Below are 62,594 nucleotides of genomic sequence, written 5' to 3'. Positions count from 1 at the left end.
TTTATATGACATTCTTGAAATGACAAAACTGTAGAGATGAAGAAGTGATTGGTGGTTATTAGGGGCAGGGACAGCATGTGTGTGTTGTGTGTGTGTGTGTGTTGCGCACAAATATAAAGGCGTAATACAAGGGGGTTCTGCTGGGGTGATAAAACCATTCTCTATTTTGATTGTGGTAGTGGTTCCAGGGATCTACATAGTTTAAAAATTGCATAGAACTACATATACATGAATGAATGCAGACCAAAAAATGGCAAAAACTGAATGAGATCTGTAGTCTAGTTCAAGGTATTACATCAATGTCAATTTCCTGTTTTCAAATTGTGCTACAATTATATGAGACGTCACCATTGGGGAAGCTGGGTGCCTGTTAAACAGAACTCTGTTGTTTCAGCTTTCTGTGAGTCTACAATTACTTCAAAATAAAAAGTTTTAAAAAGTGTAAAACACTTCTCACAGCATGTGATACAATAGTAAGTGCTCCATAAGCATTAACCATTATTATTAGCCTTTATTATTATAATAAAAGGAGAATTACTCATTTACATTATTTTCAGGTCACATAATAAGCAATCAATAATATTTGTTGATATTTTTTGTCTTTTGTCTTTTTAGGGCTGCACCCATGGCATGTGGAGTTTCCCAGGCTAGGGGCTGAATTGAAGCTGCAGCCACTGGCCTACGCCACAGCCACAGCAATGCCAGATCTGAGCCATGTCTGTGACCTTCTCCACAGCTCATGGCAATTCCAGATCCTTACCCCACTGAGCAAGGCCAGAGATTGAACTCGCAACCTCATGGTTCCTAGTTGGATTTGTTTCTGCTGTACCACAACAGGAGCTCCAATATTTGTTGATTAATTGAATGAATGATAAGTATGGGGAAAAGACGGAAGAATGATAGATTGAAAAATTGAGTCACACTGCAAGCATCCTTCATGGAACTTCCATTCTAAAGGATGAAACAGACATGAAAATAACTAATCCTAAGGCTTCCTGGAGGTAGTGGCTTTGAGCTGAGACTAGGAGAATAAATAGATGGAGAAGAAGGATAAGGAACAGAATGAGAATATAAAGGAGATTGAGGAGAGTTTTGAATGTATTTAAAGAGTTTTGTCCCTTATTCTGCAGATAGGAGTGCCATTAAAGAGTTTGTGTAGGAGTTCCCATGTGGCTCAGTGAGTTATGGATCTGGCACTGTCACTGCTGTGGCTCAAGTCACTGCTGTGGCACAGGTTTGATCCCTGGCCCATAACTTCTACATGCCATGAGTGAGGCCAAAAAAAAAAAAAAAAGTGTAAGATAATTCCAGTGGCAGTGCAAAGGATGGATAACCACAGCAAGAATGTAGACCAACTGGAAATATACAGTCCCCTACTAGGAGATTAGTTCTGAGTTGACAGGGATATATTTATATTAACATGTCAGCAGTCACATGGTTATGACCAACTTTTCTCTGGTCTAGACAGAATTTTTAGAGGTGGTAAATCCTGACCTGTTATAAAAAGGATGTAAAAAAGATAAAGAAGGAGTTTCTGTTGTGACTTAGCGGGTTAAGAATCCAACATAGTGTCCTGGAGGATGCAAGTTTGCTTCCTGGCCTTGGTAAGTGGGTTAAAGATCTACCATTGCCACAAGCTGCGGTGTAGGCCAGCAGCTGCAGCTCCAATTTAATTTCTAACCTGGGAACTTCCATATGCCGCAGGGGAGCCCATAAAAGTAAAAACATAATTAAAAATTTTAACAAAGGAGGCAAGAATATAAAATGGGAAAAAAACAGTCTTCAGCAAGTGGTGCTGGAAAAACTGGACAGCCACATGTAAATCAATGAAACTGGAACATACCCTCATGCCATGCACAGAAATAAACTCAAAATGGTTTAAAGACTTAAACATAAAGACAAAACACCGTCAAACTCCTAGAAGAGAACACAGGCAAAACATTCTCTGACTTCAACCTTACAAATGTTTTCTCAGGTCAGTCTCCCAAGGCAACAGAAATAAAAGCAAAAATAAACCAATGGGACCTAATCAAACTGACAAGCTTTTGCACACAGCAAAGGAAACCATTAAAAAAAAAAAAAAAGACAATTTATAGAATGGGAGAGAATAGTTTCAAACAATGCAACTGACAAGGGATTAATCTCTAAAATATACAAACAACTTGTACAACTCAACAGCAAAAAAGCCAACAACCCAATGGAAAAATGGGCAAAAGACCCAAACAGCCATTTCTCCAAAGAAGATATACAGACGGCCAACAAGCACTTGAAACAGTGCTCAACATCACTTATGATGGACCATGATAATGTGAAAGAAAAGAATATATATATGTATGTGTAACTGGGTCACCGTTCTGTACAGTAGAAAATTGACAGAACATTGTAAACCAGACACAATGGAAAAAAAATCATTGAAAATAAAATAAAAAATTTTTAAGATGAAGAAGAATGTTACAGGTATCTCTGTTTTGGGTTATATTTATTTTCTAGAATTCTAGGACTGAGTGAAAATGAAGTCAATGTATAGTCCCCTTCTTCCTTCATAGATAGTTTTTAACTTCCCCCAGACAAATAGGTGTCTTGAAGAAAAAAAAAAGTATTAAATCTAAAAAAAAAGTGATTTCTAGAGTCCCCTTGTGGCATTGTCATCACATTGGCTCAGGCCAGTGCTATGGTATGGGTTCGATCCCTAGCCCTGGAACTTCTACATGCTGTGGGTGTGGACACCCAAAAAGGGATTTCTATAAAAGCTAATTCAAAGAGACTGCAACCAGCTCTCCTGAGGATGTTGTAATTCGGGGATTTGCATTTCTCTGTATTTCTTTACCTAGCCTATTTCCTCTTTCTAAGGTACTTTGGTTGGCATGGAAACATAAACAAACACAACTATTTTCCTCTAGTTGGACTGCTAGATTCCACCCTGAGCTCTGCCCCTCTGCTTTCTCTCTCATGGCTACTTTCCACAATACTTCAATTAACCATTGACTTTTTCTGCCAAACTACTACCCACTTCCAACCCACTGCTGCCTTAACTTTCTTTCCCAATCTCCCTCTACCTGGTATGATAGCAGTCTTGAGTGTGTGGACTAGGGCCGCAACTGAGGCATACAGAGGTTCCCAGGCTAGGGGTGTAATCCAAGCCATAGCAGCCAGCCTATGCCATAGCTACAGCAATGCCAAATTTAAGCCCTATCCACAGCTTGTGGCAACACCAGATCCTTCACCCACTGATCCAGGCCAGGGATTGAACCTGCATCCTCATGGATACTAGCTGGGTTCTCAACCTTCTGAGCCACAATGGGAACTCCCAAGACTTCCTCTTTCTGTGGAGCTATATTAATTGGAATTGTGAATATCTTTGGTATGGACAGCAAAAAAGCCAACAACCCAATGGAATGGAATGTGTTTCCTATCGAAAAGCTGTATAAGTAAATAGTAATACATTTTAATAAATAGAAAGATAAACAGCAGAGACCCTCTAGGAAGTAGAGAAATGGATACTAACTGGTGCAAAAGAGTGATCCCAGATAATGGATGGCATAGGTAAAATTAAGAACTAGAGTAAAAGGATTGAGGGGAGCAGCCCAAATCTGAAGTTTTTTTGTTTTGTTTTGGGGCCAAACCTGTGGCATATGGAAGTTCCCAGGCTACGGATTAAATCAGAGCTATAGCTGCTGGCCTGCACCACAGCCACAGCAACGCCAGATATGAGCTGCATCTAGCGACCTCCACCACAGCTCTTGGCAATGCTGGATCCCCAACCCGCTGAGTGGGGCCAAGGATCGAACCCACATTCTCATGGATACTAGTCAGGTTCGTTTCCACTGAGCCACAACAGGAACTCCCTGGAAAGCTCTTAAATGAACTATTTATTAACTATTCTTTGCCTCTCCTCATTCTCCCGCTTCTTCCTAATATAGTCATAACTTGGGACAAGATGTGATCACAGACATTGCATGAAATGTGGTGACATTCCTAATAGGATATGATACAGATCAGATGGGGAGGAGATCTGACTCTGAACAGAGGCTTCTGGAATGTCCTATAGCAACAGGTGGATCTAATGTCAGAGCTGTTAATGATATGGGGGAATGGGTGAAATCTTTCATCTTTGGTGATAAGCACTGTGAACATGAAAATCCACGTGTTGAACACCTGCTTGTGCTTGGTGCCACCAGGAACAGGACCCACCGACATACACCCTACTAATGAGGAAACTGCAAAAGAGAACTCAAAAGGTTAAACACAGATCTCCAAAGAGAGATGTGTTTATATGCTCTATGTAGGTAAAGTGAGTGTATTTTTAGCATAGCAAGTTCTGGCCAAGCAAGCTGAACATGAAAACATGAATACTGCCCAACTTCAACAGACCCACCCAATTCAATATTCTAGCTTTAACAGTGGAAGTGAAAGCCTGCTTATTGTGTAGAGCTTATTGTATAAATGACTGATTAATTCTTATTATACACTGCCTTGTAATGAATCTACACCACCTTCCCTATGAAATTATCTTTCCACTAGGACAAAAATCCCTCTTAAATAGCTAGCTATTTGGGAACTTTGAGAAAAGTCATTCTAGATTGACAAGTTAAACACATAGATGAGCACTAATTTTTTAATGTATACGAAAATGTTCTCAATTGATAACAATGGAGTATAATACAACTTAGAAAACTATTTGTCTGTATACCAAATGTCTCAGAATGCTACACTTCTAATAGTTGGGTTTTTTTGGCCACAACCATGACATGCCAAAGTTCAGGTGCCAGGGATTCAACCCATGTCACAGCAATGACCCAGGGCACAACAGTGACAACACCAGATTCTTAACCCACTGCACCACAATGAAACTTCCTATATAGGATTTTTATAGTTTTCCCTGTCACTTACCCTGCTCTTGGCTCCCACTTCTCTTCTTAGGCTGTAGCTTATTTATTATAGACTGTCTTCCCTTCTAATACAGCATCTAATCTGCTGTGGGCAGATAATTGTTACTTACATGTATACCAGCTTCAGCTATTATGAAGTGCTTATCTGACCCCTGCAGTTGACATCATTTTCTGTCAGTCACAGTCCTAGAGCCTAGCCTGGCCAACCAGAATATTTCATCTCCCTTACCAATGATTGGTTCAGGGATGGGCACATGACCCAAGCTGGGCCTGTCAAAACTGTCCTAGGATTTTTGCCTGAATGATCAGGAAAACAGTTCTGAGGCTTATCTTAATGCTATAGAATCAGGTATATCTGGAGCTGCCCAAATCCATTTTATGGCCCCATGAAGAGAATTTAACATAACAGGAAAAAAGCTGAGATGAAGAGACACAGACCTGACAACATCATCTGAACATCTGAATCCTGAACTTGATAGCTTCCATGAGCTCATGTATCCACTCCATACACACTGACTTTTTATTTATATTTTTGTTGTGTTTAAACTGGTTTGGGTTGGGCTTCTGGGCCCTCATTTGTAACCCAAAGAGCTCTGACAAATACGAACTTCACATCAACACTTTGAGATAATAGGGATATTAATCCTGGTTTTACAGATGGAAGAATTAATGGCTTATTGTATAAATGAATACATGTCATTGTCATAGAAAATGAACTTCGGAGTTCTCATCATGGCGCAATGGAAACGAACCTGACTAAGAACCATGAGGTTGCGGGTTCAATCCCTGGCCTTGCTTAGTGGGTTAAGGGTCCAGCGTTGCCACGATCTGTGGTCTAAATCACAGATGTGGCTTTAATACCACATTGCTGTGGCTGTGGCGTAAGCCAGTGGCTACAGCTCCGATTTGATCCCTAGCCTGGGAACTTCCATATGCCTTGGGTTCAGCTCTAAAAAGCAATCAACAACAAAACCAAAAATAAAGACTCTCAAATTTTCAAGTTTTATTTATTTATTTATTTATTTATTTATTTATTTATTTATGTTTTTCTAGGGCCGCTCCCGAGGCATATGGAGATTGCCAGGCTGGGGTCTAATCGGAGCTGTAGCCACTGGCCTACACCACAGCCACAGCAACGTGGGATCCGAGCCGCGTCTGCAATGTACACCACAGCTCATGGCAAGGCCAGATCCTTAACCCACTGAGTGAGGCCAGGGATCGAACCCGCAACCTCATGGTTCCTAGTCGGATTCGTTAACCACTGAGCCACGATGGGAACTCCCTCAACAGTTTTAATTGAAACATTTTTTCCTAATGGATAGTCTTTCCTCCTTCTTTCTTTCCTTCTCTTCCTCCTCCCTCCCTTTCTCCATCCCTTCCCTCTTCCTCCCTTCCTCCCTCCCTTCCTTCCTTCCTTGTCTTTCTCTCTCCCTCCTCTCTCTCTCTTTTCATTTTTTCATTTTCTTTCTAAAAGAGTCTGAAAGACTTATTACAAAAAATAAGAATAGTAGTCTCTTACTCCCTTCACCTCACTTTCATGCCTCTCTCTTTACTCTTTTAACTGATTCCTTTGTATTTTCCAGTTTTTGTTTTTGTTCTTGTTTTTTAGGGCCGCACCTATGGCATATGGAGATTGCCAGGCTAGGGGTTGAATCAGAGCTGTAGCTGCCGGCCTACACCACAGACACAGCAACTTGGGATCTGAGACACATCTGCAAACTACACCACAACTCACGGCAACACCAGATCCTTAACCCGCTGAGTGAAGCCAGGGGTCAAACCCGCATGCTTGTGGATACTAGTCGGATTTGTTACCATTGAGCCAGAACGGGAATTCCTTCTAGCATGTTTTGAATAACATGATTATACTGAAATTTACTGATTTATATATTTTAGACATTATCTGTTGATCTCACCATTATGAAAGATGAAGATTTATCTCTCTTTTACACACACCACCACCACAGTTATATATGTCCCATGCCCCATTTCCTAGTATAATTGTATCACAATTTTGGTTATTTAGCCTTATTAAGATTAAGCCACGGAGTTTCCTTGTTGCATGGTGGGTTAAGGATCTAGCATTGTCACTGCAGCAGCTCAGGTTTTTGATATGGCACAGTTTCGTCCCTGGCCCTGGCATCCCACATGCCCTGGGTGTAGCCAAAAAAAAAAAAAAAAAATTAAGCCATAAAGACTATGTAAAGGCTATTCACAAGTGAGTCATATAACGTTCTATGATTTTTCTTTTTTGCAAAACTTTGTGCTTCCTGGAAGTTAATAATTATCCTTTTTGTTTGTTTGAGTGCTTAGTTTTCTATGGACTTATTATTTCAGCTCCAAGCTTACCCCCAACTATAAAATCAGCACTCAATACATTAAGTGCTTTGGGTGTTCTAGTTCTCTCATTCTGGCAGCTTCTCTCCCAGAGTGATCTGACCCACTTCAATCCCGACTGGTTGCTGTGTCCCTGGGTGCACAGTGGCTTCCCAGGATCTCTCTTCACCATCATCCTGAGATTCCCTTCACCCTTCTCTGTGTTGTCTTTCCAGCCCATGTTTTCCTCCTTGATTTAGTTCTTCATTTTGGTGAAGTACATCCCTCAGTAGCTTCCTGAATACAACTATTATTTTTTGTAGTTGGGAAATTAATTTTTGGAGACTTTGCATGCTGGAAAGTATCTTTGCTTTCTTACTTCATTGATAGTTTGGCAATATTTGGGATTCTAGTTTGTAAATACCTTTTTTTCAGAATCTTAATAGTATCTCTTCATGGCCTTCTAGCTTCTAGAGTGGCTGCTATAGGTCTGAAGTCATTTGGATTTTGAAGCTTTTCTATGTGGGCTTTTTTTTTTTTTTTTTTGGCTGCACCTGTGGCATGTGAAAGTTCCTGGGCCAGGGATCAAACTCGAGCCACAGCAGTGACCCAAGCCAGTGCAGTGACAACACTGGATCCTTAACCCGTTAGGCTACAAGAAGACTCCTGTTCTCGCTGCTTTATTGACTTTCTATTGCCATAGGGTGAATTAAGTCATGAGGATGGAGTCCTCATGAATGGGATTAGTGCCCTTATAAGAAGATGCCAGGGAGGAGTTCCAGTTGTGGCTCAGTGGTAATGAACATGACTAGAATCCATGAGGACATGAGTTCGATCCCTGGCCTTGCTCAGTGGGTTAAAGAATCTGGCATTGCCATGAGTTGTGGTGTAGGTCACAGATGAGGCTCAGATCTGGTGTTGCTGTGGCTGTGGCATAGGCCAGCGGCTGCAGCCTGGGAACTTCCATATGCTGTGGTGTGGCCCTAAAAACAAATAAACAAAAAGAAGATGCCAGGGAGATAGCTCTCTTTTCTGCCATGTGAGGTTACAATGAGAAGTCAACTGTCTGCAACCTGAAAGAGGATCTCACGAGAACCTGACCACGTTGGCACCCTGATCTCAGACTTTCAGGCTCTAGACTACGAGATACAAATTTCTATTGTTAAGAGCCACCCAGACTATGAACTGATTAAGATGATGCCCAAGAGGCATCTCAAACTCAGTACTCAATTTAACCATCTCTAAAAGTATTACTTACCATTCCCACCATGAAACCTGGTGTAACCAGGAATGCAACATCCTGCATTCCCACCATGAAACCTCTTAGTTTCTTTGACAGTGGCTGCTGCTTCCATCCTCCCAAGTCTACAGGCCTAGAAACTTAGCGTCATTCTTTGTACCTCCTTTACCCTTCTTCCCCAAATCCAATCTATTCCTGTGTCCTATCACTTAGCTTACTGTTGATCTCCCAAATCTGTCTCTTTTCTCAACTCTTATGCTGGGTTGAGAATGAACTAGAGGGACCAGGATATCACTTAGAAGGTGTTTTCAATAGTCTAAGTGAGAGATGATCAGGAACCTCCTAACCAATCTCTTTGGCCCCTCAAAAATCCATCTCTGGTCAACCGTCAGAGAAATATTCTTAAAGTCCCACGAAGTTACCCTCATCTTCAAAATCTTCAATGGTTCCCCTTAACTTATAGGTTAATGTATAAATTTCAGTGCCTGACATAGGCTGTTTATAGAGTGACTCCTGACAGGCTCTCCAGCCTCAGCTATTGCCTCTTATTTCCTCAACACATGCTGATACACTTAAGCTATCTGTGGGACCCTACTCCCCATCCTAGTCAACCTGCTGTTGGCTCATCAGTAATGCTCTTCAATCCATGGTTCACCTGATGAATTCCTACTCAACCTTCAACATCCTCCCCAGAATTTCATCTTGAAAGCTTCCCTGAAAGGCCACATCCTTAACCCCTTGCAGAATTAATTACTCCTCTTAGGCTTACTACATATTTTCTTTTTTCTTTTTCTTTAATTTTTTTGGCCTCACCTGCAGCATGTGGAAGTTCCTGGGCTAGGGGTCAAATAAGAGCTGAAGCTGCTGGCTTACACCACAGCCACCGCAATGCAGGATCCAAGCCACATCTTCCACCTATGCTGCAGCTTGCAGCAACAAGTGGGATCCTTAACCCACTGAACAAGGCCAGGGATCAAACCTGCATCCTCAGGCTACTAGTTGGGTTCTTAACTTCTGAGCCACAAAGGGAACTCCCTCATTTTTTATTTTAAAACTTAGTACATTTTAAATTATAGAATGCATCATTATGCTATTTTGTTAATATGTCCATCTTTGCTACTACTATAATATAAATTCCTTGAGGTCCTCTATCTGTTTTCATTCATGTTTATTCTCCCAGGGTCAAATATCATGCCTGGCATACAGTGAGTGTACAGTTAATGTTTATTAAACTGAACTGAATTTCTGTACATGTGAGGCATGAAGGAAGAAGAGGGGATATTAAGAGAGAGGGAGGTAGGAGCTAAGTTTGGAGAGGTTGGGAGAAGGCAACTTGTTTGCTAATCTATGATACTTGGATATATGTATTTTTTTAAGATTCAACAGTGTTTTAGTTATCAACAAAAAATGCACAGACTCTTTAGACTTTCAGAACCCCACTCCTATACTAATCTTATTTATCCACCCCATGCTAATCATTTTTAAAAAATTTTTTATTTGAAGCTTGAATTTTTACCCTTGGAAAATTGGAACCAGCAGAGTCTTGAAGCTGGGGGGCAATTTGGAAAATTTTGTTTAAGAAGCCAGTTCTAAAAGCAGACTGGAATACTTGCAACAGTGCAGACAATAGATAATAAATGTGTACATTAATATAATGGCAGTGGAATAAATGTGTACATTAATATTCCAACCATGGCTCAGTAGAAACGAACCAGACTAGGACCCATGAGGATGCAGGTTCAATCCCTGGCCCTGCTCAGTGGGTTAAGGATCCAGCATTGCCCTGAGCTGTGGTGTGGGTCACAGACACAGCTCAGATCTGGCATTGCTGTGGCTGTGGCGTAGGACAGCAGCTGCAGCTCTGATTTGACCCCTAGCCCGAGAAACTCCATATGCCACAAGTGTGGCCCTAAAAAGCAAATTAAAAAAAAAAAAAAGGAGAGATAATGGCGTGCATATGGACAAATGAGTTAGGTTGTAAACAATATTTCTAAAATAAAGTTGATGAATTTAATTCAGAGGGGTAAGGTAATGAAGGTTAAGACCTCTCTAAGTTTCTGGCTTATGTGGTTGGTGATAGTGTTAACCAAGATATACAGTACAAGAAGGGCAAGGGTGTCGGGAGGTTCAGACATGCTCAGAATAAAGGGCTGGTGAGACAGCCAGAATAAATATACCAAGTCACAAGCCTGGGGGTTATGCAATTTGGTGGTTATCAAAACACTAAATGCCTGGTGACCTCATGATGGGTTAGATAATCTTCAAAGGAAGAAAGAGAAACAGGAAAAGTCCTGGGAGCCAAGGAAGGAAAATATGGAGAAATAGGGGGTATGCGACAATATGAAACAGTGGAGAGTAAACATGTTCTAATGCGTTTTTTATAAATTCCCCCGGGATGTTTGGCAGTATTCTACTGGGAGCAAGAGAAAACAAAGAGCTGTGGGCAATCAAGTTTGAAAAGTCCTGCTCCAAACAAATTTGGACAAATTTCTTTAAAATACATTGTGTATTTCCCAGAGGGAAAATTTAATTGATTGATTCATTCATTCATTCATTCTGTTCAACAAATATTAAGCATCTTTTATGTGCTGTAATTATAGGGCTATCCAGTAACAAAATAGATAACAGGAGTTCCTGTTGTGATGTGACAGGTTCAGTGATGCCTCTACAGCGCCAAGAGGCAGGTTCAATTTCTGGCCCCTCACAATGGGTTAAATAAAGGATTTGACATTGCCTTACATTGCAACAGCAGCTCAGACCTGATCTCTGGCCAGAGAGCTCCATATGTCACAGGGTGGCCAAAAAAGAAGAGTATGCATTTCTTGGAAAAGTCACATATTAACTAATTAAATAAATCAACTGCAATTCAGTTAAATGCTGCAGAGTTGAAGCACAGGGTATTATAAAAGTGTCTGATGGGAGGACATGAACACACTTCTTCACCAGAGCAACTCAAGGGACTAGTGTTCTGCAGAACAAAATTGAGGAAGTGTGGCTGTGGAAAGGTCAAGTAGGCTGAGAACTGGAGCATATGTCCGTGGAGTTAAAAATAAAGAGGTCATTCATGGTATTAGTGAGAGCTTTTTCATAGAGTGGGAGTTGATGAGGTCTAGACAGACAATCTACTCTTTGGTAATGTAAGGGAAGAAGCAAAAGGGCTGCGGCTGCAAGGGGAAGAGAAAGTCGAGGGTAGGTCTTTAGTCTGTCTTTAGTCTGGAGAGTCTTACACCTATTTGCAAATTAAAAGGAAGGACTCAGAAGAGCTAGACTATTTGCAATGAAGAAGATAGTAAGGGTACCCATTCATTCATGGATTCACTTGTAAATGTTTGGTGCACTTTTTGCTCTAGCGGCTCTACCAAGCACTTGGGATACAATGGGGAGCACTATATACATTGTCCCTGCTCTCCTCTAGTCTTATAAGGAAGACAAACAATAAACAAGTCATCATGAAGAAGTGACATGATTAGAGCTATGACAAGAATTATGAAGAAAATAAACAAGATCCTGTGATAGAGGAAAGGACGTATGTATGCATGTGCAGGAGGGTCTTTGAAGAATGACATTTGCTTGAAGAATGACAACCAGCCAGATGTGTCCAGAGACACACATCTACAAATAGGGAAGGTGATCTTTGACCCTGTTGCCATGGACTGTGGGCACCTGGCCTGATATTTTCTACCACTGTCATCATTTCATTCTTCGCTCAGAGGAAACAGTGGGAAAGAGTTTGGCTGATCCAAGAACTTCCAAGAAAAGGCCAGTGTGGCTGGCGTAGAATGAGCAACTAGGAGCTGAAGTAGGAGAGACGGGCAGGATTCAGATCATGTAGCTCCTTGCAGACCAGGGCAGGGAATTGGGAGCATGTTCTCAGCATATTGGGAAGCTCTTGACAATGTAGGGTACTGATGCTCTCTCTCATTTGCATTAAAAAATATCACTAAGGCTGTGTGGAAAATATATTGGGGTAAGACAAGAAGGAGTAAGGAACCCAGGTTAGGACAAAACAGCAGTAAACAGGCCAATGAAAGACAATTCTGTCTGGATGAGGGTAGAGGCAATGAGGTAATAAGAAGTGGACAAAAAAAAAAGTGGACAGATTTAGGACATTTCTTAGAGGTCAAACCTATCTATAGGACTTGGTGATGGACTGGATGTAAGAGATGAGGGAATGATCTAGCACAAGGAAGCAGAAATTGCAATAATGTATAATTGTTTTGGAAGGATTATTTTTGAAAAGGAGACTAAAGGGAAGCTGCCGTTTGTTCAAGAGCCCATTCAGTAAACATTTACTGAGTACCTACCAAATGCCAGGCCATATGGTAGGTGTGGGACATACAAAGGATAGGGCATAGATAGAACCAGTCCTTGTGGAAGGCATATCTGCAGTGAGACTGACTCTGAGGCATTCCCTTGTAGCACATCAGGTTGAAGATCTGGCATTGTCACTGCAGCTGCTGGGGTTGATCTCTGGCTGGGGGAACTTCCACCTGCTGTGGGTGTGGCCAAACAAAAACAAAAAAAATTGACTCTGATACCAAGGGATTAGCACAGTAATAGAAATTTGCACAATGGTGACACCTAGGTGGGAGAGCTCCACTCTGCCTGGGGTACAGAGGGAAGGGATGTCACAGAAGGAGGTAAGGCTAGGTTCTTCAGAAGATGAGTCCAGAGGTGGAAAAAGGAAACGGAAGAACACTGAACTCTGTGACCTTGATTTTCTTCCACGAAGTAGGAGGCAGTCCTCTGCTTCGAGTCAGTAATAGGTCAGAAGATTTGAAGAAATGCTGTCTATTCTCACTTGTGTCCTCCATTGGTGAGGGAGCCCGGTTTGCCCTTAGAGTATCCAGCATGATGTCCTGACCTTAGTCACAGGGCATTTTATGTTCATCCAGAGATATTCATTGAGAGCATATCTCCAAAAACATCTTAATTCTCTCCCCCAAGTTAGTTATTACTCTATTTTTCATTTAACAACATTTTTTGAATTGTACACTTAATTTTTTCCTTCTGGTTTTATTTATAATTGACATACAGCACTGTATAAGGTAGATAGATAGAAAAAAAGAAATTTAAGAAAATAATTTTTTCTTGTGCTGAGAACTCTTAGGATTTACTCTCTAAATAGCTTGCATATATAATGTATGGCTGTGTTAACTATATTTCTCATGTTATCCACTTCATCCATGGCACTTACTTATCTTGTGAGTGGAAGTTTGCACCTTTTGACTGCCTTCATCCAATTCCCACCCCACCTCACCTCATCATACTCAACCCTACCCCCCACCTCTGGCAACCGCAAATCTGATCTCTTTTTCTATGAGTTTGATTTGAAGTTTAAGTGACCCACGACACTATATTAGTTCTTATACAACATAGTTATTTGATATTTCTATACATTTCAAAATGATCACTACAATAAGTCTAGTTCTGATGTGTCACCATACAAAGATATTACATTGTTATTGACTATATATCCCACATACCATACATACTCATGATTCATTTATTTTGCACCTGGAAGTTGGTACCTCTTAACATCCCTAACCTTTCCTCCCTCTATCCTTATTTGACAATACTTAATAAGCATTTATTGTGTATCTGGCACAGAATAAATAAATGAATAATGAATAAGTGAACAAAGGAATAAATAGTTGAATGAATGAACAATAATTACAGCTTGTCACTGACACTAGAAACAAGATTTAGCTAAATTCTTTTTTTTTTTTTTTTTTATCTTTTTGCTATTTCTTTGGGCCCCTCCCACGGCATATGGAGGTTCCCAGGCTAGGGGTCGAATTGGAGCTGTAGCCACTGGCCTACGCCAGAGCCACAGCAACGTGGGATCCGAGCCGCGTCTGCAACGTACACCACAGCTCATGGCAATGCCAGATCCTTAACCCACTGAGCAAAGGCAGGGACCGAACCTGCAACCTCGTGGTTCCTAGTGATTCGTTAACCACTGCGCCACGACGGGAACTCCTTTTTTTTTTTTTTTTTTTATTTAGCTAAATTCTTGATAGAACTGGGGTTCCCGTTGTTGCTCAGTGGATTAGGGACCCAGCGCTCTCTCTGTGAAGATGTGCATTCAATCCCTGGCCTCACTCAGTGGTTAAGGAGCCCGCATTGCCACAAGCTGCAACATAGAGTACAGATGCGGCTCGGGTTTGGCATTGCTATAGCTGTGACATGGGCTTGCAGCTGCAGCTCCTATTCCACCCTGGGCCCAGGAACTTCCATGTGCCGCAGCTGTGGCCGTAAAAAGAAAAAAATTTTGATTCAACTATATTTTTAGCTACCCCATGTTTAGCATCGAAACTTTTAGCTACCTAGATCACCTACTATAAAAATAGCTATTGTTTATTGAGGCTTGCAATGAGGTAGGCCATATGCTAAGCATTTTACATGTATTTCTCATTTACTCTTCTCACAACCACCCCAGAGACAGAGGTATTATTCTGATTTTACAGATGAGAAAACTGGTTTAGGGAGGGTAAATAGCCTAGGAATTCAAGCTCAGGTCTTATTTTTCCTAAGTCAGATCTCCACACTATGCATAGTTTTCATTCTTCCCCTACTTCCAAAAGACACCATGTTTTTGCATAAATATTACTTGATATTTTGAACAATAATCTTTTAGTTACTGAAAATGTTTGGCATGGCAATATCTGAGGCACCGCTTTTGCTGGCCTGAAGAACACAGAGACATACATCTACAAATAGGGATGGTGATCTTTGACCCTGTTGCCACGGACTGTGGGCACCTGGCCTGATATTTTCTACCACTGTCATCATTTCATTCTTGCCTACAAATTACCAGCCAATAAGTAGTGAGCATCTCAGTTCCAAACAATTTATAAATATGAACTAGCTTTGCTACATGGACATGATACTAGTTTTGTTACAAGGACATGATACTTGCTTTCAAAGAGCTTCCAATCTAGTAGGAGAAATAAGACCAGCAAAAACTCAATAAAAGCGAACTAGCTGGAGTTCCCCAGTGGCTCAGCAGGTTATGGATATGGCTTGGGTTGCTGTTGTGGTGTGGGTTCAATCTCTAGCCTGGGAATTTTTGCATGCTGTGAGCATGGCCAAAGGAAAGAAAGAAAGAAAGGGAGGAAGGACGGAAGAAAGAAAGCACACAAATGGCTATGATACAGGCTGTAAATAACATGATTGTATAATTTATTGTTCAAGTCGGGATACTTTTGAGAATAAACAGGAGTGCTATTACTAATTCCTGTGGAACCACCCAGGTATTAAGCCCAGACTGCTCTGAACAATCCAGGTTGTATCACCTCAGCAAGGAAAGAGTTTGAAATGGTGGCAAGCACAAAGGAGCAATGGGGCTGAGTCCGAAAACCCCAGGGCTAAAAATGGATTGAGTTGAGCTTGCTACTTAGGAGAGCACAAGCAACAAACATTTAAACAGGAGTTCCCTGGTGGCTCAGTGGGTTACAGATCTAGCATTGTCACTGCTGTGGTTTACACATGTAAACAAAATAATTTCAGGTAGCTTACTGGAGTAAAGAGTGGGTGGGGGAAGGGACTTGCTTTCAAAAGCATGATCAGGAGATCCCCCTGTGGCTCAGTGGGTTAAGAACCCAACATAGGGAGTTCCTGTCATGGCGCAGCAGAAACAAATCCTACTAGAAATCATGAGATTGCGGGTTCGATCCCTGGCTTCACTCAGTGGGTTAAGGATCTGGTGTTGTTGTGAGCTGAGGTGTAGGTCACAGATGCTGTTTGGTTCCTGCATTGCTGTGGCTGTGGCGTTGACCAGCAGCTACAGCTCTGATTAGACCCCTAGCCTGGGAACCTCCATATGCTGCAGGTATGGCCCTAAAAAGCAAAAATAATAATAATAATAAAATAAAATAAATTATCACAAGAATAGTCTTATCTCAGCACTGATCTGAAGGTCAGTAAGCCCAACCTCCCATTCATGGAGTTTGGGGGAGAGGAGGGTCTAGGGCCCTCCTACTTAGTGTGAAGAGAGATGAGATTTCAGTTTTATTCTGTGGGTGATAGAGAATCACTAAAGAGAGTCTTGAACAGAACTGACAATTACTCTGGCACAGTGTGTAGGGTGGGTTAGAGAGGGGAAGAAGTTGAAGCAGGAAGTCCAGGCAACTACTGAAATAGTCTGAGCAAGAGGAAAAACTCCTGGAGTGGGAGAGTGGCAGTAATAATGGAGAAGCAGAGATGGACGTGACACCCCAGAAAAAGAATGGGGAGGGTTTTGCAACTGGATGCCATCTAGCATAGTGCCAGTCCCTCGGAGGCCTTCTGGAAACGCTAGTTTCTCTGTCCTCTCTTACTCAGCAGGTAATGGGAGTGAGGGAAGTTGTTTTTGGTTTTGTTCTGTTTTGTTTTTTGGCTACACCCTCAGCATGCAGAAGTTCCAGGGCCAGGGATAGAACCCACACCACAGCAGTGACCCAAGCCACCACAGTGACAATGCTGGATCCTTAACTGCTAGACCACCAGGGAATACCTCAATTGTCCTTTTGTTTTAAACTTTTAAAAAAATTGTATCGAAGTATAGTTGATTTACAATGTTGTGTTAATTTCTGCTATACAGCAAAGTGACTCAGTTATACGAATATACTCTTTTTCATATTTTTTCCCATTATGGTTTATCACAGGATATTGAATATAGGTCCCTGTGCTATATAGGTAGGAGGACCTTGTTAACAACTGTCCTTTAAAGATAGTGATTCTCGGAGTTCTCTTGTGGTGCAGTGGGTTAGTATGCTGCATATGTTGCAGGCACAGCCAAAAGGGAAAAAAAAAATAGTTTCACATCCTTGGCTGCACATTGGGCTCTTCTTGGGAACCTTAAAACAAAAAATGATGGTGGGTCCCCAACACAAAGGATTCTGACTTAATTTACCTGGGATGGAGCACACACTGGTGTTTTTCTTTTTTCCTTCCCTCCTCTTTTTTTTTTTTTTTTTTTTTTTTTTTTTGTATTTTTAGGGCCGCACCCATGGCATATGGAGGTTCCCAGGCTAGGGGTCTAATTGGAGCTGTAGCCATCTGCCTACACCGCAGCCACAGCAATGTCAGATCTGAGCCGCGTCTGTGACATATACCACAGCTGACGGCAATGCCGGATCCTTAACCCACTGAGCAGGGCCAGGGATTGAACCGGCAACCTCATGGTTCCTAGTCGGATTCGTTTCCACTGAGCCACAACAGGAACTCCATCTCTCTCTCTTTCCCTATCTTTCTTTCTCAGCATTAAACATTTATTTTTCCATAAATCTTGCGACTCAACAAAAGAATGCTAAATTAAATACACAAGTAAAACTCAAAACAATTGAAAGATAAGCTCACTCCTTTCCCAAGTGATACGTACAGGAAAAGTGATTTCCTTTGCTTCTGTATGATTGACAGAAAGGAAAGCTCTCCTCCTTTATGACCTATGCAAGTTTTGGATATTTTCAAACTGAAGATGGGAATATCTAGAGACAATACTATTTCATGTCAAATAATCCTCTTTTTGAATATAACCAAAAATGCTAAAGCTTTACTCACTGAAGTACTTTGTCTTCTGGAAGAGATTTCAAACTCAAAATTACTCATGCCTCTTTCTGCCTGAACATAGATAAGCATCAAATCATACATTCAAATCCAAATCGAAATTTGAAAAGGAAATTGTGTCTAGTACACCACAGTCCTCAAATGCTTGCTTGATGAATTTGGGGAGGATGTGGGTGAAGGGAAGGGATAAAGATAGTAGAAAAAAATCGGCACCTGGCATTTTCAAAAGGGCCTGTGTCGGAATTCTCTGATGGCTCAGTAGGTTAAGGATCTGGCATTGTCACTGCTATGGCGTGTGTTCAATATCTGGCCCAGGAACTTCTACATGCCACGAGTGTGGCCAAAAAAAAAGTGCTTGTGTTGATGTTAATGACCAGCCATGATGAAGAACCACCAGAAAGAGGTCGAAGGGCCTCAGAAAGGGCTCAGCTGTTGGGCCAGTCAGCCTGGTTATGGGGCTCTCTCCGGCAATAACATTCCTGGAGCAGAAGCTGTGGAATTAGAGCATGGCTCTTGTTTACTGAGGTTGGTAGAGTACTAAGTTGAAGAATAAGAGGTGATACAGGCTGGGGAAAAAGAACTGGCCAACCACAGGCTCTAATCTGATAGAAAAAGCAGAGGTTCAGGTGAAAGTTGATAAAATAACGATGGCAACACCACTTTTTTTTTTTTGAGTGCTATTTTCTGACTACGAAAATAAGCAGTTTATACAAATTCTCACTCTCACAGAGCTCTAGGTTCTTTTATTTCCATTTTATAAATGAAGTAACAGGAGCTCGGAAATTTAAAAAGATTCCCAAGTTTATAGAGTTAATAAGTGGAAAAACTGGGATTTGAACCCAGATCTGACTGACTCAGTATCTGGCCTCTGGCTGGGCAGGAGCAAGGGAGTGGGAAGCGGGGAGGGTAGGGAATCTGCTTGTGGGAATCTGCTGGGTTTTGAATGGGCTTGAGATTGCTCCCAAAGAAATGAGAGTTTCTGAGGGAAACAATGGAAGGTGAGGGAATGGGTCCTGAGGAGATCAGGGCAACACAGGCTTTCGAGAGAGAACGGGAAATCAGACTGGATGGGCCCATTGACAGACCCAATCTGCCAATGGAATGAAGACTCCAAATGGTAAAAAAGAACTGGGAGACACTCAGGGGTTATTTAGGAGGGGGCTGACATAAAGAATGATCTTTAAAATTCATCAAGCAGTTAAAGAGCTAGGAAGGTCACAGAGGAGAACTCTGCACTGAAATAATGTCTTCCTTTGTTCCTTGTCTGGTCCTGGTAGCTGTAGATGTTACTTAATCCAACCCTGGCACTCAAGACTGCAGAGACTGCCCACTCCATAGCTATAAGCTAGCTTCCCACAGCTCATACCTAAGATCACCTAAGATACCTAAGTTTTATCTTCAAGGATCAATAGAAGGCCCTGCAGATTGACTAGGGCCAGGAAATCAGGGCTGGGCATTTTGTCATGATTGTTTCTGCCCTTCTGAGAAGGTCATTCAGAAATATAATGTTGTTACAAGGTCCTGGGTACAAAGGAGGCACCAGGCACATACCCACTCCACGACAATTCCATAGGATTGCCAGAGACCCCTATCAACATCACCCATCAGCAACCTAACCTAACTTGGAAAGCACCCAAGAACATCAAAGCATCATGGGGGATGGTGTCAGTTCTGTTTTGATCCTAGGAGGTCAAATTAAATTTATACCTAAAGAACTAGTTTCCTGCTGTGGTGCAGTGGGTTAATGACCCAGCTTGTCTCTGGTGTTGCCAGTTTGATTCCCCAGCTTGTACAGGGAATTAAGGATCCATCATCCAGCATCCAGCTGTGCTGTAGGCAACTTCCACATGCCATGGGTGCAGCTGAAAAAGGAAAAACAACAACAAACTAGCTTCCAGACTTCAGTGTCTTACCAGCATACATTATTTTCAAGTTAATGAGTAGCTGGTGCACAGGAGGGAAAATTGAGGAGGCAAAATGAATAGCTAGAATTCTCTGGGTGATGACCAGAACACAAACAATGCTGGGATCTGATGAGGCCAAATTTGGTGAGCTGAGCTAGCTGGTTGTGGTACCCGGGAAGGGGGAGATGAATATAAATTCTGTAAACCAAAACCTGATAGTTTGGGGGAAATGTGTTTAACCCACTCACTTCCTTCCTTGTTTGCAATATTGCTTTCTTATTTTTCAACTTGAGTTTATTCTGGAAGCGGAACATTTATTGCAACAAAAATGTGCCAAATGCGGTCTCTCTGTGATTAGATACATCTGCTTAGTATGCATTAACTTCAGGGCAGTACTTGCACCTCTCTGAGGATTTCTTTCTTTGTCAAGCTCTCAGTAGGCTGATGCTGCTTCATTTTCTTCAGGTGTATAAATTGAAGAGGCAATTTCTACCTGCTGTGAAGTCCAAAGAAAATGGTACTTGGCTCCTTGGGCCTATTAGCCTTAAGTCTTGGCTAGTAATTCCCAGATATTGCTTGAGCATATTGAAAAGAACTTTATCTGTTGAAATTTCTTTTAGAAAATCAAAATATTTTGCTGATTGTGAAAGAGGAAAAATGTTGTATTGTAAAACTTAGCCAGGTGTGATATAATCATTTTATTGAGGATAAGATGTGGGTGAATTTTTTTCTAGGTAATGAATACATTTGCTTGTAGTTTAAGTTAAAAAAAAACTATTATGTTTGCTTAAAAAAATAACAGGAAGTCAAAAGTGTGAAATCTATTATAGCATATTAAAAACATTTGGGTTTTTTAAGATAGTATCACATATGTATATTCCCCAGGTTCAAATTACTTGGAATTCTAGATTCTAAATATTATAAATTGAAGATGAATCAGTGTAAGTTGTGATTCTTTTTCTTTCTTTTAGTTATTTTTAGGTAAATACAGATACTCTGTGAGACTGGCAAACAGTATTTGCTGGGGGAGTACCCATTATTGTGATCAAATTCCAAATAGTATTTTTATTCGAACCTCATTCACACACACACACACACACACACACAGAGTCCTGCGTGTTTTAAACAGAGCTACTGAAAATCTCAATTCCATTTACGAATCTTTTTTAAGATATCTTTCCTATAGACAGAATCTCTAGGAGGCAGCAACAATCCAGGCCAAACATTTTAGCTAACAGCATCTAGTTGAAAAAAAGTAGGACAGGAGAATTGAGAGTGACTAAAAACAAAATGACAATGACCAATACAGGAGTTCCCATCATGGCGCAGGAGAAACAAATCAGACCAGGGACCATGAGGTTGTGGGTTCGATCCCTAGCCTCGCTCAGTGGGTTAAGGATCCAGCATTGCCATGAGCTGTGGTCTAGGTCGAAGACATGGCTCACATCTGGCGTTGCTGTGGCTTTTGTGTAGGCCCGCAGCAATAGCTCCAATTAGACCCTTAGCCTGGGAACCTCCATATGCTGTAGGTGCGGCCCTAAATAGACCAAAAATGACCAATACATTTTGGGAAACATTTTACAACAATTATACAATTATCAGGTGACTTCGCTGGGGATAGAAACCTATCCCTCTAGAAACCATATATACCACAGTTCACCTGAACTATTACACTCAATGTGGTCAAAGATTTACGTAATGCTTTTTTTTTTTTTTGTCTTTTTAGGGCTACACCCACTACATATGGAGGTTCCCAGGCTAAGGGTCCAATTGGAGCTGTAGCTGCCGGCCTAAGCCACAGCCACAGCCACTCGGGATCCGAGCCTCGTCTGCGACCTACACCACAGGTCACAACATCGGATCCCTAACCCACTGAGCGAGGCCAGGGATCGAACCTGAGTCCTCATGGACACTAGTTGGGTTCTCTAACCACTGAGCCACGACGGGAACTCCTCATGCAATACTTGAAAGAAACATTTTATAAAGATACTACGTGCACTATCAAATAATTCACCTGTGTCATATTTTTCTACTGTTCTTATTAATCTGTTTGAACTAGGGAGAAAAAAAGATCTTGAGATAGTTGAATTGGATCTATCAACCACCGGATCTATGAACCAAGAAGAAAAGGGCCAAGGGTTAATAGTTTAATTCTATATCATCTATATTTCTCATCGGAAAGCTGAAAAGGGCTGACATAAACAAACTGGAGGGATATCTGACAATCTTATAACAATATTATGCAGACTCTTGAAAGGTTTTAACCCTGGCAGATTTTTAGGTGAGAATAGGCAGCTATTTCATATTCTGCTCTTGGCTGCAGAAGAAATGGCACCTCACTTTTGGTTTTTGTCAAGACCTCAGTCAGGCCCCCTTTGAAGGTAACAGTTTATTTATGAACACATCCCTTTCCTTTGGCTGGTCTGAGCGGTCTAGGGAAAGAGACCTGAGCGGGCTGTGGCCTGTTTTAAATCCCTAGGCTCTCCTCCCTCCCACTCCCTTTTTGCTCTCCTCCCCTTCACATTCCTGCTACTTGGAAAGACAGTGAGGCCTCATACTTCAACATTTTCTTAAAGAACCACTTAGCCATTCTTTCTCCGGGATGGGCACAAGATGCCAGTTATTCCCTTAAATGAGTGGATGTTTTAAAAGCTGGGTGGGAGACCACATACTACAAATTTAGATGAACAAATTAAAGGGAATTAAAAAATCTCAAGAACAGCTTTTTCACACTTCTCTACCACCTTTCCTTAGGCTGTGTGGAAATAAAATAAACGAAGACCACCAATGAGAACAGGCTATTCATTCAAAGCTTGCTGTAACAAGGGAGCCAGCCGCCTTCTCTTAGTTTGGTAGACTTAGAGGCCGGCAGTTTAAAAAAAAAAAAAAAAAAAAAAAAAAAAATTAAATTAAAAAAAAAGGGCAGGGGGCGGCGGTAAAGCTTCAGGGTATGCTCTGATTGGAGGTTGTTAACACGGGGTAGCTGGAGGCGGGCTAACTAGAAACTGGGCATCTTAAGTGATTGGTTTGAGGGAATATATTTGGCTTTCTCTGATTGGTCCCGAGTTGGGAGCAGGGGCAAAAATTCGGGAAGCTGGCAGTCAACGACGAAGTTTTTTGCCCCTTCCGTCACTGCAGAGGCTGTGGTTTCGCCTCTCGTGCTACTGGAAGCAGAAGTTGAGGGTCGTCAACACATGGTTTGGTCATTGCCCTGTATATTGTCTCTCAGCTGGGTGAGACCCAGGTTTATATTTTCCCTGGACCTAACTTAAACGTTCTAGCTTCCAGTTCTTGTTTTACCTGGAACAAGAGTCCATTCCTGTTATTTTTGTTAAGGATAAACGGAGACATTCAGATGTGAAAAATATTTATGGGTATAAATACATAATTATCTTTCTGATGAGGGTCAATCTGGAAAGGGAGTCGCCTTCGGTCTTCTGGTTCCCCATTTATGTGCAGAGCTCTTATTCCTATAATAACTGACTCAGTGTTTCTTTCCTTTGGGAGAGGCTAGGCCTCCCTGGTTCCCTCTCTGAGAATTGCTCTTTGGAGCAGAGCGAGGAGGATCGCTGCCCCAGTGTCCCATTCTCTTTCCTGAGGCTCGCTCTCCGGGTTCCGGCCGTGGTCGCACCTTGGCTACTCAGCATCCCAACACCCCCGCGCCAGATCCGCCTCTACAGTCTCCCCCACCCCCCGCTTGCCCTGACACAGCGCCCCCTGTCCCCAGCCCCGCGCGCTCCCCGGGGTTCTCCCCGCTGCACCGGTCCCGGCTGGCCCCCCTTCCGGTGCCCAAACCCCGGCGCGCGCTGGCGCCTCCAGACTACTGGTTCCGCGTGTTCCTGGATGGAGGCCGGAGGGGCTCGGACGCGACCCCTCGGTCCTGCAGCAGCCTCCTTCGCCCGCGGGAGATGTCAGGTCAGCTCTCCCGTCCCCGAGCCGCTACCCGGTCTTTGGTCAGGAAAAAGCAGATCCTCCTCAGGTCCCACGCTCCCGATTTCCACTCTAGGGGGACCCTTCCCAGCGACCATTCCCCTATCATTTCTCCTCAGCTGTAGAAAGAGCAGCCCTCCTTTCCCTTCAGAAAGGGAGCCGTATTTCCCTTCCGACTTCCCCTCCACCGGGGCCCCGTGAGTCCCGGATCCGTAGGAAAGCACAGGCCTTCATTTTCTCCTCGGGTAGGTTCCCTGGCCAGGATTTGTCCTGTCGCGAAGCAGGACAGACTGAGACGCCGCGGCCGACACAGCTGCGGCGGCGGCCGGAGTCTCGCCATCTTGCGCGGAGGAGGAGCCGCAGCGGCCGCCATGCGGAGAACGCAGGGAGGAGGGGGGCAGGGAGCGGGGGAGCCGAGTTAGCTCAGTCCGGGCGGCGGCTTCGACGGCGCCTTGAGCGCGGGCAGCGGCGGAGGTAGGGCTGGACGGCCCCGGGAGCGGGCAGGCGCTGGCTGGTCGGCAGTGCAGCCCTGGCAGCTGAGCGGGGGCGGGGCGGGAGGAGGCCGAAGCGAGGGGCCGGGTGGGGGCGGGCGGAGGTTTCCGAGGAGGAAGGAGCGGCCGCCATTTTGGGAGCTTCGAGTCAACAATAAAGGACCGGGGGTGCCGAGCGGGAGTGGCCTCGGTGGTAGGACTCGGGCTCGAGCCGCGGGAAGTGGGGTGAGGCGGGGGGGTGGAGGTCGGCGTTGACGCCGAGGCTGCGGGTAGCCCCCCGGCAGCTCTGAAAGGGGGTCTGAGGTGGAGGCCTGAGGCCTGGCCGGGCCCTGGGGAGGAAGGCGGGTGGCGGGCGGCAGCTGTGTGGGGTGGGGGCGCCCGGGAGGAGTAGGATGGAGCAATGTGGTGCGCGACAGGGTCTGGAGAAGGAGCGGGCGAAGTTCGCAGAGGAGTTTTGTAGAAGATGAGGGAAGGTGGGACCGTAGGAGGCAGCAAGGACTTAGGGAGATGGTGGAGGTTACTGGGTAAAAGGCGGCCCTATAGGGGGCGGCAGGGATATGCGGTGTCGGGAGAGCTTGGTTTGGAAGAGGACCGGCTGTTTGATCTGAGTAAGGCCGTGTAGGTCAATAACAAGGCGGTGATCTTGGAGCCCCGGATTCTTGGAGAAAAGAACAGGCCTTCTGACTTAAGGGTTTCTCTTTGGGGCCTTTTTGGGGGAGTCCCTATTGTTCCCTACCCGCGGAGCTGGTTCCCTGCTCTTGTTGCGCAGATACGATTGCAGGGCTCCAGCCCTTTTGTGTTTATGGGTCCAGAGAGCTGACTTGAAGTGTGTGGGTTTTTTTGGGTGGGGGTGAGAAGATAGAAGCAAGAAATGATTTCCCTACAATTAGGGAGCTCGAATCATTGGCTTGTTTCTTTCCCTTATCGCCCAGTCCCCTTTCTCTTCGACAGTCCCCTCATCCCTTCAAAATAGAACAGTCACTCTAACTTGCACACCAAGCTTAGAGAAACTGCGCTGCATTTGCAAACAAAAGGTCTTTTTGGAGATGACGGTACAGTTTGGCGTGTGAAACTGTCAGTTGCTAACTACGATCTGGAAAGTGCTGTAATTAACTCCGCTAGGGGCTCCTCCCAACTAGTCTGTGTGTCGTTCGTATTTTTGAAAATGTAGAAATATAACTTGCAAATCTAAATTGAGAAAGGGTAGGAGGAATATTTCCTTTCCTGAGACATAAAGCTGCAGTGCAGGCTTTAGCTTAATTAAGAGGGGAGCAGTTATCACATAGTCACATTTTGGATATAGGAAGATAGAAGGTCTTGTGTGTATAATGGACAGTGATGATATCATTTAATCTTTAGAGGTTGCCTTCTTCATCCTCTTAGTGCTTTGCAAACCAGTCTTCTGGTGTGAAGTAGCTGGTATTGCTGATCATAATATAAACCTGTCAATACTGGAAACCACTTACTACCTTGAACTGAAATTAGGTGGCTGTTAACCACCCTCTGCTTAAGAGGACTTTCAGCTTCTTGGGAGACGTGGAAATAGACAGCTTTGTGTATGTGATGATCAAGATTTGCTTTTGAGCAGCTTGATTTTTATTTAAAAAAAAAACCTCAAAGAGTATTTTAAAAGATTTTATAGTTTGAGAAATCTCGGTATATGGCAAGAAAACATTAACTAGTAAGCTAGTGTATTTTTGGTAAAACATTTAAAGCAGTTGACAAACCAAACAGGCCTTTATTTTCTGGCTTTTTCTGCCTGGCTTTTAAATTAAGTTTTTATTTACAAATAATTTGATTGGGGAATAGTTTTTTAAAATTTAACTATTAATTGGTACTCTGGGTTTCCTGGAGAGTTTGATCAAAGTTACTAGTGTTTTTAGCCTCTCACAGATTTTTTTTTTAATAGAAGTAAATTCCTTTTTGTGTTTTTGTAATTTAAAAGCAGTGCTATTTCAAGTTGGGATATGCCTTTTGAAAAGTGTTATACTAAAAATTATACCAGTTTTGTAGTATTCAGATTTAATTAATGTAGCTAAAGATTTTCTTGGCTGTTTTTCAAGCAAAAGTGTATACATTTTATATCCCTTGACTGCTTCAGTTATTGTTTTAAGGGTCAAAAACTTAGAAAGGAAAAAGAAATGCATTTTTCTTTATAAAGTTTAATTTCTGTGGTTGCAATTTATAAGGGCATAAATAGGTTTTTCTGAAAGCATAAAATTAAGTCAAAAGCTCAACTCTTCAAGTATTCTTACCGTCAGAAATAGAAAAAAATTAATGAATTGCCTTGTTCGTATGTAGATTTACATTAAGTTGTGCTGACACTTCATTGAGTTGTAATTGAGTGTAATGAATCATTGACATTTAGAGGTGTCAGGGACTTAATTCATCTAGGAGGAAACTGAAGGGAAGAGATCATCACTTGCCAACTAATGCTGATTTAATCACAGTATATTTCTACCTGATGTCTGTGTTGCTTTGAACTTTTCAGTGCAGGTTTGTTTTTTGAGGCAGGTCATCTTTTTGTGTTTCTAGCCTGGCTAGTGATTTGGTCTAAGTGCAGCTGTGTTCTTAAATCTTCAACTTTAAAAAAGGGAGTGCTTCTTTGAGTTCTTTAAAAAGGAAACAAAAAAGCTTTTTCTAACTTTACATTTGTTAATTTAACTTTTTTCTTTGTTTCAGATTGAACTGAGCGAATTCAGATATATAACTCAACCTTGTTAGAGGGCTTTTTTTTAAAAAAAAGAGTTGATTCGGTGCATGAGAGCAAGTTACTGCTGCTTACTGTTCAGAGACTTACAGGTGCTTGCCTGCATTGCAATAAAGGACTCATATATTGAGCAAGACTTATATTTATCTCTTCGTTTTGGAGAGCCTAATAAACTGTTATTACAGTTTCTTTACTGACTTTCAAAAGTTTTGAACTTTGAAAGAGACATCTTTACAATTAATACAGCATGAGCACGGCCAGAACAGAGAACCCTGTTATAATGGGTCTATCCAGTCAAAATGGTCAGCTGAGGGGCCCTGTGAAGCCCAGTGGTGGCCCTGGAGGAGGGGGCACACAGACACAGCAACAGATGAACCAGCTGAAAAACACCAACACAATCAATAATGGCACTCAGCAGCAAGCACAGAGTATGACCGCCACTATTAAGTAAGTTTTAGAATAAATAAACACACGTGGGGGGCCCAATGAGATTTATTTTGTTACTTTGTTGTTGACTATGTGTATCCTAAACATTTTGATTGCAAATAGAGGTCACATGCCTCTATGGCCCTGTAGGTATTTGCAATAGGATAATACATTTCTGTCATAATAAATTCAAGTTTATTAAGTATCAAGCAAAGGTGATGAATATTAATTTTGTATAGACTATTTTTTGAAACATTTCTGGCTTTTATAACGAGCTCAAATTCATCTTGTTTTTGCCAGTATGGCTTTCTCCTTAGTGTTATAAATTAGTTAAAGCCGATTTCAAGTTTGTTGGTTTGGTTTTTAAGGGCGGCACCTGTGGTATATGGAAGTTCCCGGGCTAGGGGTCAAATCATAGCTACAGCTGCTGGTCTATGCCACAGCTCATGGCAACTCAGGATCCTTAACCCACTGAGCGGGGCGGGGGCCAGGGATCAAACACACATCCTCATGGATACCAGTTGGGTTCTTAACTTGCTGAGCCACGATGGGAATTCCCAATTTCAAGCTAAAGACCTGCCCAGCCTTCTGAACTTCAAACATACTCACTTATAGAAAAATTTATCCATACCTTTTTTAAGTTTATATCACTTTGCTTTTCATGCTTTTCTGCCCTATTTTCATTTTTTTTTAAATAAGCTTTCTCATTCTTTTATACACAAAATAGTGATCAGTTTATTACTTAGGCAACTCAGAATTTTAAACTCTTAAAAACTTGGATCTCATTTTACTTCAGAATGTATGTTTTTTTAAATTTGAAAGTTTGGAGTCCCCATCGTGGCACAGTGGTTAACGAATCTGACTAGGAACCATGAGGTTGCAGGTTCGATCCCTGGCCTTGCTCAGTGGGTTAACGATCCGGCGTTGCCGTGAGCTGTGGTGTAGGTTGCAGACGCGGCTCGGATCCCGCGTTGCTGTGGCTCTGGCGCAGGCCGGTGGCTACAGCTCCGACTGAACCACTAGGCTGGGAACCTCCATATGCCGCTGTGGGAGCGGCCCTAGAAAAGGCAAAAAGACCAAAAAAAAAAAAAAAAAAGTTTATAGGCTGTCATCTTTAACTACATTTTAAAGTATTTGAAAGGTAACTATCACACAAAAGAATTAGTTTATAGAAAATTAACATTTGAGAATCTTGACCCATTTGAGATTTGTTTTTGTTGTTAAGAATCTAACCATCATAAGTTGATTTAACCTCTAGAATCTAATCTTCATAAGATGATGAAACACTTTTTTTTTTTTTTTTTTTGATCTTTTTGCCATTTCTTGGGCCGCTCCCACGGCATATGGAGGTTCCCAGGCTAGGGGTCTAATCGGAGCTGTTGCTGCCAGCCAGCACCACAGCCACAGCAATGCCAGATCCTTAACTCACTGAGCGAGGCCAGGGATTGAACCCGAAACCTCAAGATTCCTGGTCAGATTCGTTTCCACTGTGCAACGACTGGAACTCCCATATTCTATTATTTTTAAGGTGAATGCTTTAAATGGTGTAGAAACTAAGTATTTTCTGCATTACACTCTGTCTTGACAAAATATGAATAGGCTATCAACATTTAGGCTATTTTTATTTTATTTTATTTTTGTCTTTTTGCCTTTTCTAGGGCTGCTCCTGCGGCACGTGGAGGTTCCCAGGCTAGGGGTCGAATCGGAGCCGTAGCCGCCGGTCCATGCCACAGCCACAGCAACTTGGGATCTGAGTTGTGTCTGCAACCTACACCATAGCTCATGGCAACGCCGGATCCTTAACCCACTGAGCAAGGGCAGGGATCGAACCCGAAACCTCAAGGTTCCTAGTCAGATTCATTAACCACTGTGCCACAACGGGAATTCCTAGGCTATTTTCAGTCTTTAAGGATAGAAACAAAAATCTGTTTTATTTCATTTTGAGAGTATTTTCTACTTAAACTCTGAGCTAACAGTGGATTTTCCCCCTTTTTTGCTTTTTTTTAGAATTGTTTCTTTTCAATTCTGTGAATCTTTGAATTTCAGTTTAAATGTCATCTCTTCTATGAAGACTTTTGGATCTCATGTCTTAGAGCTCTTGTACTATCTAGAGCTCTTATAGTAGCTATCTATATCACCTGTTTTCTCATTAAAATTTTTTAACCTCCTAAGATTGTAAATTTTTTTGTGGAAAGATTTTGCATTATTTCTTCTGCATTTTTATTCACTTTTTATTGAATTTGGCAATGTGGCAAGCTGGCCTACTAGGATGTTCAACTGACATTTTTGCTTAGAAACTTTTGTGTGGTATAGACTAGAATGAAAGGCTTTCTTAGTACACTTGGATTGGTAGCAAATAGTTACTTGTGTTAGAATATCTTGAATTATGTGGGACCTAGCTTTGGGTAACATATACATTCATCTTTCTAAATCAACACTCCTGAGACATTTGGGGGGCTCTAAGAGTTGCCATAATTAAATTAGTGAAAGCTTATTTTAAAGATGACAGTTGAAAACATAGTCTACTTTATTGACAGTCTTTTCTTCTCTTAGACGCTTCGGGTATTAAGTTTTTACTTGACCAAAAAGAAAATTTTTTGGAGTTCTCTGGTGGCCTAGTGGTTAAGGATTTGGCATCACTGTTGTGGTTCAGGTTGCTGCTGTGGTACAGGTTTGATCCCTGGCCCTAGAACTTCTGCATGCTTCAAGCATGGCAAAAATAATAATAATTTTTTTAAGAAAATTAGGTTTTTTAAAATTTATTTTCTTTCATGGTTTCAAGCATCCTCCAGTAAAAAAAGATCATGAGAGATGTTTATTAGCAGTTAAAATTGAGTTCTTATTTTGCCAGGCATTGTGCTGAGTACTTTACAGAAATTATTTTATATAATTCTTATACCATTATATATATAAAAGAATAGAGGTTTAGAAAAGTAACAGCTGCAAGGTCACAGAACTAGTAAGTAGAAGGGCCAGGGCTTAAACCTAAGTCTGAAAGTTTTTTTTTTTTTTTGGCTGCTTCTGTGGCATGCAGACGTCCACAGGTCAGGGATCAAACCCATACCACAGCAGTGACAACACTGGCTGCTTAACCCACCTGGATACCTTATCCTTTCTATTCTTGATTTGTTTAAAATTCTCCCTAGATTGTTCTTTGTAAGAAGAGTAGTTTTTCTAAAGCGTATCTCTGTATATCTCTTAACCATATTAAGTAAATGGCAATATATTAAACTTACTGTGCTTTTTATTTTTTATTTTTATTTTTTCCTTCTTTTAGGGCCGCACCTGTGGCGTATGGAAGTTCCCAGGCTAGGGGCCAAATCAGAGCTGCAGCTGCCAGCCTACACCATAGCCACAGCAATGTGGATCCAAGCCGCAACTGTGACCCATGCTGCAGCTTGTGGCAACACTGGATCCTTAACACATGGAGCAAGGCCAGGGATTGAACCCACATCCTTATGAATATTAGTTGGTTTCTTAAGCCACTGAGCCATGATGGGAACTCCTTACTGTGCTTTTTAGAAATTATAATTGAAGTGAATTATCTTTTAGAGTAGTGATGCTATGAATTCTGATACTTCAGTTTTACTCTATTTTCTCTAGACCTGGTGATGACTGGAAAAAGACTTTAAAACTCCCTCCAAAGGATCTAAGAATCAAAACTTCGGTAAGTTGGTAACATTCAAGTGGAAAAATGATGTGTAATTCCTAAAAGTGAAGTAGTTACTTAGTAATAGGCACTATGTGTTGACTCTTAAAGTAAGTTGAAATTGTACAGTTCATGTATGATGAACTGATGAAAACTTCCACTGTTTGGAGGAAATTAATATTAAATGTGTTTATACATATATTTATCTTACCTCATTTGTGAAATGCTTGTATGGGTTTCAAGGCATTTTCTCAAAATTCTCTGCTTACAGCAGCACAGTAAGATTCAAGCTAGGTACTACCCCATTTTGTGGATGAGAAAACTAAAGTTGAGAGGTTAGTTCTCTTAGCCCAGTGTTCTTCACCCAAGGTCAGTTTTTGCCCTCTAGGAAGCATTTAGCAATAGCTGAAGACATTTTTGGTTTTCACAGCTGAGGGGATGCTGTAAGACAGCCCCTTATAGCAAAGAATTTTTTGGCCCAAATGTCAATAATGCTGGGCTTGAGAAATCCTGGTTTAGACTAGGATATTTGTAGGCAATGAGCAGTGGAGCTAGGGTTTGACTTCACACCTGTGATTTGCAATTCACAGCTTGGTACTTATATAGAAATAACAGTTTTCCATCAGTCCTTAGAAGAAAATAACCACAGGGTAGCTGGGCTTTCCCTTACAGATATGTTTTTAAATGGCTTGTATGTTTTAAGGAGAGTGTTTATTCTTCAGGAATAGTTGAAATACAGATCAAGACAGAACTAAATATGTGTATATATCTTACTTATATCTTAAAGGAATTAGTCTATCAGACACTTTCTTAAGCATGCTAATTATCAAAGGAACACAATTGTACTTCATTCTTTTATGTTGTTGTTTGTCTGTTTTGTTTGACTAGGATGTGACTTCCACAAAAGGAAATGAGTTTGAAGATTACTGTTTGAAACGGGAGTTGCTAATGGGAATTTTTGAAATGGGCTGGGAAAAGCCCTCTCCTATTCAGGTATGTTACCCCTTTTTGTCATATATATAATGTTATGAGTTAAGAGTTACTTTACTTTTTGATCTGTGAGGATGATATAATGAACCAACATTTCTCTCAAGTGTGTATATACAGACGTATATATGCACATGCATGAGCACACTTTCTCAACCTTTAAAGGGTAAATTACAAAACCATAGATATTTCAGTATTTCCTAAGTATAGGGATATTCTCTTGTATAAACATAATACAGTTAGTTTCAGTCAGTTTAACTATTTCGGTGTGTATTTCCTAAGTATAGGGATATTCTCTTGTATAAACATAATACAGTTAGTTTCAGTCAGTTTAACTTTAATGCAATACTTCAGTTTCATATATCATTTGTATTCTAATTGGCCCCCACATTTTGTCTTTTTTTCTCTTCTGTGCAGGGCCCATCCTAGGATCAGATATTTTAATTGCGAGCAGTTCTCTAGTCTTTTTTTTTTCCTTGATTTTATTGAAGTATAGTTGATTTACAATGTGTTAATTTCTGCTGTACAGCAAAGTGATTCAAGTATACATACATATATATATACACATTGTTTTTCATATTCTTTTCCATTATGGCTTGTCACAGGATATTAAATATAGTTTCCTATTCCTTTATCTTTTTTTGTCTTTTATAACATTGACATATCAAAAATACAGCCCCCCCCCCTTTTTTTTACCCACGGCATATGAAAGTTCCCAGGCTAGGGGTTGAATAGGAGTTGCACCTGCTGGCCTACACCACAGCAACGCAGGATCCGAGCCACATCTGCAACCTACACCACAGCTTGCAGCAACACTGGATCCTTAACCTACTGAGTGAGGCCAGGGATCGAACCCACAACCTCATGGTTACTAGTCGAGTTTATTAACCACTAAGCCACTGGAACTCCCAGGCCTCCCCCCTTTTTAATAGAGCATTCCTGATTTTGAATTTGTCTCATGTTTCCATGTGATTGGTTTGAAATTATGCATTCTTAGCCAGAATACTTCAGAAGTCACCTTTGTAGGTATAGTATCAGTTTGTTCCTTGGGAGTGATTTTAATTTTGATTACCCTGTCAGAGTGGTGTCTTGATTTTTCTACTATGTAATTTCTGCCCCCCCGCACCCTGAAACTAATAAGCAATTTGTGGGAAGCACATTAGGGCAGTGTAGATGTATTACTCTTCATTGGAATTTCCCCCTAGCCTTAGCATCTGTCTAAATTTAATCTACTCTGACAGATTATGATGAGCTTCTAGATCTTAATACTTCTTCCACATTTGGATATATATATAAAGAAGAGCCTTCTCATAGCTCCTCTTTATGTATCTATATATTATCAGTGTGGACTCAATAATTCCTTTTTTTTTTTTCTCTTTTTTAATATGGTATGTTCGTGCTCAAATTATTCCATATTTGGCCAGTGTGAGCTCCTTTAAGCTGGTTCCTTTGCTTTTGTAATATGCCTTTTTTTCTTCTTTTTCCAGTAGACTTATTTTTTTAAAGTAGTCTTAAGTTCAGAGTAATTGAACAAAAGATAAGAGTTTTTTTTATATTAATCTCTGCCCACACATGCATAGCCTCCTTCATTATCAGCATCCCCCATGAGCAATATTTGTTATACAACTGATGAACCTATGTTGGCGTATCACCCAAAGCCCATAGTTTATTGTACATTCTGTGGGTTTGAACAAATGTATAATGACATGTATCCACCATTATAATATCATACAGAGTAGTTTCTTTTTTTTTTTTTTTTTTTTGTCTTTTTGCCTTTTCTAGGGCCACTCCTGCAGCATATGGAGGTTCCCAGGCTAGGGGTCCAATTGGAGCTGTTGCCTCTGGCCTATGCCATATCCACAGCAGCTCGGGATCCGAGCCGCATCTGCGACCTACACCACAGCTCACAGCAATGCCGGATCCTTAACCCACTGAGCAAGGCCAGGGATCAAACCTGTAACCTCATGGTTCCTAGTCAGATTCGTTAACCACTGAGCCACAACGGGAACTCCCAGATTAGTTTCTCTGATGTAAAAATCCCCTGTGCTCCACCTGTTAACCTCCCCCCCCCTTTATTTTTCTTAAGCAATTCGTTTTCAATATACCATGATGCCAAGTTTATCTGTAGACCTACCCAGCCTTAGAATCAGCTATTTCTCCAAGAAATCCTGATTCCTGTTAGTAAGGAGTAGTATTAGAGACCAAGATCTATGCTCTAGGTGCTCTCTTTGCTTCTTGGCCCATTCATGGAAAGAACATGAAAATACATGTACATTTACACATACACACACTTGGCATGTAGACATACATTATATATAAACAAATTTGTTAAATGTCACATAAGTTGAAATTGTTGAATGCAGACTTTACTCAGGACAGACCCTGTGACATCACTGAGTACTTTTTCATCAAACAAAGATCTGTCAAGTGACCTAGAATGTGTCAGACCTTGGGAGTGTTGTGATGAGCAAAATAGATGGGGTTCCTGTAGTCATGGTCTGGTGAAAAGGATAGCTAGTTGTACAGATAATTTCAGGGTAATGTAAAGGGCACATATATGTAGCTATTAGGGGAAGATGGGACAACCTGAAAGAAGTGATCCATGTTCCAAGTGGAGAAGACTTGGGTAGTGATTGCCTTGGGATAAGAGTGCCTTTGTGGACAAACTGAAAGAAGTTTGTTGTGGTTGGAGAAAGTGTCAAGATTAAGTTATCAGGCAATTTGAGTGCAAATACCAAAAATGTCTAGGGATCTACTAATGTTAATCCATTTTATCTACAGGAATGAAAAGTCTTATGGTTGGCTTTTCTGCTATATCATTCAGCTTTGTATTTCCAGGACTTAGCAAGGTGCATGACAGCAAATAGGCCCTCATTGTATTTAGAATACTTTGATGAAATTATGGTTAATGTATATCTTTACGCAGACTTAGTATAAAGAATTTTTTTTTTTTTTTGTCTTTTGTCTTTTTTGTTGTTGTTGTTGTTGCTATTTCTTGGGCCGCTCCCGCGGCATATGGAGGTTCCCAGGCTAGGGGTTGAATCGGAGCTGTAGCCACCGGCCTACGCCAGAGCCACAGCAACGCGGGATCCGAGCCGCGTCTGCAACCTACACCACTGCTCACGGCAACGCCGGATCGTTAACCCACTGAGCAAGGGCAGGGATCGAACCCACAACCTCATGGTTCCTAGTCGGATTCGTTAACCACTGCGCCACGACGGGAACTCCTAAAGAATTTTTTTTAAGAGCACTAGCTTTGTGGTCAGACTGCCCAGGTTGAATCTCATCTCCACTCCTTTTTTTTTTTTTTTTTTTTGTCTTTTTGCCTTTTTGCCTTTTCTAGGGCCACTCCCACGGTATATGGAGGTTCCCAGGCTAGGGGTCGAATCGGAGCTATAGCCACTGCCCTATGCCAGAGCCACAGCAATGCAGGATCCGAGCCATGTCTGCAACCTACACCCCAGCTCACGGCAACGCCAGATCCTTAACCCACTGAGCAAGGCCACAACCTCATGGTTCCTAGTTGGATTCGTTAACCACTGAGCCACGATGGGAACTCCTTCACTCCTTTCTGAGTTGATTGAGATGTTTCTAAGCCTCAGTTTTCTGACCTATAATAATAGTATACACCCACCATAGCATTGTTGTAGAGATTAAGTTGGGTAATTCATGTTAGTATGCTTAGTACAGTGGCTAGTAAGTGATAAATGCTCAATAAATATTATGGGTTTTTATTTTTTATAGTAGTTTTATCAAAAAAGGATATGGGTTCATTTAGCAGCCTTAATTTTAATCCAGTGCCTTAGACTGCTTATGCTTAGCCACACTGCTGCCAGGCAGACTTAATTCTTAATGGACTCTTACTGGCTCCTTTTTTACAGTTGTATTAAAATGTTAAATTCACTTTGTCTTCTTGGTTTTTTGCGGGGGGGGGGGGTGGCGGCAGTGTGGCCACATTTATGGCATGTGGATGTTCCCAGGCCAGGGATTGAACTTGTGCCACAGCTGCAGCAATACTGGATCCTTAACCCGCTGCACCACAAGGGAACTTCAATAAAATGTTAAGTTCACTTTATTATTTTTACTCTTGCTGTTGGTATAGCATATAGATAATTAACTGTCCAGCCACTTAGCCAGTCTGCCATCTAGCTTTTACGTAAAGTAGAAATGATCTCCCTCATAGGATTTCTTTTTCTTTTTTTTCCTTTTAGGGCTGTACTTGAGGCATATGGAAGTTTCCAGGCTAGGGGTTGAGTTGGAGCTGCAGCTGCTGGCCTTTGCCACAGCAGTGCAGGATTCAAGCCTCGTCTATGACCTACACACACCATAGCTCACAGCAACGCCAGATTCTTAGACTAGGGATCAAACCCACATCCTCATGGACACCGGTCAGGTTTGTAAACCACTGAGCCACAATGGGAACTCCTTTTCTTTTTTTTTTTTTTTTTTCCTTAGAGGGTTTTTATTCTGAAGAACAAGTGTATTGGTGTACCTTGTTTTACTGTGCTTTGCTTTACTGTATTTCGCAGATACTGCATTTGGGGTTTTTTTGGTTTGTTTTTTAAACAAATTGAAGGTTTGTGGCAACTCTGTGTTGACAGATGGTGGTTAGTATTTTTAAATTAAGGTATGTATATTGTTTATTTTTACACAGTGCTACTGCACACTTACTAGACTACAGCATAGTAAACATAACTTTTATGCACTGGGAAAGAAGAGAATTTGAGCGACTCTCTTGATTGCAGTGGTCTAGAACCAAATCAGCAATGTTCCCAAGGTGTGCCTATATAAACAAAACATTTTGAAATAGGAAGCACAGTTTGAATACAAAGTATTATTGGAGTTCCATGGCAGCTCAGAGGGTAGAAGATCGGGGATTGTCACTGCAGTGGCTCTGGTTACAGATGTGGCATGGGTTCAGTCCCTGGCCCAGGAACTTCTGTGTGCCATGGGTGTGGCCAAAATTTTTTTTAAATAAAGTATTGTTTTATATGCCTGAAATTGTCATTCACAGTGCCTTTTTCTACACTACTGCTTTGCTTGAGAATCTGGAAAACACAAGACTTACGGTTCTAAGGAATCCTTCAGCATAACAAACCATAAATATTAGAACTTTAGGAGTTCCTGTCGTTGTGCAGCAGAAACCGAGGCCATGAGGTTTCAGGTTCAATCCCTGGCCTTGCTCAGTGGGTTAATAAAGATCCAGCGTTGCCGTGAGTTGTGGTGTAGGTCACGACGCAGCTTGGATCTGGCGTTACTGTGGCTGTGGTGTAGGCCAGCATCTGTAGATCCAATTAGACCCCTAGCCTGGGAACCTCCATATGCCATGGGTACTGCCCTCACGAGACAAAAGGAAAAAAAAAAATTAGAGCTTTAGAACCAAAAAGAAATTTAGAAGTCCTCTGGTATAGTCTGGCATCATGACTGATGTTCTTCTGTTCTTATCTGCCTTCTTTCCACTTGTTTTCTTTTTTTTTCTATGTCTGTTGTCGTAATGATTAACATCATTTTACAATTTTATTCAGTTTTTTGTCTAAATATAAATAATTTTTTAAATAATTTGGTGACCATAAGATATAAATCACATAGGACACAATTCACACACTTCAAGTTTACAGTTTTTTTTCCTGTACATTCACAGTTGTGCAACCAGTTAATACAGTCAGTTCTAGAACATTTTCATCACCCCAAAAATTCCTAGTAGTCTCCCCTCAGTTTTCCTCTAGTTCTAATCAACCACTAATCTTTCTGTTTCTATGGGTTGGCCCGTTCTGGTTTTTTGTGACTGGTTTTTTTTTTAGACTTGGCATGTTTTTAGGGTTCATCAATACTGTATCATAGATCAGTACTTCATTCCTTTTAATTGCTGAGTTATATTCCATTGTATGGCTCTATCACATTTGGTTTATCCATTTTTCAGTTGGTAGGGTTGTTAGCTATTATGGATAATGTTATTTTGAACATCGATGTACGAGTTTTTGTGGAGTTGTTTCCATTTCTCTCAGGTATATACTGATGAGTAGAATTGCTGGTACATAAGTAACTGTTTAAACTTTTGAGGAACTGCCAGACTTTTCAAAATGGCCGCACAGTCTACTTATAGTATATGAGGTTCTGATTTCTCTATTAGCAGACCTGAGTTCAAATCCTGGTTCTGGCCTTTCTTGCTTTGCTGCCTTGGGCAAAACAATCTGTCTCAGGATATGTTTTGTAAGAACTTGAAAGGATATAAATAACATTAAATAGCTAAGCATAGTGCCCATCACACAGTAAATTGTTTAGCTTCCTTTTTTTCTTCTCCCTGGCAGCTCCCCAAGATTTCCTCTTGGGTTTCAAAGCTGTCTGGGTCTGACTTGAATTCTCTTGCTTCATTTCTCTTAATCTTCCTACCAAACAGTAGTAAGAGATTGTGTGGATGTGCTTGATTCCCTGACTGCTAACTAATAATGGCTACCGTATAGGACAAAACATCAGTGCATCGTAATTTACAAACTAGCTTACTTACTTTGTTAAAGCCCTATCCTTAAACAGTTTCTGTAGAGCATAAGTCCTGTCAAAGAGAGCAGAGGAATAGAAGTCAGTGGCCTTTAAGTAGAAAGGTAAACCCAAAATAGAAGTTAGGATAACCCCAATCTAATTCTACCCTCTCTGACTTTGTTCAGAAGTTTTATCCTTTTAAAGGGCCTGACTCAGATTCCTAGCCTTTTTTTCTACTCTAGAACTGAGTAGTGTGCAGGTAGCCTGTTTAAAAACCATAGAAGAAAATGAACCCATGGGGATAATAAGCCTTCAGGATACCTGAAGATTAGTAGAGCTGACTCAAAGTAGAAGAGATTAATAAGACCATAGGGTCAAAAATAAGATTTCGTTCTTTGACCTGTTTTACCATAATCTCACTGTTTAATGATAGCTATAGGAATAAGGTAACAGAGTCTTTGTCACTGCACAATTTTTGCAGTTGTTTTGGCAACTGTGCTAGTTATTCTAACCATAAGGAACTCATCCGTCCTATGTGATTGGTGTTCCTTTTTTGCTTTTTAGGGCTGCACCCACAGCATGTGGAGGTTCACAGACTAGGGGTCAAATCAGAGCTATAGCTGCTGGCCTAGCTATAGGCTGTTGCAGGATCCAAGCCACGTCTGCAGCCTGCACCACAGCTCAGGGCAATGTCAGATCCTTAACGCACTGAGCGAGGCCAGGGGTCGAACCCACAACCTTATGGTTCCTAGTCGGATTCATTTTGGCTGTGCCACGATGGGAGCTCCTGTGATTATTGTTCTAGAATGAGTGTCATGGTGGGAAATGAAAGTCATGATGTTTATGGCTTAATTTCTCCAATAACAGTTTTTAAGTGCTAGAGATATTGTTTTGGACATTAGCTCAAGAAAAGAAAGAAACGCATTGTGGCTCAGCGGTAATGAATCCGACTAGGATCCATGAGGATGCAGGTTTAATCCCTGGACTCACTCAGTGGGTTAACGATCCAGTGTTGCCATGAGCTGTGGTGTAGGTTGCATATGTGGCTTGGATCTTGCATGTCTGTGGTGCAAGTTGGCAACTATAGCTCTCATTCAGCCCCTATCCTGGGAACTTCCATACGCCTCGAGTGTGGCCCCGAAAAGCAAAAAAAAAAAAAAAAAAAAAAAGAAATCAGTAATTGTTATGGTGATTATGAATCTTTCATGTTTTTATTTTCCTAATATTATAGTTTTAGAAATTAAAATTTCTTAGTTTTAGAAATAAAAATATTCTGGGAGTTCCTCCTCTGGCACGGTTAAGAATCTGACTGCAGTGGCTTGGGTCACTGCAGAAGTGGTGCAGGTTTGATTCCTGGCCCGGTGCAGTGAGTTAAGGATCCAGTGTTGCCACAGCTGTAGCAAGGATTCAATTCCTTGGCCCAGAAACTTCCATATTCCATAGGTGTGGCAATTTAAAAAAAAAAAGAAAACAAACACTGCTTCCTCCCAGTTCATACCTACCTTGCCTTTTTAATTCTGTTTATGTGTATTTAATATTTTGTAATTGTCGGGAATCCAGTCCACAGACATTGGACATTATGTAACACAATTAAAAATATCAAATGGAACCTGAGATTAACTTTTCCAGTCTATTCCTGTTTTGTGTAAGGATAAATCGTCCAAGCTACAATTTTTCTAGTCAGATTGATTTACTAGTCTTAGAATAATCATATATCTATATCCTTGATCTATTCTGTTTTTTCCTCCAGTTTTTTTTTTTTTTTGCCTTTTTTTTTTTTTTTTTTTTTTTTTTGCCTTTTTTGCCATTTCTTGGGCTGTTCCAGCAGCATGTGGAGGTTCCCAGGCTAGGGGTCTAATCGGAGACCCGAGCCGCGTCTCCAACCTACACCACAGCTCACAGCAAGGCCAGATCTTGACCCACTGAGCGAGGCCAGGGATCGAACCCGCAACCTCATGGTTCCTAGTCAGATTCATTAACCACTGCGCCACGACAGGAACTCCTTTTCTTCCAGTTTTAATTGTGAATTGTCCTTTGCTTTTTTCCCTGTATTTATCAGCCTAAATTCCTCCTCTTTATTGTTGATGCTCACCTTCCTTAGATACAATACTCCCATATACAAACTCACATATGTAGGTTTTATTACATTAGGATACAAAATAGTATGTATTTTATGAGCAGTTTTGGTAAATGTTAGTTGACACTGATGGCGATATGGATTGGTCCTACTAATTTACTTGGTCTCTTTATAAAACACAAATATAAAACAGTTTAAAGTAATACCAAAGAGGTATTTAATACCTTCAGCGTGTTTTAAAGAATTTGCTTATGTACTATTTTTTAATTCATAAGTTAATTTGCATTGTCTTTTTCTTTTAGGAGGAGAGCATTCCCATTGCTTTATCTGGTAGGGATATTTTAGCTAGAGCAAAAAATGGAACAGGCAAGAGCGGTGCCTACCTCATTCCCTTACTTGAACGGCTAGACCTGAAGAAGGACAATATACAAGGTTAGTTGTATGTTTAAACTAAAATGGCACTTTAAACCTTGGAACTCTGTAGAAGGTATTACCATCTTTTTTTAGTCAGAACTTAATCTGGAATTGGTATTTATCCTTTCCACAGCTTTTAGCCTGATCGCCTTACAAAAATGATTCCCAGCTTATAAGAGAGGTTTTATAAAGTTCTAGTTTTCAAAGTTCTTTTACATGTTACACAGTTACGAAACATTCCATGAGTTAGGCAAAAAGAGTATTGTCCTTATAAATAGGAAAGCTAAGCTTTTGAAAAGTTAAATTATATGACATAGCTACTTTCACACTATTAGCACTGAACTGTTTTGTTTCTTGTGGCACATGCGTGTCTGCAGGGTTCCTTGAAGAAACATGAACTTTTCCTCGCTAAAGCCTTTGCTTTGGGGATTTTAAGAGGGAAGAAACAGACTTCCATAGATGTACACAGAATAAGCTAGTAGAGTTAAATTTTCATTTCTAAACCTTTTTCTTAAATTTTTAACTTTTTTTTTTTCTTCTTTTTAGGGCAGCACCTGAGGCATATGGAGGTTCCCAGGCTAGGGGTCCAATTGGAGCTACAGCTGCCAGCCCACACCACAGCCACAGCTACATCAATTCCAAGCTGCATCTGCATCCTACACCACAGCTCACAGCAACGCTGTATCCTTAACCCACTGAGCAAGGCCAGGGATCGAATCCACAGCTTCATGGTTTCTAGTCAGATTCATTTCCGCTGCACCACAACAGGAACTCCAATTTTTAACTTACTTGATGTGTAATTTTTTTCTCCCATCTTCCTGTTACCTACTTTCATATTATGTAAATGGAACTGGGCAGCAGGAGTTTCCTATTTGGGTATTTTGACTAGTGACTCTCTTACTGAAATACTAATAAACTTTGAGCTAAGAATTGCCAACTCAATTCAAAAGGTTTGTAACTAAGAAGAATGCAGAAATTGTATAGCATTGTTGCTGAGGAAAAGTCTAAATTTGGAACACTGTGATAGGTTTTTTTTTTTTTGCTATTTCTTGGGCCGCTCCCGCGGCATATGGAGGTTCCCAGGCTAGGGGTCAAATCAGAGCTGTAGCCACCAGCCTACACCAGAGCCACAGCAACTCGGGATCTGAGCCACATCTGCAACCTACACCACAGCTCACGGCAACGCCGGATCCTTAACCCACTGAGCAAGGCCAGGGATCAAACCTGCAACCTCGTGGTTCCTAGTTGGATTCGTTAACCACTTCGCCATGATGGGAACTCCTGTGATAGGTTCTTTTAAAAAGATTTATTCATTTGACTTTTCAGAATGAGGCCTGTTATTATTCATCTTTTTAATATGTCTTAGTGTCTAGACTCCACAAGGGACAGTATTTCTGTAGCTTCTTAAACTCTTAAAATATATGTCACTTTTTCCTGTTCTCTGTTTCTTGGTATTTTCCAGCAATGGTGATTGTTCCCACTAGAGAACTTGCTCTGCAGGTCAGTCAAATTTGCATCCAGGTCAGCAAACACATGGGAGGGGCCAAAGTGATGGCAACCACAGGAGGAACCAATTTACGAGATGACATAATGAGGCTTGATGATACAGGTAGGAAATGAATGATTGATATAAGGTGCGTGGCTCTCTATAATTTCACACACAGGTGTTTCAGTAAATTATTATTGCTTATAAAATTAATAAGGAACAAACATTGAAAATTTAAAAATAAAAAGGAACAAACGTAGTAGAAAAATGAATAAAGGGAATGACAATTTCATTCAAAATAAAAAACCAAATTGTTTTAGTCACTGATAAGGATATTCAGGAGCTTCCTAGTGGCTCGGCAGGTTAAGAATCTGGCATCACTGTTGTGGCACAGGTTTGAACCCTGGCCTGGGAACTTCTATATCTGCATGCCATGGGTGCAGCCAAGGGGGAAAAATGGATATTCAGACTTACTGGTAAATTTTTTAAATGTACATAAAAACAATAAATTGACATGGTGCCAATCTGATTGACAAGCTTAATTAACTACGATTGGCAAGGCTAAATTAGTAACCAGTAATGCGAGTTTCAGTTCTTACCCATTGACTTGGGTGCAACCCCTAGCCTGGGAACTTCCTTATGCCATGGCTTCAGCCCTTAAAAAACAAACAAACAAACAAACAAATGAGTTCCCATCATGGCTCAGCGGAGACGAATCTGACTAGTAACCATGAGGACGCAGGTTTGATCCCTGGCTTCGCTCAGTGGGTTAAGGATCCAGCATTGCCATGATCTGTGGTGTAGGTCACAGCCACAGCTCGGATCCTGCGTTGCTGTGGCTGTGATGTAGGCCGGCAGCTACAGCCCCAGTTCAACCCCTAGCCTGGAAACCTCCGTATGCTGCTGGTGCAGCCCTAAGATGATAAAAAAAAAAAGACCAAAAAAATGAAATCCACGTATATAAAATTATACATAGAATTTTTGTCAGAATTTTATATATGATTGTCATTTGATTTACTTACTGTATTCATACTGTGCAATTATTTTAAATGATCATCTTACTTGATTCTTATAACAATCTTTTGAAGACCATTGATCTAGATTAGAAGCAAGCTACTGTATCAGAATCTTGGCATGCCTTTTGTTTCCCCTTGGGGGTTGTCCTAGGACAAAGAAGTATGCCCATAATTAGAGCAGGTGATTTGAAAAGCTATAGCCCACCCCATGTAAAGGTTGAAACTAACAAGTATTCTCTAACCAACTGAAGATGAAATGGAAATCTATATTCTAAAACACATCTTTGTCTCTTTGTATTATACCTCCCTAAATTTATAGCAGTTTCTTATATATATATGTATGATAAACCTTTATATTTTTTTGCCTCAACTAAAATTAATAAGAATATATGTTTTCTTATCTTGGTAGTGCATGTGGTGATAGCTACCCCTGGGAGAATTCTGGATCTTATCAAGAAAGGAGTAGCAAAAGTTGATCATGTCCAGATGATAGTATTGGATGAGGTAATGTCTCTTCCTTTGGAAAGATACTATTCTGCACTACCCTGCTTTGTTTATAATTGCCAGTGAATGAGGCATAAGCTCTTTGTGTTTATGACCTAATAAACACATTACTCTTGTCAGTTTGAACTAATTTGTTGATGAAACATGTTTTGTCCTTTAAAAGCAATAGATGATAGGCATTTATAGGATAATTCAGCCTTGATTTTTTTCTTAGGGAAAACAGTTTATGTTTTATTTCTATTTTTTTAGAAGAGAAGTTGTTGAATAATCTCAAAGCCAAGTTCATTCTTGAGTTTCTTTCCATTCTGTGATCTTAAAATGTCTCTAACCTTTCGTTTAACATATACTACCTTGTATTGTTTGGTTTTTCATCTCTGTTACGTACATGTGTTATCTAAGTTATAAGTGCCTTTTAAGAACATACTCATCTCTACATCATTGGGATCTAGCAGTATTTTATGCATGTATTAAACCAGTATTGATGTTTTGAAATAAAGTTACTTTCCTGTTTGGTCTATGTTTTATTTTTTTTGTTGTTGTTTATTTTTTTAATTTTTTTGTCTTTTTAGCTATTTCTTGGGCCACTCCCGCGGCATATGGAGGTTCCCAGGCGAGGGGTCGAATCAGAGCTGTAGCCGCTGGCCTATGCCAGAGCCACAGCAACGTGTGATCCGAGCCGAGTTTGCAACCTACACCACAGCTCACGGCAACGCCGGATCGTTAACCCACTGAGCAAGGGCAGGGACCGAACCCTCAACCTCATGGTTCCTAGTCAGATTCGTTAACCACTGCGCCACGACGGGAACTCCTGGTCTATGTTTTAGATAAACTAGATCAGTTTGGTCATGGTCCAATTCAGAACAGGCTTTTTTATCTTTGAGTAATTAGCGCATTTATAGTCACTGTGCGCTAGCACTAAGTGCTGTACATGTTTTTTCATCTAATTTTTAAAACAACCCCATGAGGTATATATTTCATAAAGTAGTTAACTATAGTTAGACATCCTAATTTTTAAATTTTGGAAAATGAAATATTCAGTGGTTCAGAAACCTCCCAACATAGCTAATAAGTGAAGGAGACAAGTTTTAACTTTTAACCACTATTCAGTAATGCCTCTTTAATAGAAATCACATTAAAATGTTATGGGAACAGGATTTTATCTGTCTAGGATTTTTTTTTTTGCCCCTAGAAGATCAGTATTACAGACTTTTTCCCTTCTATATCACTTGTAGTAATGTGTCTTGGTGCTTATGTACCATACAGTGTTGTAGAGGACTTAACTCTTTACAACCAGGAATGTTCCTTGAATGCTCTTGTTGGATGATGACTTATTAACCAAAGAGACCTTAGACATTATTTCATTGTTTTTAATTGTCTTCTCTTTGTACTGCAGGCGGATAAGTTGCTGTCACAGGATTTTGTGCAGATAATGGAGGATATTATTCTCACGCTACCTAAAAACAGACAGATTTTATTATATTCCGCTACTTTCCCTCTTAGTGTACAGAAGTTCATGGTGAGTATAAACCTATGCTTGGAAGTACACCTTTATCTGTAATTACATCTTATTAGTCTGTACATTAGGTTGATTTCAAGTTTTGGATTTTTTCTCAACTGCTTCATTAAGGTTTGTCATGCATAAGTTAAATGATTTTTTTTTCTTCTTTTTAGGGCCACATCAGTGACGTATGGAAGTTCACAGGCTAGGGATCCATTTGGAGCTGTACTGCGAGCCTACACCACAGCCACATCAATACCAGATTCAAGCCACATCTGAGACCTGTGCTGCAGATTGCAGCAGTATCAGATCCTTAACTCACTGAGTGAGGCGAGGGATCGAACCCACATTCTCTCAGATACTAGTTGCATTCTTATCCTGCTGAGCCACAATGGGAACTCCTAAATGATTTTTTTTTTTTTTTTTAAGATATAGAAGTAATTTGCTTCTTACTTGTTCATTTAGGTTTTGGTGTTAGGCTGACATAGCCATTGATGATAAATGGATTATAACATAAGCCTGTATTTAAAGTACAACATAGGAGTTCCCTTGTTATGCAGTGGGTTGAGGATCTGGTGTTGTCACTGCCATGGCACGGTTTGCTCCCTGGCCCAGAAACTTGCAACATGCCACAGACTTGGACCAAAAAAAAAAAAAAAAAAGTACAAAATAATAACAGCTATATATAAAAGGCGCAGGAGCTCCTACTGTGGTAAAGCAGGTTAAGGATCCAGCATTGTCTTTTCACAGCATAGCGGCTTAAGGATCCAGCATTGCTTGCACCTGTGGTGTAGATCACAGCCGCAGCTCAGATTCCATATGCTGTGGGTACAGCCCAGTGGTCTAGTGGTTAAGACTTGACACTTTCACCACTCTGGCCCTGGTTTAGTCAATCCCTGTTCTGGGAACTGAGAGCCATATCAAGCTGCTGCACACCACTACCAAAAAATAGTAACATATATAACTTAGCTATGTATGAGTGTTAGATCTCTCATTTTATGGTAATTTACTTCTTCCATTACAGATTATATATTTTAAAGAGAGCTGCATTCCTTAAGAGTTTATCAGACAGAAATACATGAAGATGTATTTCAAGTTTAAAAAATACACACTCTGGGGGAGTTCTCTGATGGCCTAGCGGGTTGAGGCTCCTGCGTTCTCACCGCTGTGGCTCTGGTTGCTGCTGTGCGGCGTAGGTTCAATCCCTGGCCCAGGAATTCCCACATACTGCCTGTGTGGCAAAAAAGAAAAAAAAAAAATCCAAAAAAAAAAAAACAAGAGAGAACCTGAAATAAACGTTGCAACTCTCATTTTAAAAAAATAAATAAAAATAAATAAATAAAAAATACACTCTGGGAGTTCTCTTGTGGCTCATTGGGTTAGGGTCCAGTGTCACTACAGCAGCTTGGGTTTTTTCTGTGGTACAGGTTCAGTCCCTGGCCTGGGAACTTCCACATTCCATGGGCTTAGCTAAAAAAAATAAAGTAAAAAATGTACTCTGCTTTCACTTAAGTATAAGACTCTTCTTTTTTTCCTCCAGAATTCCCATTTGCAGAAACCCTATGAGATTAACCTGATGGAGGAACTAACTTTGAAGGGAGTAACCCAGTACTATGCGTACGTAACTGAGCGCCAAAAAGTACACTGCCTCAACACACTTTTCTCCAGGGTAAGCTTATTAGGCTTCAGCTGCTGAATGTTATATATTGCTTAACCCCAATAAAACATAGTTATAACAGTTTTCTCACCATTTTCAACAAAAGTCCTTAGATTTTCCTTTTGAAAAGCAGTTATGGTTGTTGCTCTGAAGCTGCTGCTATGTGATAGACAAGTCACAGGCACTTTTAATGTGATTTTAAAATAATTTGGCCTTAATTACAGATGATCCTCATTATTTTCAGTAATTACAGTTTTTCTGTTGTAAGCAGATACTGTTTTTGCAAATTTACCTACTTGCCAAAATTTGCTTGTACCTGAAATCAGTACTCAGGTGCTCTTGAAGTTATTTGCAGACATAGGTGAAAATTTTGAGCCCCCATGCATGTTCCTACCTTAAGTTGAACAAGGCAACACTGCCTTCATGTTTTAGTTCTCATAATATAAATGAACATCCTTGGACCAGATTTCCCTGGTGGCACGGCAGGTTAAGGATCCGACATTGTCACTGCTGTGGCTCTGATTGCTGTGGCACGGGTTTGATCCCTGGTACAGGAACTTCCTCATGCTGAGGACGTGGCCTAAATAAATAAATAAGTGAACATCCTTTTCATAATTTTTTAATGCCACATTTCCCACATTTTTGTGCTCCCCCCACCCTGAGTATAAAATTGCTCCTAGGTGTAGTGCTGAGGTGCTCTCCTGTGTTCCTAAGAAGAATGATGTACCTTGCAGAGGAAAAGTATACTGGATAAACTTCATAAAGGCATGAGTTACAGTGCCGTTAGCCATGAGTAAATAAGGTGTCTTTAAACAGTAACACAATACAACAAAGTTATTGTTTGATCCATCGATGACAAAGTTATGAGTTCCTCGCAGGAACTTAACCTTGAGTTTTCCCTGGGAACAGTGGTCACAGATTCACTAATTCAGTGTTTGCAGCAATTGTATGGAACATAACTACCTTAAGTAATGAGAATTTACTGTGTTTTACTCTTGTTGGCAACTATGTGTCCCTTGGAAAAAATACCCTTGTACAATAAAACTACTACATGATGAATAATACTTAAAATTTTTATAGTTTTGCATCTCCCTTGTATCATGAGAATCTGAATTTGTTAGTCATTTGTTAGTCAATATTTCCAAGATTTGGCAAAGTTAATGAAGGTTTTTGTTTTTCTTACATTTTTTTTTTCCCCCTTTGCTCAGCTTCAGATAAACCAGTCGATCATTTTCTGTAACTCCTCTCAGAGAGTTGAATTGCTAGCCAAGAAGATTTCTCAACTGGGTTATTCTTGCTTCTATATCCATGCTAAAATGAGGCAGGTGAGTATAAAACTTTGAACTTGCACAGGTTTTTAAATAATCTTTTTCTAAGTGTTTTTTGAATTTTTGTTTTGCTTTGATCCTCTTCTCAATGCCCTGAGTTTAAGAATAAATTATCCCTTAGGCAAAGGATCCTTAATTTTAACCTTTCTATGGGTTTTTTATTTTTAGTTTTTTAAATTATAGTTGATTTACAGTGTTTGGTCAATTTCTGCTATACAGCAAAGTGTCTATGATTAGGTTTTCTAACTATAATAGGGGTAGTAGTACATCTTATAGGGTTGTTAGGAAAACTGAGATTATATATGAGTAAATAGTGTGTAAATGCCAAGCATAATAGAAATGTGAGATTTTATTCCTTTAATCTTAGGTTTGTGCTACTATTTAATATAGTAATTACTAGCCACATGTGGCAATATAAATGAGTTAAAATTAGACAATATTTAAAATTTAGCTTTTCAGGAGTTCCCATCATGGTGCAGTGGTTAATGAATCCAGCTAGGAACCATGAGGTTGGGGGTTTGATTCCTGGCCTTGCTCAGTGGGTTAAGGATCCGGCGTTTCTGTGAGCTGTGGTGTAGGTCGAAGACTTGGCTCGGATCCTGCGTTTCTGTGGCTCTGGCAAAGGCCGGCAGCTACAGCTCCGATTAGACCCCTAGCGTGGGAACCTCCATATGCCAAGGGAGCGGCCCTAGAAGAGGCAAAAAGACAAAAAATAAAAATAAAAAGTAAAATTTAGCTTTTCAGTCACACCACATTCCAGGTGCCACAATACATGTAACTAGCAACAGCCAACGTTTGGAAAGTATAGATACAGAACATTTCCATCATTGCAGAAGGTTCTAATTTCTCTGTATACCTCCTCAGGTACCTTTTTTGGGGGGGGGCACACCTGCAGCATATGGAGGTTCCCAGGCTAGGGGTCCAACGCCAGACCCTCAATCCGCTGAGTGAGGCCAGGGATCAAACCCTCATCCTCATGGATGCTAGTCGGGTTTGTTAACTGCTGAGCCACAATGGGAACTCCACTTAGGTACATATTTTTTTCTTTAGTGTTTGTCTTAAGAAGAGGATGCACTCTCTTGTTGTAACAGAGAAATTCAAGACTACAACAAGACAACATTATGCGTGTGCGTGCTAATAGTATTATGAAATTTCATGACAGGAAAGCAGTTTCTGTAGGCTGACATTAAGAACTTAACCCACATTTGGTTTCCTAAGAACCTTGATATCATGGATCAGATACCATAATATAGTCACCTAATATTAAAATTATCACAAGATGAGTTCCCTGGTAGCCTAGTGGCTGGTTAAGGATCTGGCTTATTAACTCCTGTGGCTTGGGTCACTGCTGTGGCACAGGTTCGATCTTTGGCCCGGGAACTTCCACATGCTTCAGGTGCAGCCGAATTAATTAATTAAATGAAATTATCACAGGAGATGAATTTATTAAGCTGAAGAGAATATTTCAGAATGGAAGGACACTGCATTGAAAGACCAATTTGCTGAATGCTGTATTTATTGCTTTTGCTAGAGTCATTATGTATGTGTTTTCATTTTTGTTTTTTCATTAGGACGTAGTGACTTTTAGTGTCTGTATATATTAACTGAAAAGATAAATAGTAGCTGTTTTAGTCAAGCCAGATTTCTGGCATCCTCTGATACATTTTAAAAGTAAATATAACAAAAACATGCTGGGGAGTTCCCATTGTGGCTCAGTGGGTTATGAACCCAACTAGCAATTAAAAAAAAGCTGAAAATTATCACTTAAAATCCACTTCAGCAAAGAAGAGAAATACCTTTAAGAACTGAGAAAAATGCTACATATAGATGTGAATAGGTATGTGTTAGTTGCTTATTAATTCCCAGGGGAAGAAAATAATGATTCATTTTTTTCACGTTTTTATTTTTATTTATTTTTTATTTTTTTGTCTTTTGTCCTTTTTTTTCAGGGCCACACCTGAGGCACATAGACGTTCCCAGGCTAGGGGTCTAATTGGAGCTATAGCTATTAGCTTACATCAGGGCCATAGCAGTGCCAGATCTGAACTGCTTCTGCAACCTATACCACAGCCCACGGCAGCACCAGATCCTTAACCCACTGATCAAGGCCAGGGATTGAACCCGCAACCTCATGGTTCCTAGTCAGATTCGGTTCTGCTGTGCCATGACAGGAACTCCTCGCCTTTTATTTTTAACTTGTATGTATTGAGTTGGCTTTTGTCATTTATTTTATTTATTTCTTTTTAGGTCCGCATCTGTGGCATATGGAAGTTCCCAGGCTAGGGGTCGAACAGCAGCTTCAGCACCACAGCCACAGCAACTCAAAATCGGGGCTGTGTCTGCCACCTGCACCATAGCTTACAGCAATGCTGGATCCTTAACACACTGAGCGAGACCAGGGATTGAACCTGTGTCCTCCTGGGTGCTTGTCACATTCATTCCCACTGAGCCACGGCAGGAACTCAGCTTTTCTCTTATTTAAACAAATTCAGGTAAAAATATTTGAGTAGGATAAAAAAACAATGGAAATTTTGGGGCTTTGTGTGAGTTTTAATCAAATCAAATGCATATTGCTTTGTTCCTAGGAACATCGAAATCGTGTGTTTCATGATTTCCGAAATGGCTTATGCCGCAATCTTGTTTGCACTGGTAAGTATTACCTGTTGTTATTCTTCTTAGTTCTGCTCTGCTTTCTCTGTCCTGTTATACAGTGGAGCCTCTGACATAGTCTAGGTCATCCTAATACCATTTCTAGATTTTTCTGAAGCTGAGAAAGAACTGCAGTTAACTTTTGAAATTAGATTCCATACCTAAAATGGCAGCAGACTTAGGGCACTTACACTTACATATCTGCCTTTTAATCAGTTTTGAGGTTTTCCTAGTAGTCCTAACATACAGGAATATATGTTATGTATACATACACAAAGTGAATTATGTTAAGAAACTTATGTTTTGGAAGTGGCCTTTTTGGGGTTTTTGCCAGAAGCAGGCTAATTTATATTTCACAACATGAAGTAAAACAAATGGAGCCAGGTGGACAGTGAAGATTAGGCAAAGGCAAATGGATTCAGTAGTCTCCTTGCTAATACTAATGTAGTCTTAGTATTGATATTAGATTAATCATCTAAACTAACTTTCTGGATAGGAGGAGGAACCTGGATTTTTTAACTTTTTTGGCCATCCCCACGGCATGTGGAAGTTCCTCCGCCAGGAATCAAACTCCATACCACAGCAGCGATCCAAGCAGCGCATTGACCATCCTGGATCCTTAATTTGCTGCACCACAGGGAAGCTCCATAATTTTTTAACTATGCACACACACAAATACAGTAATCATAAATATAGTATTTAATGAATTTTTTGCATGTATGTACACCCCTATAACCACCATACCCAGATCAAGATTTAGGATATTTCAGAGTTAGATTTTTTTTTTTTTTTTTCCCCTTAATGGCCACACACCTTGGGCCAGGGATTGAATCCCACCCAGCCACAGCTGCAGCAGCACCGGATCCTTTAAGCCATTGCACCAGGCTGGAGATCAAACCCACACCTCTGCAGTGGCCCAAGCTGCTGCAATCGGATTCTTAACCCACTGCACCACAGCAGGAACTCCAAGAATTAGAATTTTGGGAGATGCTACTCTAGAAATACACTTTAGATTTTTTTCTAGCAGAATATTAAGTTTGCTGATTTGCAAAAGGACTATCAGATATCTCACGTGCTTCCAATTTATCTTGATACTCTGCCTTACATCTGAAAGGACCATTAATACAGCTGTAAAATGTGAATGCCTTAAACTGAATTCTGAATAAATACCTGTTGAAATTTATTCATTATAGAGATATTCATTGATATTCAGCAAATACTTATTTACTCTTTGCCATGTTCTTAGCTAGGTGCTGTTGCAATAATATATTATTCCCTAATTTTATGTTTTATATATTTTACCTTTACACACACACACACACGCACACACTCCCTGCACTTGGGGAACCTATAATCTAGAAGAGGAAATGGTCGAATAGTTCATCAGTGAAATGTTTAGAATAACAACTCTAAAGCAAATTCAGAATGTACAATGGACCCTTGAACAACATGGGTTTGAACTTCACAGATCCACTTACATTCAGATTTTTTCACTAAATATGTGCTACAGTACTGCATGATCCACAGGTGGTTGAATCTGAGGATATGGATGGAACCGTGAAAGTTCTGAGGGCTGACTATAAAATTATATGCAGATCTTTAACTGAGAGTCCCTAACCCCCAAGTTGTTCAAGGGTCAACTATATAAGCAAACAGAGTGCCATTTGTCATTAACCATTTCCTTATTTGAGAATGAAAAATACTTTTGTAAGTATTACTTGCAAAGGTTTCCCTCAGAAATTGTTGAATTTTTTCATCTTTCTGATTTTTCAGAACAGCAAGTAATGTGTCGTTAAATAAGTACTAAATAACATTCATGTATAAAATGTATAAATAAGTGGAAAGTACCACCACTCTCTTCAAAGAGCAGTAGTTTAATCAGGGTTAAAGAGGTAACATTAAGATTCTAAGGCAGGAGTTTCTGTTACGGCTCAGTGGTAGCAAACCTGACTAGTATCCCATGAGGATTCGGGTTTGATCCCTGGCCTCCCTCAATGGGTTAAGGATCTGGCTTTGCCACGAGCTGCAGTGTGGGTCATTGTTGCGGCTCCAGCGTTGCTGTGGCTGTAGTGTAGGTCGGCAGCTACAGTTCCAATTCGACCCCTAGCCAGGGAACTTCCATGTGCCGTGGGTGCAGCTCTAAAAATAAGAGGGGGAAAAGATTCTACGGCAGAGCCTGCAGACTTTTTCTGTAAAGTGCCAAATAGTAAATATCTTAGACTTGGCACACTGTATGGTCTCTGTTACAAGTTATTTGGCTCTGCCATTCTACCTCAGTGGCAATATATGTAAACAAATGAGCATGGCCACATGAAGTTTTATTTCACAGCAGTACAATTTTATTTATAACAATAGGCATTGGGTTACATCTACAAGGGAATAAGGATAATTTGTAAACATGAGGCATGTATAATAGATAATCCTAGATTTTCATAAGAGAGGGAAGTAACTAGTATCTATTAGAGGTAAAATAACTTTATGCTTACTTTGAGGTAATCTGAGAAGAGAGGAAATTGTAATTTATAAGCTATAGATGAGTTTCAGACTTGGAGAAGAAGGTTTCTCAAGTTGGGGGAATGGTATAAATAGTAATCCATAGAGTGCTAAGAAGATATGTTTAAGGAAGGGTAGTGCATGGGTTTGGTGGAGAGGAAGATTTGAAATGTGTTAGACAACTATGTTAGGACCAAGAGTATTGAGTGGAGGACTTTGAATGTTGATTTTAAATTTTATTTGGGGGCAATTTAAAATAATCAAAATTCAAAGCAGTATTTTAGGAACATTTATCTGACTGTCATGGATTATTTTGATGTGTGGAGCTGATAGAAGCAGGGAAATCTAGTCATTAGCCTATTGTAGTTGTTTTTACCTGTATTTTTCAAAGCCTAAATTAGCATAATAATTGTGGGATTAGAAAAGAGTAGAAGGGATGGCCTTGCTTATTATAAATCATTTAGCAGAATGGCATGAATGAATTCTAAGCAGAGCATAATTACTATTAGTGGACTACCTCTTCTTTTTAAAGTATTCTACATTACCCAACAAACTTTAAAAAAAAACTTACTCTGTTAATCTTGGATTAAATACTCGAAAATAGATGAAAGAGAATTACACTCCTGAGACTTATGAATTTATAGTTTATCAGTCATCCTGGATTTTCAGTTACCTTAGACTACTTTTTTTTTGTCTTTAGGGCTGCATATGCTGCATATGGAGGTTCACAAACTAGGGGTCCAATCGGAGTGGAGCTATAGCCTCTGGCCTACACCAGAGCCACAGCAACGCAGAATCCTTAACCCACTGAACAAGGCCAGGGATTGAACCCGTGTCCTTGTGGATGCTAGTTGGGTTCCTTAACTGATGAGTCACCACAGGACTCCCCTTTAGACCACTTTTTAAAAACTTTGTTACAGGACTGGAAAAGGATAGCTTCTGAGTAGAAAGCTGCTTATGGCAATGTGCATGAAAAGTTATGCCAATAATTTGCAAATACTTTAAAGTTAATGAAGTGAATAAAATTAGGTTATATTAGAAAATATGCTAAAGGGTATTATGGCACCAAATTGGAAGATCTAATGGAGTTTTTTGTTTGTTTTTTAGATTTGTTTACCCGAGGTATTGATATACAAGCTGTGAATGTGGTAATAAACTTTGACTTCCCAAAGCTGGCAGAGACCTATCTCCATCGAATTGGAAGATCAGGTGAGGAAAAGGAAGATGTTCTTTGTGGAACTTTTTGAGTTTAACCACTAAATTTTGTTCCTTTTGTGAAGATGTGTGTGATAGCAACTAGAACAGTGAATTAAAACTAATTTAGCTGTTTGGTATATAAATATATGACTAGGGAGTTCCCGTCGTGGCGCAGTGGTTAACGAATCCGACTAGGAACCATGAGGTTGCGGGTTCGATCCCTGCCCTTGCCCAGTGGGTTAAGGATTCGGCGTTGCCGTGAGCTGTGGCGTAGGTCGCAGACGCGGCTCGGATCCCGCGTTGCTGTGGCTCTGGCGTAGGCTGGCGGCTACAGCTCCGATTAGACCCCTAGCCTGGGAACCTCCCATATGCCGCAGGAGCGGCCCAAGAAATGGCAAAAAGACCAAAAATAAATAAATAAATAAATATATGACTAATTTCTATTTTTTCCAAAATATCTATTAGAGGTAAAATAACTTTATGCTTACTTTGAGGTAAAATTCTCAAATGAGAATCTCACTTGTGTAATTGTACTGTTGAGCATGTATATTTTGGCAATTTTTAACACAAATGAGCACCCCTTTTTTCACTTGAAAAAGTTAAAATAGAAGTACTGGAGTTCCTGTCGTGGCTCAGTGGAAGTAAATCTGACTAGTATCCATGAGGATGCAGGTTTGATCCTGGGCCTCACTCAGTGGGTTAAGAGATCTAGTGTTGGCATGAGCTGTGGTATAGGTGGCAGATGTGGCTCAGATCCCATGTTGCTGCAGCTGTGGTGTAGGTCCAGCTCCAGTTGGACCCCTAGCCTGGGAACCTCCATGTGCCCAGGGGTGTGGCCCTAAAAAGACAAAAAAAATATATATATATATAAAAGAAGTACTACTGGAGGCTGTGAAACCTGAGGTTACTATAATGTGTTATAAGGGGACCATCAGATCAGGGTTCATATACTCAGAATGGCCCCCAAAACTTTAACCCTACATAGTTTTACCACTTACAGACTAGTGCTTGCACATTGATCCTCACATTTAATTTTTGTTAAATAAAATTTTTTGTTAGGTCGCTTTGGTCATCTTGGCTTAGCCATCAACTTGATCACATATGATGATCGCTTCAACCTGAAAAGTATTGAGGAGCAGCTGGGAACAGAAATCAAACCTATCCCAAGCAACATTGACAAGAGCTTATATGTGGCAGAATACCACAGCGAGCCTGTAGAAGATGAGAAACCTTAACAAGTATGTGCATACCTGACAGAAGAGATAAGTGAGCATAATGTTTAATAAAGGAAAGAAATGAAGGTCCTTTTTCCTGGGGGAAATTTGATGTCGTACTGTATATAATTAGCAGTGAAGGTTGAAACACCTCTCAGCATAAATGACAGTAAACAGGAAGTATCTTGGTTGAAGTTGTGGTCTTATTGGAGAATCTATAAATTCTATTTTTGAATTGCAGTCTTCCTAAGTAATGTAGTATGTGTGCAGTACTTGAAACAAATTCAGACTTCTAAAATAATGAAAGCAAAAAAGAATCTTAGCAATTTTGAGTATGAAAACATCTTTGCTGTTATCCTCTGTCACTCAGTCCTCTCTGTTAGTGTTCACTCTTAATTTTGAATGAATACCTTAATAAATCAGGTTAAATTACCTATAATTCCTCATTGCTAAATGAGTAATCAGGTTGTGAGGATAACTCCTATTTTAAATACCCACTCTGGTTTTCTGCACCTACCCTCTCATCTTGGATTCTGGTAGAAATATGCTCAAAACAAGGCTTGTCATACATAGCTCCCTGATGGCTCAGCAGGTAAAGAAACCATTTGTCACTGCTGTGGCTTGGGTTTAATCCCTGACTCAGATATTATAGCATGCCGTGGCCACCCCCCCCCCCCCAAAAAAACCCCTAAAACAACAAGACTAAATATAGAGGAATGAGGGCTGCTTTGGAAGTTTTTTGTTTTTAAGGAAAATCTAATTTGAGAGACAATAGTTTACAAGTTAGCAGTGAACATTTGATCTATTATTTTTAGATATTTCAAATTACTCTCTTCACCTTAACCTTTTTCTCCTAATTAAAAAAATTTTTTTTCATAAAGTATTGGTTGATTTACAATGTTTTAGTAATTTCTACTATACAATAAAATGATTTAGTTATACACACACAGACATCCATTCTGTTTCAAATTCTTTTCCCATATAGATGATCACAGAATATCAGGTAGTGGTCCCTGTGCTCTACAGCAAGTCCCTGTTGGCCAGTCTTTTTTTCCCCTAATTTAAATGTTAAACACAGAAGTCTCAGACGAACATAAAACTAGCTAATGAATGTTTGAGTTGAGTTCATGTAAGGCTTTGAAAAGTTAAATTTGTTGTGGGTGACTACTGCCTATTATCAGAACTTTCAGGCTTTCATTCTGTCTCTGGCATGCTTAGCAGAAATTCCTTAATCCTGAGTGGATTCTGTAATAGGCAAAGGCTCAATAGGAGCTGTTGTAGAGAGCATTTAGGATGGGGGTTGTGAACATCTACATATCTGAGTTCATGTTGCTTTCACAACATTAATTTTAGGTTTCTTCCCTTTTTCCTTTAGGCTTTGTCAAACTACAGAAGGCTCGTTTGGATCTCTGACACATTGTTTTTGGGGGGATACTCTTCTCTTTGTGGGTTTTTCATCTTCTTTTATTTTGGAACTATGAAGACTTAAAGGAGCTCATTTTTTCTTTTTTTTAACTGGTGAAGAGAAAAAAGCTGAAAAGGAGTTTACCTTTTTTGTTCCACTTGTTTGCACTGTGTGCTGACTGAACATTAGTTGCACTAACTGCTGGTTTTTTTAATGTTTTCTGGGGAAGGGGGACAAGGAAGGAGAAGAAAGAAGAGAAGGGGAGAAACCCTAAAAAGAGAAGAATCCTAATGAACACAAGCTTGTCTACGATTTCAGAATTCTTCAACAGCTGACTCTTGAGTGCATTTCAACTTCTCCCTGGTTACTCATCCGTTTTTTAAGCCTGAAGAGCTTATTACTTATTTGTGCGAAGTGCCTTATGCTATGAGACCATTCAGAATATCATCTTTTAGACAGAGCCCGAGGAATCAACAATAGTAATTTTTTTTTTCTTTAAAAAATTTTTGTCTTTTCATTTTGGTTTCAAGTTGAAGTCTTATCTCTTCCCTTTCTACCTGATACTCAAGCCCAGGGCTGGAAGATGAAACGTATTAGTAAATGTTAAATACCATTTTCTTTTTCTTTATGTGGAGGAGTTGATATGCAGCTGCAGTTCATCCGCACTGTAAATACATGTATTTAAAAAAAAAAAAAACAATCCCAAGTAAAAATTTCTTCTGGGCTGAGTAGATGCAACATCATCGCTCCCAAAGGAAAGAGCAGTCTATCATTGCAGGAGCCATATGACAAGCCTTTGTGCTCTATAGCAGAACACTAAAGACTGGTTTACATACGTCTCCATTAGCAGTTATGGCACTTGATGTGTAGACATGTCAGAGCCTTGACCCTCTTTCCTCTGTGGCAGAGCGTGTCCCATAGAAAATTGGGTGTGTATACTTGTATAAACTTTGTAAATAAGTTTTTTTCTGGGTTCATATATATATATACATATATATATATATATATTTTTTTTTTTTTGGATGAAGGTTGCTGGGATTAAGGGGATTAGAGTGATTATGGGAGCAGCTAAAGATGAGAGGGGCTCAGTTTTCCGCAACACTAAATTCTAAAAAGTACTTTGGCTTCTTACTGTAGAGAGCAGACCTCTCTGGGTACCCTGTGTTGGAAAAGGGACCCAGAAGTCTGGGATTCACTGCTGCCACACTGTTTCATATAGTACCTTTGGAGGAGGCCTGACAGAGAGAGCAGGGAAGCTTCAGAAACCTACAATCCAAGATGTTATTTTTGAGATGCTCTCTCTGATGCTATTTCTTCCCCCTTTTTTGAAAATTTGAGGAACTTTTCAAGCTCAGTAAAAGGGGACAAAGAATAATTTGCCTTGCAGTGTGGGAATTTCATTGAGTGGCAGTGTCTGTGAGTAGTATATGTATAAAGCATGGAGTTGCATTTCAGAATATTAGCCAGTACCAGCTTTGGTAACATTAGCAGTTCTGGGGCTTACTTTCTGTGGATCACCTCCTATACCATGTTAAGTGTGTTGCCCTCTGCCCACTTTGATACATAAACTTGCAAGAATGGGCAACCCCTGAGAGCTGTTAACTTTCATGCTGCAGAAAGCTGCTTGCCATCTTCTTGCTTTGTGACAAGAATTATCTGTCATTTTGCATTGTAAATTGCTGGCAAATGCTTTACAGTCAATAGTGTTGCTTTAAATTGTGCCCCTCCCAACATGCTTGATGTTTGGCCTGATCTCCAGGCAAAAGGAGTGAGATGAATCAAAACCAGTGAACTTTTTTTTTTTTCTAATGTTTTTAATTCCCTTTTAACCCAGTGTACTAGGTCAATCAGGAGGCATCTAGGGTTTAAAATTTTTTTTAATTTAATTTACATATTCCATTGTTTTTCAAAACCCCACAATATTCCAAATCGGTCCTGCATAAACTTTCATGCTTATTAGCTCATCTGGATAAAGAAATCAATTATCACAGTTGCTTTTTTGACTACTTAGTTCTAAGCAAAACTATCTGTGACTCACCCAAAATTCCTTGAGGAACAAAATCCTGTAGATGCCTCTTGATCAGACATAGCCCTAACTCCTTAAAAACTGTAGCAAGAGCTGCACAGTACAAACTCAAAAAAGAATAATTCGTTTATCTGCTGTCTAAGCCGTATATATCTATCCAGCCAATGTTGGTTACCAAATACAAGCTCTAATTGAGGAAGTAACCTTTTTCCAGGGAGGGGTGGGGGGAGGAATTTAAAAGGTATCAACTTTTGACCAAAAAATGTTTCCCCTTGTACTGATGCAGCTCTCTCTTTCTCCCCCACCTCTGGCGAGATAAGAGGGATCATTCATTATAGAAGAAAAGCAAGAAAGACTCATAAATGCAATTTCGTGTCTCGCTAGAAAGTGGGTGACTAAACAGCGCAGTCTCCTTTGCCATCCTCAGACTGTGCTCTGCCTGGTGCCACATGCCTGTGGGTCCCTCTAAAAGCACAGACTTTAAATTGAAAGTGTTATTGAAGTACAGCCTCTGATGAGGAGTGGCACTTAAAAACTATCTGGGACACCACTATTGGACACAGTCTTGTAGAGGCAGCTGTCCAGTTTTGGTGCTTGACTTGTGAATAGGAATTGTTAAATGGAAAGATGCTCCAAGAACTAGGTCAAAGCCTAGTTTTTTTGTTTTTTGTGTTTTTTTTTAAGTCCCCGCTCACAAATAAGGAGCTTTGTTACTATTGGAAGTTGTTTTTGTGTTCCTTCCAACGTTGGGTGTTTAAGTAATGGTAATATTTTTCCAGTGGCTCGTTTGGATCAAAACTATTCGTCCTATTTTTAATATTTAAATTATATCCAACTCATGGTTTAACCAGTGGCTGTATAGTTGTGTAATGGGTTATGGACTGTTACATACCTTACTGCCTCTCTCTCTCTCTTTCCTTACATTCCAATGGAGAAACTTTCTTAGCTTTTCCCTTAGGAATGGAATAAATGTATTCTAAAATGATCTTCCGTGGGAAGAAGTAAGGGAGAGGGATACCTAAATATAGCTCTCAATTATTTTCAAATTGGACCCAGCATTATAATACAGGTTGGCCCCAAAGGCTGGGAGGGGTGGGCCAGGGGAAGGCAATTGATTATCATTATTTGTTTTCAGAATGAGATGGGAGCATCTTTCCTTTGCCATGTGCTTTGTGTTTGATAACATCATACTTGGGTTAAAACCAGACAACTCAGCACAAAGCCTTGAGTATAAATTGTTGGAATCAAAACATCTCATTCTGAATACTTGGTTTAGTTTTTTTTCTTTTCTTTTTTTTTTTTTAATGGGGGTGGGAGGGATGTTACTGTGCCCCAAAAGGGAGGGTATCTGCACTAAGGATTTAGAAACACTTTGGAAGCTCACAACCTCATCAGAAACTGCCTTTAGCCACACTCCTGACCTTTTAGATGAGTAACAAAAAAAGACAAAATCAGTTCTTGGGAATTAAGCCATGTTATTTTAATTTGCTACTTTTTTCAGTGTTCTGTGTATCTTAAAAATTGTTATTGTCGAATCATTTTCTGGCAAAATACCTTTGTCAAGCAAAATTACTGGCCTCATGGGAGTTGATGTCAGTCAACTTTTTGGTGAGCTGAAGTGGACTTTGGTGAACTTGTAGTTCTACTTTATATCCCTAGAGATAGTTTTTTTAAAAAACTTCCAAAGAAAATCCACTCTCCTTTCTGATCCAAAAACTCATCTTTGGGGTAGAGAGTTAAGTGTCCAAAGGTTAATAGTTCATGAGGTCAGAGGGAGCTAGCCTGGCACCTGGACTCTGCCCCTCCATAGCTGACAGATCCCAACAGAAGTGTATTTAAATTCTCCAGTAGACAATACTGGGCAGGGCAAGGGAGGGGGTAGGGTTGGGTTAATGAAGATACAGGCGACTGTATTTTAACCAGTGGTTGTGGGGGAGGGGTGCCTGGAGAAAACAAAGTCACTATTCCCTTTTGTGAAACAAAATTAAAACTTGAAAAAATTTTTTTTGTTCAGTAAAAATGGGATAGAATTCCAGTGTCCCTAGTCACAAGGGACCAGTTCCACTGAGAAGTGAACAGTGGGGACTCAATTTTGAAAACATTTGGGGAAAGGGAAAATTGGCTTTCTGTTAATTGGCAAATGTTCCAGTGTGGCTCTGTTTTTGTTGGAATGTGTTATGTTGTATGTACACATATGGACCAGAGTCTCTGCTGAGTTTATAAGGTTCAGAAAAGATGGTTGATAAAATCTTGGGTTTTTTTGTTAGTTTATCTCAATAAAAGCCCACTGGAACTCCAGATGTGTGTGTGGTATTTTCTTTAGCAGCAGGCTGTGTGGTTTAGGAATACCTGCCTTTGAAATCATTTTTGCCTAACATTCTGGTGAGTCAGTAAGATTCTCAGCACTGCTTCTGCGAGTGCGGTTGAGCAATATCTGAGCACACCTTCATCCAGCTTTAGACATTAGCCCTACCATTCATCTTCGACTTTGTTACCTTTCATAGCCTAAATAGAACAGTCAATCATTTGAGAGAGGTGATGACCCACAGCATGTCTGGGGATTACCAGTAGTCACCTCCCAGAATTGTTCAAATGTTTCTGAAAGTTGAACTTGCTCACAAAAATTACTTAGGAATTAACAATACGAATGAAATTGTGTATGCTAAGACCTACAAACACTGATGAAAGAAATAAAAATACCTAAATAATTGGAGAAAGACACTTAAAGCTGAACAGCATCTTCACCCCACTCCAAAAGAAATACTTCAGGGTAACAAATACGTGCAAGACTTGTATGCTAGAAGCTGCAAAACAGGCTGATTAAAGAAGTTGGGCCTAAAGCATAGAGTGCCGTGTTCACAGACTGGAAGACTATTGCTAAGGCGTCAGTCCCCAGTTTCAATGTAGTTCCAGTCAGTCCCAGCAAGCTTTTTGCTGAGATAGCTACAAGCTGATTCTAAAATTCATTGGGAAAGGCAAACTAAATTCATTGGGAAAGTTTTGAAAAACAACAAAGTTGGAGGACTCATGACCCAATTTCATGACAAGGACAAGGACACTAC

General features: G+C 40.4%; 2 protein-coding genes across 8 annotated transcripts; one reads left to right on the top strand and one right to left on the bottom strand.

Moving 5' to 3' along the window:
* On the top strand, window positions 23,610–61,830 carry DDX6 (DEAD-box helicase 6). Of its 7 annotated transcripts, none has more exons than XM_005667408.2 (14): window positions 23,610–23,813; window positions 27,002–27,476; window positions 31,059–31,122; window positions 31,993–32,097; window positions 40,948–41,077; window positions 42,522–42,668; window positions 43,971–44,065; window positions 45,459–45,581; window positions 47,104–47,232; window positions 48,429–48,545; window positions 51,134–51,197; window positions 54,798–54,899; window positions 55,947–56,125; window positions 57,477–61,188. In XM_005667408.2, the coding sequence occupies exons 2-13, from the start codon at window positions 27,277–27,279 to the stop codon at window positions 56,120–56,122; spliced, it is 1,452 nt and encodes a 483-aa protein (XP_005667465.1). In that variant the 5' UTR covers window positions 23,610–23,813; window positions 27,002–27,276; the 3' UTR covers window positions 56,123–56,125; window positions 57,477–61,188. The 7 variants fall into 7 exon arrangements, with proteins under 7 accessions (XP_005667465.1, XP_005667466.1, XP_020918606.1 ...); XM_005667409.3 differs by lacking the exon at window positions 23,610–23,813 and adding an exon at window positions 24,189–24,302 and having other exon boundaries at window positions 57,477–61,153; XM_013979454.2 differs by lacking the exon at window positions 23,610–23,813 and adding an exon at window positions 24,398–24,512 and having other exon boundaries at window positions 55,947–56,153; window positions 57,477–61,830.
* LOC106504894 (proline-rich receptor-like protein kinase PERK2) lies at window positions 24,059–27,135 on the bottom strand. The gene is made up of 2 exons (XM_013979478.1): window positions 27,130–27,135; window positions 24,059–24,856 (listed from the first exon to the last, which is right to left on the bottom strand). The coding sequence occupies exons 1-2, from the start codon at window positions 27,133–27,135 to the stop codon at window positions 24,059–24,061; spliced, it is 804 nt and encodes a 267-aa protein (XP_013834932.1).

The sequence above is a fragment of the Sus scrofa genome, chromosome 9 (genome assembly GCF_000003025.6).
Source record: "Sus scrofa isolate TJ Tabasco breed Duroc chromosome 9, Sscrofa11.1, whole genome shotgun sequence".
In the NCBI taxonomy this organism is placed as follows: domain Eukaryota; kingdom Metazoa; phylum Chordata; class Mammalia; order Artiodactyla; family Suidae; genus Sus; species Sus scrofa.
The sequence above is the reverse complement of the archived record's forward strand: the minus strand, read 5'-3'. Positions and strand labels throughout refer to the sequence as shown.

Bases quoted from the DNA above. Each gene is read 5' to 3' on its own strand.
- DDX6 (XM_013979454.2), top strand. From the start codon at position 27,277: ATGAGCACGGCCAGAACAGAGAACCCTGTTATAATGGGTCTATCCAGT. The intron at 42,669-43,970 runs GTAGGAAATGAA...TTATCTTGGTAG, and splicing joins AATGAGGCTTGATGATACAG to TGCATGTGGTGATAGCTACC. The intron at 47,233-48,428 runs GTAAGCTTATTA...CCCTTTGCTCAG, and splicing joins TCAACACACTTTTCTCCAGG to CTTCAGATAAACCAGTCGAT.